Source organism: Hyperolius riggenbachi, chromosome 6, assembly GCF_040937935.1.
Source record: "Hyperolius riggenbachi isolate aHypRig1 chromosome 6, aHypRig1.pri, whole genome shotgun sequence".
In the NCBI taxonomy this organism is placed as follows: Eukaryota; Metazoa; Chordata; class Amphibia; order Anura; family Hyperoliidae; genus Hyperolius; species Hyperolius riggenbachi.
Window position 1 is genome coordinate 370364263 of NC_090651.1, and position 57500 is coordinate 370421762.

At 42.8% G+C, this 57500-nt stretch overlaps 3 protein-coding genes across 3 annotated transcripts in view; all 3 read left to right on the plus strand.

Annotated features, from left to right (window-relative positions):
* LOC137522283 (chymotrypsin-like elastase family member 2A) overlaps window positions 1-2548 on the plus strand; it is a 13054-nt gene extending 10506 nt beyond the window's left edge. Inside the window, exons 7-8 of the mRNA XM_068242314.1 lie at window positions 1169-1321; window positions 2424-2548. Of these exons, the coding sequence (XP_068098415.1) occupies window positions 1169-1321; window positions 2424-2441 (171 nt within the window). The 3' untranslated portion in view covers window positions 2442-2548. The remainder of the gene's footprint in view (window positions 1-1168; window positions 1322-2423) is intronic.
* Window positions 2549-21897: 19349 nt separating this feature from the next.
* Window positions 21898-32275, plus strand: LOC137523055 (chymotrypsin-like elastase family member 2A). Its single transcript, XM_068243249.1, has 8 exons — window positions 21898-21937; window positions 22867-22955; window positions 26306-26403; window positions 28110-28235; window positions 29541-29677; window positions 29770-29915; window positions 31210-31362; window positions 32151-32275. The coding sequence occupies exons 1-8, from the start codon at window positions 21898-21900 to the stop codon at window positions 32166-32168; spliced, it is 807 nt and encodes a 268-aa protein (XP_068099350.1). The 3' UTR covers window positions 32169-32275.
* A 22332-nt stretch (window positions 32276-54607) lies between these two features.
* Window positions 54608-57500, plus strand: part of LOC137522284 (chymotrypsin-like elastase family member 2A) — a 10168-nt gene continuing 7275 nt past the window's right edge. Inside the window, exons 1-2 of the mRNA XM_068242315.1 lie at window positions 54608-54647; window positions 55572-55660. Of these exons, the coding sequence (XP_068098416.1) occupies window positions 54608-54647; window positions 55572-55660 (129 nt within the window). The remainder of the gene's footprint in view (window positions 54648-55571; window positions 55661-57500) is intronic.

Here is a 57500-nt window from a genome sequence, read left to right on the forward strand (position 1 = left end):
ATATCCTGCTTTGGTGCCCATACACATACAATCCAATCTGGACTTGACCCTTACTGGAATACATTTTCAACAATTTATTTCCATATTTAAGCGGTGATACAGCAAAATAAGAAAGCACAACATTTCGGGCTACTTGCCCTTTGTCAAGTGAAGCACTTGGAATTGGCCCCAATCACAGTTAGCAGGGAGTACATCCGATTGACTGCAAATAATTCACATTGGAGCACACATAAAGTGACATGTGACATAAATGAGATAAGCATAGGTACCTATAGCACTAGCCCTACCTAGAAATTGTCTGAAGTTACTTTCTGTTTTTCAGTACATAAGACAGAAAACAGTAGAGTTGTAAATCGTTGCACATGAATGGGAGGGGCTGCTTCCAAACACAGGAAACAATTTTTTCACATGGATGGGAGGGACTGTTATTATACACATGAAAATCTTTTCCACATGGGTGGGAGGGGCTGCTTCTGTATACAGGAAATGTTTGCACATGGATGGGAGGGGCTGCTTCTGTATACAGGAAATCTTTTGCACATGGATGGGAGGGGCTGTTCTACACAGGGAAATCTTCTCCACATGGGTGGGAGGGGCTGCTTCTGTATACAGGAAAATGTTTGCACATGGATGGGAGGGGCTGCTTCTGTATACAGGGAAATGTTTGCACATGGATGGGAGGGGCTGCTTCTGTATACAGGAAATCTTTTGCACATGGATGGGAGGTGCTGTTATCGTACACAGGGAAATCTTCTCCACATGGGTGGGAGGGGCTGTTTCTGTATACAGGAAATCTTTTGCACATGGGTGGGAGGGGCTGCTTCTGTATACAGGAATTATTTTGCACATGGATGGGAGGTGCTGTTATCATACACAGGGAAATCTTCTCCACATGGGTGGGAGGGGCTGTTTCTGTATACAGGAATTATTTTGCACATGGATGGGAGGTGCTGTTATCATACACATTGAAATCTTTTGCACATGGATGGGAGGTTGTCTTGTGGATGATGCTGCTTTGGCGCCTACCATTGCAGTCATTCATCTGTCCCCATTGCCCCAAATGGCACATTATTCTTTGTTCTTGTTCCATGACTTTAGTTGAACTTTTAATAATTCCAAATGAAACATTGGTGCACACATGCCTCTGACAGAGATCTTTGTCTCTCAGGGTGACTCTGGGGGACCCCTGAGCTGCCAGAAGGCTGATGGAGCCTGGGAGGTCCATGGTGTGGTCAGCTTTGGATATGAGCTCGGATGTAACTACTACAAGAAGCCTTCGGTCTTCACTCGTATCTCTGCCTACATCAGCTGGATTGACTCGGTAAGAACCGGACACTACGGCCTGAGGTGGCTTTAGGTCTATGTTTAAAGGGGGATTAAACTCCCCGCATCAGAAATGCTGTACGTATCATTAGGCACAGAACAGTTCATGCTAAAGAGCCCAATATGGCCAGTGGCTACCATTTGTGCAGCTGTACTCTAAGGAAAGCTCTCTATACACATCCAGAAAGCTTATGGTGAGCCAGAACCATTGGGGAAGTACAAGGGACTAAAAGAGACCAAAAAGCCCTATTACTGAAAAGCAATGCTGAATATATTCTGCCTTCTTAAAACAGTATTATTTGCAATAATTCAGCTTTTAATAAATGACAGAGCCTGGCTGATTGGGGGGTGGAGGAGTAGTTAGGGTTACTTACCTGTTCTGGCATCATAGCTCCACCCCTCTGGGAGATGCAGCCATGGTGACTTTTTCTTTCCAAATATTGTCCGGGGCTCTGGCCTCACCTACTGTATTTGCGTTGCCGTGCCCCCCCCCCTCCCCCCCCCCACACACAAGCAGGGGCATAGCTAGAAATCACTAGGCCCCCCTGTAAAACTTTGAATGGGGCCCCGTAGCTGTCATTGCTATAGGGGGAGTGCTGATGATAGCCCGAGGTGAGAGAGGGCTTCCCGCTGCTGTTTGTTCCTTCTGCTCCCCCTTCCTGTGCTGCCCCTTCACCTGCCCCTACAAATGGTCCTGGAAGGCCCCAGAGCCAGGGGCCCTCCTCAGGCTTCTCCTCCTAAGGGCCCCCCTGCGGCTGCATCTCTTGCAGGGGCTATTGTTATGCCCCTGCACACAAGCTGTCATTGCTCTGTTAGTGGAGGCCTCACCTCCCTACTCACTGATAACTGATCATGGCTGTCAGAGTAATGACTTCAGACTGATTGACGGGTAGGAGAAAGAAGTGAGCAGGCAGCTGAAGTTCTGAGGATCTATAGACTGGTGTTGTAGTTTTCTTACTTTACAAATACTTTTTCTTATTATATTTAATCTCTTCCATGATTGCCATGTCAATGGTGTTCTATTAAGTCATTGTAAAAATATCAAAAAAAACAACTATGCCCAGACCTGGACTAACTCGTCTTTCATTTTTATTTTTCAGACAATCGCAGCTAACTAACAGCACTGTGTACAGTATGCTCCTTATCTGGATTATGGATTGTCCGCTAACTGCAAATTAACAATGTCTAATTTATAAAAAAATAAAAAAAAATTGTAAAACACTAACACAGCTCTCTTGATTGATGATTCATTAAAGGTACTATGTGTGCTGCTATGTGCCTTTTACTAAGGAGTGGCTTCCGTCTGGCCTCTCTACCATAAAGGCCTGATTGGTGTACATCTGCAGAGATGGTTGTCCTTCTGGAAGGTTCTCCTCTCTCCACAGAGGATCTCTGTAGCACTGACAGCGTAACCATCGTGTTCTTAGTCATCTCCCTGACTAAGGCGCTTCTCCCCTGATTGCTCGGTTTAGAGTGCCGGCCAGCTCTAGGAAGAGTCCTGGTGATTTTGAACTTCCTCCACTTACAGGTGATGAGTCCCATTTTCTGTAACCTTCCCCAGATTTGTGCCTTGAGACAATCCTATCTCGGAGGTCTATAGACAATACCTTTGACTTCATGCTTGGTTTGTGCTCTGACATGAACTGTCAACTGTGAGACCTAATATACAGTCGACACGTGTGTGCCTTTCCAAATCATGTCTAATACTTAATTTACCACAAGTGGACATTAAGCTGCAGAAACATCTCAGGGATGATCAGGGGAAACAGGATTCACCTGAGCTCAATTTCGAGCTTCATGGCAAAGGCTGTGAATACTTATGTACATGTGCTTTCTCAATTTTTTTTATTTTTAATAAATTTGCCAAAACCTCAAGTAAACTTTTTTCATGTTGTCAGTCATTATGGGGTGTTGTGTGTAGAATTCTGTGTGAAAAAATTAATTAAATTAGTTTTGGAATAAGGCTGTAACATAACAAAATGTAGTAAAAGTGATGTGCTGTAAACACTTTCCATATGCACTGTATCATTATTGAGCACCTTACAGGGACTCTGAGCAGAAGCTGTGGGTATGCAAATAATTAGGGATGGATGCAAAACTGAAAAAAATGCACCTTTGTTTCCAAATAAAATATTGGCGCCATACATTTACCGGGACAAATGGACAAATAAAATGCATGGGTTTTAATTACGTTAGCATGTATTATTTTAAAACTATAATGCCGTTAAAACACTTTTAGAAAAAAAAAATTCTTAGCAAAAAGTACCTCCCAAACAAAGCCTAATTGGTGGCAAAAAAAAAACCCAAGACATAGATTGTTTTGTTGTGATAAGTACTAATAAAGTTATAGACGAATGAATGGAAGGAGCACTGACAGGTGAAAATTGCTCTTGTTTTTTAAAGGGAAAAACCCTTCGAAGTGAAGTGGTTAAACAATACCAGTTGCCTGGCAGCCCTGCTGATCCTCTGCCTCTAATACCATTAGCCATAGCCCCTGAACAAGCATGCAGCAGATTAGATGTTTCTGACATTATTGTCAGATCTGACAAGATTAGCTGCATGCTTGTTCCTGGTGTTATTCAGACACCACTGCAGCCATATAGATCAGCAGGACTGCCAGGCAACTGGCATTGTTTAAAAGGATGTAAATATGGCAGCCTTTATATCCTTCTTCAGTTGCCCTTTAAAGTGGTATGGAACTCTATATTAGCGGGGGAAATCATCCAATAAGAAATTACTGTACTAATTTAGTTTCCCCATCATCCTGTTGTTTTTCATGTCCACTGTCAGATTTAGGAGAAAAAAAATAAAAGAACATTTTTGCTGGTTTCCATCTTTACTGTTTCTATATGTTGCCAAAAGTGTCACTTCTGCCCTGTTATTTCAGTTTTTTTGTTTTTTCAACTCAGCTCATTGTTAATTTTCCCTCCCTACTGCCACATCACCTAGACAACAGACTTTAGGCTGATATTACTGTGTAAACTCTTCAAGGGGGGGAGGGGGGATAAATTACTGTCTGTTTTATCTTATCCGAAATAGGAACCTTTCTGTTATTTGCATGCTGAGATAAACGTATTACTGTATTTGTTGGGGGGCATCTAATTGACTAAGGGGAGGGGGGGGTTACTAATTTGGTGCATCTGGGCAACTGGGGGGACAGTAATCATATACTGGGGGCACATTTGGCTATAATGGGGGGGCAGCACTAATCCTGGGGGTACATCTGGCCATAATGGGGTTAATCCTGATCCGGGGACACATATGGCTATAAAGAGGGGCACTATTCCTGGGGGTGCGTCTGTCAATCTATTCTGGGGCTGTCAAACGCAGGGGACACATGTGGCTATGCTAGGGGGGCTGATATTGGGGACACATCTGACTATACTGGGGGAGGCGGTGATACTGGGGACACATCTGGATATCTATACTGGGGCGACTTTAACTGGCGGCACAGTTTTTATGTCAATCGCACTTTTTATTTCCAAACAGAAATTGGTCAAAATTGAGAAACAATGCATTTTTTTAAAAATTTTCCCACTTTTTCCCATTAAAATGCATAGAGAGGAACATTTTACTTTGTACCAAATACCCCCAATGAAAGCTTAGTTTGTCTTGAAAAAAACGATATATAGATAATTTAAGTGGCACGAGTACAGATGAAGTTATTGCTGATTAAAAAGGGACACCGCTAAAGTGTCAAAACTGCTCTGGTCAATAAGGGGAAAACAAGGTCTGGATGCGAAGTGGTTAATCCCTAAAGGGCAGAAATCACATTATGCACAGCTCTGGGTGTCAGTGGGCTGTGGAGTGTCCCACACAGAGAAATACAATAGTGCTACCAGAATACAGTAAAATACTTAAAGAGAATCTGTACTCTAAAATGTTTACAGCAAAAAGCATACCATTCTATTCCTTATTTTCTCCTGTGCCCCTCTGTGCTGTTTCTGCCACTCTCTGCTGCAGTCCTGGCTTGTAATTAACAGTTTTAGGCAGTGTTTACAAACAAACTAACCAGCTTGTAATAGGCTCACATAAACAGAGTGTGTGAGTCATACAGAGTGTGCAGGGGGCCTGCAGAGGGTGTGTATCGCTTCTATCCAATCACAAGCAGCCCTGCACATTCCACACATTCCAGCCTTAGCCCATCAGAGCCGACAGAAGAAAACAGATTAGATCATATAACAGAGATAACACAGCCACTGTGCAATTAGGAAATGCTGCAGTAAGCCAGAGCACATTAGAATAGGCAAAGGAACTTATAGGATAGAAGAACTAAAGCTGAATATTTTGTTACAGAGTCTCTTTAAGCACTGGAGTGGTACTGTGTCTGCAACTTAATAAGGCAACAGCAGTAGTGTGCACACAGCTCTGGGTGTCAGTGGGCTGTGGAGTATCACACACACACACAAAAAAAGGATACCGATGTGCTAGTCCTAAAAAGGGCTGTTTGGGGTGCTTTCACAGCAAGTGAGGAACAAGAACACAGGCCTAGCTAATACTTTCCCTACCTACCTGCAATAAGTCTTACCCTGCTCACACTAACAGACAGCAGCCAGCAAAGAATGAATCCAATATGGCCACCGCAACTGCTTTTTGATAAGGGGGTGGGGGGTCCAGGAGGTGTGCTAGCTGATGGGTTGCCATGTGTCTGCTGACTGTGAGGTAAGGGATCAAAGTTTAGCTCAATGATGATTGATAGGGGGCCATATGTTCACAGTTTGCAGAGAACGCGAGCCAGCTGAAATTCGCCGGGAACTGTGAGGGTCATATCTACAAATAAGCATGATGTAGCCAGCAATTAAAATAAAAGGGAATAAAAGAGAAAATACTTAGGGTTAACATTGTGTCTGTTTCAATCTTTAAATTATAGTTCTTAAACAAGTAAAGGTCAGTGGCATCACTACACTTCATGCCCAGCAAAACTTTGCTGGGGACTCCCCAATGGTCACTTCCCTTCCGTTGCCTCCCCTCGGTGCCCATCACAGCCTAGGGGCCCCCATCCTACAAAAGGCATAAAACAAGGGTGGCCATCAGGGTCTTCACACCCATAACAACAAGTGTAGCCACAAAACACCTGGTCTGACGTATAGTGCCCTGTATTGGAGGAAAGGAAAGTTATTAGTTGGAGCCCCCTCTGTTCTGGGCCCCTCTGCAATCTGCTCCCCTGTGGTTAGGCCTCTGGGTCCAACATAATAATGGTCCTCCCCTGGACTCCTCAAAGTTTCTTTGTAGATGGAAAACAAACATGCTTGCTGCTCCGCCCTTTATTCATCTGTGTTCAGATGGGAGGGGAGCAATCAGGAGAGGCGTTCCTAGCCCCTGCAGTCTGGAGTGGAGACCCCGCATATTTGGAGGGAAATAGCACAGTTATCGTTAGTGTTGTTGTTTGAATTCGGCCCATTGCTATATTCAGTACAGACTACAAAGAGCAGCGACTGAAGCCTTCCTAACTTTTAACCTCCCTGCCGGTTATCCCGAGCTCAGCTCGGGGTAACCTGCCGCGGAGGATTCCTCAGGCCCTGCTGGGCCGATTTGCATAATTTTTTTTTTGTTACACACAGCTAGCACTTTGCTAGCTGCGTGTAACTTACGATCGCCGCCGCTCCGCGCCGATTTGCCGCAACCCGCCGCATCAGAGGGTGCCCCCCCCCGAGACCCGTGCGCTGCCTGGCCAATCAGTGCCAGGCAGCGTCGAGGGGTGGTTCAGGACTCCCTCTGACGTCACGACGTCAGTGATGTCATCGCGCCCGTCGCCTTGGCGACGGGGGAAGCCCTCCTGGAAATCCCGTTCAGAACGGGATTTCCGGATGGGTAAATGCGCCGGCGGCGATTGGCGCATTCGGGGGGACGCCGCAGGGAGGGGGGAAGCATGTAGCTAGCGCTAGGCTAGCTACATGCTAAACAAAAAAAAAATGCCAAAAAACACCCTCCCTGCCGTGCGCAGCAATTTTTTGTAACGGCAGGGAGGTTAAGTACTCAGAGTCAGAGCTATGTTCCCTTTCAAAGCGGGTGATAGCAACCACCGGACTCTAGATTTTTGCCTTTTAATATTAGCAATATGCTCCTGGATTCTAGTTTTTAAAGCGCTGTATGTTTTTCCAATAAAAATCATATTGCAACTGCAACGCAATTGGTACATTGCTTTCTTCATAGAGCAATTAATAAACTCATCAACAGCAAAGTTTTAGTACGATCCTTATTATAGAGCTTAGATACCTTTTGTACACGTGGGCATAAAAACCCGAGGTTTGTTCCATAAGTGCAATGGCCTCAATTATCATCTTGCCAAATGCCAATTCATGAAACCTATTACCGTGCTGAAAAGTAAAATTACTGACCAGTGAGGTAAATTACCGACTGGTGCAGTAAATACCTCACGAAATGTCAAGAAATTGCAACTCACAAAGATTAAAGCATTCGGTAAATAAAGTAAAAGTGTTATGTATTTATCTCCAGCCAATAGCACAATCTCCATTCGGTAAAAGTTGACAGATGTAACAGACAGCCAACAGGGAGAGTCACACAGCCCTGCTTCTCACCACCATTTGATCCGATGCACTGGCGGGCGGCACTTGAAAAGGACAGAGCAGGAAAAGGAGACATTAAAAAAGGCTTTTCTGCATCCCTTTAGATGTGCATATCTGTATACTGGTACACAGAAGAGCTCCCTCTAGTTAGCATGTATGCACAACTAAAGGGATGCTGGGGCTGCACTGGACAGAAAAAGCAATGGCTCATGCACACCACTTGTGGGAAGAATCACAGGTTCCTGTCTGACACTCCACAGCTGGTGAACATGTTTTTTTGGTATATTACCGAAATTCTACCGCATGCGAAAAAATCTTAGTGAATTTGAAAAAATAGTGTAAAATACCAAATGTGGTATTTTACCAACCTAAATTATTTTACCAGACTGCCCTTAGTAAATTGAGGCCAATGTATCAGTGCAAAGAGCTCCCAGTTTAGGCCAGAGCTGTATACTGTATGTTGCACTCCTTAAAGTGAATGGGAACCCGTTTTTAAATAAAAAAGTCAGATACTCACCTAAGGAGAGGGAGGCTCTGGGTCCCATAGAGCATCCCCTTTCCTTTCCCGGTCCCCGTTGTTGTCCTGACTCCCCCGTTGCGGTATTCGACAGTTTCGATCAAATACAGCTGTTCCCCCGCCGAAGGGAGGCTCCGGAAATGCTTCGGGAGCCCGAGTCCTCCCAAAGACGGGCCACTCTACACTGCGCACGGCGAGTGCCCTCTATGACGCACTTGCACATATGCAGTGTGGAGCTGCCTGTCTGTTAATGCAAGCCTGAAGTTAAAATAAATGTATGAGATTAGTAATTGTATCTGTTGTGATAACCCTTAATAGAACTGTCTCAAAGTCCCTGATTCTTATTTTGGGTTTAAGGCTAATTTCACACCAGGACGTTGCGTTAGAGGGGGCGTTAAGGTCGCATAACGTCCCCCTAACGGAACGCCTGGTGGTGCTGGATCTGGACGTCAGAGTGAGCCGCGTTGTGCAGCTCACTCTGGCGTCAGTGATGCCGTGATGCGCACTCTTGTTCGCATGCGGCATCACGTGGTCCCGCCCGGCCAATCGCCGCACAGAGCGGCCGCTCCAGGAAGTAAACACTGCACGTCACAACGTGCAGTGCATATTAATTAGCCATGTGCCTGGCCGCTCTCCGCTCCTCCACAAGATTACTGAGCATGTGCAAGCAGTATAACGCGGCTCAGCCGCGTCTAAAGTACTGCATGCAGTACGTTGTCTTGTGACGCAGCGTTACAATGTAACGCAACGTGGGCACTGTGAACAGTCCATTGATTTTTCATTACTGTGCGGTGGGCTGCATTACAGGCTGCTCTAACGTGCGCCTGTAACGTCCCACTGTGAAAGCAGCCTGAGGGCTGAACATGTCAGTTTGAAGGTGAGCCACGGTTAGTCATGTTTAAAATACACCTGTAGTGAAAATAAACTAATGAAATAAATAATTGTATCTATCTTTCTTCTCCTAAAAATGACTTTTTAAGATATTCCACAGTTTTATTTTATGTTTAAAGTGGATCTGAGATGAACTTTCCTATTGTTTATAGGGCATTCCTCAAGCCAAATACTTTTTTGTTTTTGTTTTAATACTCTAAGTCCCTATAAACTAAATAAACCACGCCCACAGGTTTTCAGAGAACCTTGGCAGTAGCAATGGCTCATGGGAGCTCAGTCTGGGCAGGAGGAGGAGGAGGTGCTACTAGCCATTGATTTCAGAGGCAGAGGGGAGGAGGGAGGAGGTGGGATTAGGTTTTTTTCACAGGCTTAGGGATCAAGATAGAGATAAGCCTGCCTCTGTGTAATGTTTACAAACAACATGGCTGCTCTCATTGTATCTGTACTGCTAGCAGGGAGGCAGCTGCTGTATGAATGCAGTAATACTGTTGGATGATTGAGGCAGTAGGAGGTAAGCGTCTGACTGCAGGGACGTTTTGAGTCAGCATGGCCGCCGTCCCTGTAAGCAGATGAGACCTGACACACAAAAAAATCGAGACATTGATGGCCCCTTGTGGTTTTTAAACACTTTCTGCGCAGAAAATTATTTTAAAGTAATATTGTGTCTGGCTCTTTTCAAATAGCAAGTCTGTGAGCTCTATATGTGTAATAAATATCCTTTTGTACCCACTATTGCCACAATGAGTAGTGCTTAGACCTATCTGTTCTATGTTTTGGTATGAAGTATGTGTATACGGTTGCACTAAGTTAGGCAATTTATGGGAAAATATTCTTCCAAAGAAGGAACACATTGGCTGAACAGCAGAGGACAGGACGATGGTCAAACTAGTTATTAATGCTCTCATTGTATCACAGGAAGAAATAATCATTTTCTATTAAAACTGTTTGCAGCTAGATTTTCTCTGTCAACTATCTAAACTTTACATAAGATATATAGACAAGTTACTTGTTATAGTTAGTTTTTCATCTCGGATCCGCTTTAAATCTACTTTTTAAGTTGTTATTGTTTTATTGTTTTTGCTCAATTACACATTCATTGAAGTATGCCAGAGCTAAAATCTATGAACTATTGATCTCTTTCTTTCTCTCAGAAGCCATTTTCTGCTAGGAAAGTGTTTCATAGTTGGAATTTCTTATCAGTGAGGGCCACACTTCCTGTCTGAGTCAGGACTGAGTCAGCCATACCTGATATTTAACTCTTTCAGGCAGAGAAAGAAAAAACGGAACACATCATAGTTATTTGTGTGCTTGGCACTGTACATAACCATGTCTATCGCTGTACTGGGGACAGCCGTGTGACACTGCTGTCCCCTCTGGAGGAAGGGAAGCGATCCCCTGCAGTCATAGGCAGCCTATGACAGCCGATCGCGCTGATTGGCTGGCGGGGGGAGGGACGGCGGGAATAAATAAAAAAAAAAGGCCGGGAATTTTTTTTAAAAAAGCATTTTTATTAAGAAACAAAACAAAAAATATTTATCTATATATATAAAATTGTATGTATGTATGTGCTGCGATCACTCGAAAACGCCTTTACCAATTTGAACGAAACTTGGTATGCAGATCCCTTACTACCTGGGATGATAGGTTCTGAGGGTCTCGCGGCCCCCCTGCACACCTGGGCAGAGCTACAAACAGCTATTCAGATTTCACTCATTTATGTCAATGGAAAAAATTTAAAAGGCTGCCATTCTCACAGTAATCAAGCCAGAGTCCCCACACTTGGTACAGTTGGTCACTTGGGGACCGAGGTTACAAATCCAGGAAAAGTGGGTGGAGCATAAAACAGCCAATCAAATTTCAGCTACTCATTTTCAATGGAAAAATGTTAACTGCTGCCATTCTTAGACTATTAATCGCAGGGGTTTCAAACTTGGCACACTTGGTCACTGGGTAAATGAGATTAAAATTCAGTAAAGTAGGTGGAGCCTACAACAGCCAATCAAAATTCACCTATTGATTTTCAAGAGGAATATTTAAACTGCTGCCATTCTTACACTGTTAATGGCAGAGGCTTCAAACTTGCTACAGTTAGCCATTGGGTGACTAGTGTTCAAATTCACTAAAGGGTCAGAGCAACAAACAGCCAATCAGATTTCTTTACTGGATAAACTGCTTCCATTCACACAATTTTGATGCCAGAAACCCAAAAACTCAAAACTTGGTCATTGTGTGTCAAGGTTACAAAAAGTAGGTGGAGTAAAAAATTTTGTGGGAAAATGTAAACTGCAGCCCTTCTTCGCTGTTAATGGCATGGTTCTCAAACTTTGCACAGTTGGTTACTGGCTGACTGGGATTAACCACTTCAGCCTACAGCTTCGAAAATCTTATGCATCCGAGCAATGTTCACCTTGCATTCATTCGCTAATAACTTTATCGCTACTTATCAAAATTAATTGATCTATATCTCGTTTTTTCCGCCACTAATTAGGCTTTCTTTGGGTAGTACATTTTGCTAAGAATTATTTTTTTTTTAAATCCATCTTAACAGGAAAATTAAGATAGAAATGGAAAAAATTCATTATTTCTCAGTTTTTGGCCATTATAGTTTAAAATTAATACATGCTACAGTAATTAAAACCCATGTATTTTATGTGCCCATTTGTCCCGGTTATTACACCGTTCAAACGATGTCCCTATCACAATTCATGGCACCGATATTTTATTTAGAAATAAAGGTGCATTTTTTCAATTTGCGTCCATCACTATTTACAAGCTTATAATTTTAAAAAATTTAATAGGATACTCTCTTGACATGTATATTTAAAAAGTTCAGACCCTTAGGTAATGATTTATGTAGTTTTTTTTTTTTATTGTAATTTTTTTATTTTTTTTTAATAAAAAAATGTATTTGGGTAATTTTAGTTTTTGAGGTAAATAGCTAATTTTAGATTAAATTCAATTTTTTTTATTTAATGAATGCATGTGGGTGCAGTTTACTATTTGGCCACAAGATGGCCACATTCAAAAAATTCCTGGATGCGAACGATCGCGCATCCAGGAAGTATAAAGAGGCTGGGGAGACTCTGTACGGGCAGAAATACCACGCCCTCTGATGAGAAAGCGTCGGTATTTCTGCCGGGGACTTAGATCAGTGAATGGGAATTACATTCCCATTCACTGATCAGGGGGGCAGCAGGAGGCAGCGGGTGCACGCGCGGGCGCGCGCCCAATCGCGTGCACCACACGGCTGCAGCAGCAGTGCCTGTCTGAACGGATATATCCGTCCAGATAAAGCGAAGTGGTTAATATTCAGAAAAGTGGGTGGAGCCTAAAAAGCAAATCAAAATTCACCTGTTGATTTTTTAAGAGAAAAAAAAAAAAAAATATATATATATATATATATATATATATATATATATATATATATATATATACCTAACAATATTTTAAGAGAAAAAAAAATTGCTGCTATACTTGCACTGTTAATGGCACAAGCCTCAAACCAGGTACAGTTCGTCATTGGGTCATTTGAGTTCACATTCAGAAAAGGGGGCAGAGCCACACACAAATTTCCCTGGGAAAATATAAACTGCAGCCATTCTTACACAGTTAATGGCAGGATTCTCAAACTTTGCCAAAATGGTCACTGGGTGACTGAGATTAATATTAAGGGAAGTGGGTGGAGCCTATAATAGCCAATCAAAATTCACCTGTTGATTTTCAAGGGGAATATTTAATTGCTGCCATTTTTACTCTTTTAATAGCAGATGCCTCAAACTTGATACAGTTGTGCTACATACACACTTGAGATAAAAGTCTTTGGAAAAGGCAAGATCACAGACCAATTTTACCCCCTTCCATGTAGTATGAGAGCCAAACTCTACACAGTCTATTCTATGGAGCTGCATTTCCCATCAGATAAAATCTTTGCAAGATGCTGCACACAAAGATGCTGTACACATTAAAAAGATCATTATCTGCAAAAGATCTCTTCCTGCAAAAGATCCATTCCTGCAAAATGCATTCATAGTCTATGCGATCTGCAGATCCTCATACACACCTTGTTTAACAGACTTCATCTGCATATCTGGCAATCATCTGCAGATCTGAAAATCCATCCTGGTGGATCTGATCTGCAGATGATCTGCAGATTAATGTCTGTTAAACAAGGTGTGTATGATGATCTGCAGATATCATAGACTATGAATGCATTTTGCAGGAACGGATCTTTGGCAGGAACAGATCTATTGCAGATAATGATCTTTTGAATGTGTACAGCATCTTTGTGTGCAGCATCTTGCAAAGATTTCTGTCTGATGGGGAGTTCAGCTCCATAGAATAGACTGTGTAGAGTATGGCTCTCATACTACATGAAATGGGGTAAAATTGGTCTGTGATCTTGCCTTTTCTAAAGACTTTTATCTCAAGTGTGTACACAGCATTGGTCATTGGGTGACTGGGGATCAAATGCTGGAGAGGGGCGGAGCCACAAACAGCCAATCTGATTTGTCTGCATTCTATGGGAATTTTCAAATTATTGATGCCAAAGACCCCAAAGCTCACAAACTTGGTCATTAAGTAATTGTGTGTTAGGGTTAGGAAAAGTGGGCGGAGCCAACACCAGCCAAATACATACCCGGGCAACGCCGGGCAATCAGCTAGTATGGAAATAAATAAACATCCCGAAAAGGGGGGGGGGGAATCACTTGTGTCCTGAGTTGTACAGCCCTGCAGTGAGACCTTAAAGCTGCAGTGGCCTTAATTGTAAAAAAAACAGCCTGGTCACTAGGGGGGTGTAGGCGCAGAGTCCTCAAGTAGTTAAACAATATCAGTTGCCTGGAAGTTCGGCTGATCTCTTTGGCATCAGTAGTGTCTGAATCACACACCTGAAACAAGCGTGTGGATAATCCAGTCAGACTTCAGTCAGAAACACCTGGTCTGCTGCATGCTTGTTTAGGGTCTGTGGCTAAAAGTATTAGAGGCAGAGGATCAGCAGGACAGCCAGGCAATGTGTATTGCTTAAAGGGGAACTGAAGTAAGAGGTATACGAAGGCTGCCATATTTATTTCCTTTTAAGCAATACCAGTTGCCTGGCAGCCCTGCTGATCCTCTGCCTCTAATACTATTAGCCATAGCCCCTGAACAAGCATGCAGCAGATCAGGTGTTTCAGACTTTAAAGTCAGATCTGACAAGACTAGCTGCATGCTTGTTTCTGGTGTTATTCAGATACTACTGCAGAGAAATAGACCAGCAGGGCTGCCAGGCAACTGGTATTGATTAAAAGAAAATAAATATGGCAGCCTCTGTATACCTCTTACTTCAGTTCCCCTTTAAATATGCCCCTCATTTCAGAATTGCTTTAACCTTTCCATGAAAAAAAAAGTAAAATAAAGCACAGACAAGTTTTAAGTAGGACCGGTACAATCTGTTCATGTTATGTCATCATGCTACATATTAGTGCACCCAGCCTTTAAAGTCCACCTGAAATAAGAGTGATATGGAGGCTGCCATATTTACTTCCTTTCAAACAATGCCAGTTGCCTGGCAACCCTGTCAGTCTCTCTGACTGCAGTAGTGTCTGAATCACACACCAGAAACATGCATGCAGCTAATCTAGTCAGACTTCAGTCAGAAACACCTGACCTGCTTGCATGGTCAAGGGCTATGAATAAAAGTATGAGGGCCCATTCACACCTAAAATCGCTAAACACAAGCGATTTGCTTTAGCAGTTTCCGCAGGTGATTTTTCCATGATTTAACGCAGAAAAATCACTGGACAAATTTTTGTTTTGGAACGATTATGATTAACGGTTCTATACATGCTAATTGCAATCGCACCAGATTCGCTGGCAAAACACTGCAGGTAACACGTTTGCAATTAGCGATAATCGCAAAACGCCCACGATCGTGGCAGTGAGAACGCTGCCATAGGCTACAATAGCACAAGCGGTTTGAAAAAAAACTCTAGCGTTTAGCGATTAGAGGGAATCACGCGATTCCCGCTGAAGTGTGAACGGGCCCTTATGCCTGTTTTCTCTGATCGATTTTCCGATAACTTCTATACATGATTGGAAATCAGATTGGAGCTTTTGAAGATAATCGACATCGACCGTCTATCTGAGAGGAATTTGCATGTGTACCAGACATTAGAGGCAGAGGATCAGCAGGGCTGCCAGGCAATGTGCATTGTTTAAAAGAAAATAAATATGGTAGACTCTATATCCTTCTCAGTTCACAAATACAGTATTGTAAAGCCATTCTCTCTTATACACTGCAAATTGCGATTCGGATTTGCGATTTTCACTGGATGCTAGCAGCACAGGGTGAAAAATGTAGAAAAAATGCAGCTTGCAGGTTTTTTTTGTTTAACCATTTATGCCACCTGGACGTAATCCTCATGTCCAGGCGGCTGTTATGATGCTGCTGCTGGCTTTGGCGCGCGCCCGTGCGCCCCTGTGCCTCCCCCCAGTAGCCCAGAGATCAATGAATATGAACATGGTTCCCGTTCATTGATCCAAGTTCCCAGCAGATAAACCGACTGCCTCTTATCAGAGGCTACGATTCCTGGAAGCGAGAAGGACCAAAAAAATAATCCATGTGGCCAAATAGTAAAACTACATCTACATACATTTTTTAATACATAAAACACACATTATTACATTTAAAAATTAACACATTATAACACCAAAAATTACCCAAATAAATGTTTTTATGGAAAAAAAACATAAACAGTTATCTAAGGGTCTGCACTTTTTAAATATGCATGTGAAGAAGGTATATTATGAAACATTTTTAATCTATAAGCTTGTAAATAGTGATGGATGCAAAACTGAAAAAATGCACCCTTATTTCCAAATAAAATATTGGCGCCATACATTGCGATAGGGACATAATTTCAACGGTGTAGTAACCGAGACAAATGGGCAAATAAAATACATAGGTTTTAATTATGGTAGCATGTATTATTTTAAAGCCGAAAAATGAGAAATAATATTTTTTTTCCATTTTTTTCTTAATATTCCTGTGAAAATGCATTTAAAAAAAAATAATTCTTAGCAAAATGTACCACCCAAAGAAAGCCTAAAGGCAGCCATACACTGGTCGATGTGCCATCAGATCGACCAGCTGACAGATCCCTATCTGATCGAATCTGATCAGATAGGGATCGTTTGGCTGCCTTTACTGCAAACAGATTGTGAATCGATTTCAGCCTGAAACCGATCACAATCTGTTCAGCTGCTCCTGCCGCCTGTCCCCCCCCCCGTATACATTACCTGATGCGGGCTCCCGGGCGTCTTCTCTGCATCTTCTCAGCGCTGCACCCGCTCCATCCCGGCGCTTCCTGGGTCACTCCGTGACCAGGAAGTTCAAATAGAGCGCCCTCTATTTGAACTTCCTGGGTCACTGCAGTGACCCAGGAAGTGCCGGGATGGAGCGGGTGCAGCGCTGAGAAGATGCAGAGAAGACGCCCGGGAGCCCGCATCAGGTAATGTATTTTTCATCGGATCGGTTGCCGCTAGCGACGCGCACTTAACCGCGGGCGATCGAGGGTAATTTCCCGCACGGCGCGATCGACGGACCGATCCGATTTCGGGAGGAAATCGGATCGTCGGCGGCGTTTACCGCGAACGATTGGCAGCAGATTCGATCCCAGGATCGAATCTGCTGTCGAAACGGCCGGGAATCGGGCCAGTGTATGGCCACCTTTATTGGTGGTGGAAAAAACAAGATATAGATCAATTCATTGTGATAATTAGTGATAAAGTTATTGGCGAATGAATGGGAGGTGAAAATTGCTCTGTTGCATAAGGTGAAGCATCCCCGGGGCTGAAATGGTTAAATCACATCAAAAAGCTGAATGGAAATCGCATGTAAAATCACATCAAAATTATAAATCGGAATGGCATGTAGCGTAAAAAGAGCGCTAAAACTTCTTTTACACTTCAAATCCCAAAACTGATTTCCGATTCCGATTCCGATTTGCGATTTTCACTGGATGCTAGCAGCACAAGAAGAAAAATGCAGAAAAATACACAACATGCAGGACTTGTTTTAATCACGTCAAGAATCAGAATCGCATGTAAAATCACATTAAAATTGGAAAGCGTAATTAGAATTGCATGTGCAGCCATTGGGGCCGGGTGCACACATGGCAGAAACGCTCGGGGAGCGGGAAACGCTGCATTTTATGCAGCAATGTTAGTCTATGGGACACAGAAGGACCAGCGTTCCACCTGCGATTTACAGTAAGCATTCTGCAGACACTGGAAGTGTTGCATAATATGCAGGCTGGCTGCCAAAAAGCACATAATGAATGTCTATGGTAACGCATATGCATTGTGGTTTTAATGTGTTTTCCGCAGCATTTTTAATTTAAAAGTAAAGATCTCTGACACATTTCCGCTTCCTGTTGTCTTCCTAATGATTTGCATATATTTAACTAAAAAAAGCATAGAAAATGCAAAACCGCAAACGCGTACAAATGCACGCAAACGCATGAAAAACGCATCTGCGTTAAGAAAAAGCAAAACGCAGGCAGAAACTCAGTTAAAATGCATTACCCTAACGCAAACGCACCTGTGGAAAACGCCAGAAAAAAACGCTGTGTTATATGTGCACCTAGCCTCGTGGTTGCATAGTGCGGGTGTGCTTATCTTCAGAGGTACTTGCAGAGACTGCATGATCAGCAACAAAGAGCTATTCCTCCTAGCAGGTCAGATAGCTTTCAATGACACAGGAGGGATGGGACAGAGAGCAAGGACCAGGAAGGTTCTATGGTGTGCAGAGCCTTCTCTTTACTTGGGTGTATATATGAACACTACATTTTTCTCACTTTAGATGTCCTTTAAATTAACAGTGAGTTCCCACTGACGTCAAAGAAAACCTTTAAAATTATATTCCATATGCAGGGAGAACAGTGAGATCTTATTTCTGTAACCCAGCTGTGTTTGCTGACACAGGTCACACTGCAGATCAGATTGTACTGAGAAGTCCACATCTGCACAGCCCCCTTCTCTCCTCATGTATCCTGATATTGCTAGAGGACCACTGCAGAAGGTGGACAGGTGGGAGGGGACTAATCATTGACCGATCAGATCAGAAGAACTAAAGAACTTCACTCTCACTCTTTAGAGCAATACTGAAGTAAAAAATAAAAAAAATAAAAAAACAGATACTGTATTTACGGAAAGCTCTGGGGCCTGTAGAAGCTTACTGGTCCTCTCACAGTCCCCTCGTTCCAGCTCCATCACCCCTGTTAGCAGTATTTGACCGATGGATAGAAAACTGCTGTGTGCTGCCACGGGAGGCTTTGGAGAGCGGCATGCATGATCACACACAATCACACACTAAACACTAAGGAACTGTATAGGAGAGGGTGGGGGCCACTAGACACCAGGGAACTGTATAGGAGGGGAGGACCACTAGACACCAGGGAAGTGTTGGAGGGGAAGCAATAGACACCAAGGAACTATATAAGGTGGCCAGTAGATATTGAGGTTGGCCCGCGACTAGGTCCCAGTGTTCAATTTTGAACCACTTTGTATTTGAGTTTGCCACCCCTGCTCTAAACAATGACCATACCATGGGAAAACCACCAGCTACTCTGCATGTGACTGAAATAACCTCAACATACAACTCTGTGTATAAGTAATGTGCCTGGTACACACCATGCAATTTCCAGTCAGATTGAAGGGACAAATCCATAACTTCCAACAGGTCCAATCACATTTCTGACCGTTTTCCTGATCAATTTTACAATCACTGCTATAGAAAATTGATTTTAAAAATCAGATCGGACGATTATCAAATCAACCCGTCGATCTGACGGGAAATTGCATGGTGTGTACCAGGCATTAGAAACAGTTTGACAATAGCAAATTCTATGGTCCACTTCCCTCTGGTCCAACACAATATACAGTATCTTGAAATCTACAAAGAGCCTAATGTCACTTGCAAAGGAGCGGGGAACTATAAGTCCAAGGAGATATGCTTTCCTATTAGTAAGAGATCCCGTTATATCTTCCTTCTATTACCCAGGGTACACAAAAACCTTACCCAGCCACCTGGAAGACCAAGAGTCTCAGGCATTGAGAAACTACTTGAAAAGAGCTGTACCTTTGTTGATTTCTTCCCCAACCACATGTTCTGGTACTAAGCTCTAACAGATAACAGTAGTATCAATGGGTGCTAAGTGTGCATCATCGATAGCTAACCTTTTTTGGGGGGACTTTGGGAAAGAGAGACCCTATTTGGCCCTCAATAGGAGAAGTACCAGGATCACATCCTGGGATGGTACTGATACCGTATTTTTCAAACCATAAGACACACCTGACCATAGAACGCACCAAGGTTTAGAGGACAAAGACCAGTGTAAAAAAAATAAAATAAACTAAACCTGGTGCATCCATGTGAGGTTCCCTCAGTACCCCCAATTGTTTCCCTTGTGTCCTTTGTCTCTCCTGTGTCTCCTCTGTCCCCTTGTGTCCTTCTGTATCCTCCGTCCCCCGTGTCTCTTCTGTTCCCCTGTATCTCTCCTGTCCCTGTGTCCTCCTTTCCCCCCTCCTAGTCTCTTCTGTCCCCAGCATGACATCTTTCCTCCTGGCTTGTGTCCCTGGCATTCCTGGTGTGGCTTCTGTCCCTCTGCCTTATGTACCTGGTGTGGCCTCTGTCCCCCTGCCTTGTCTGTCCCCGGTGTGGCCTCGGTTCCCCCGCCCCTTCCATCCCTGATGTGGCCTCTGTTCCCCTACCCGTGTCCCCGGTGTGGCCTCTGTTCCCTGCCCCATGTCCAATCCATCCCCCATGTGGCCTCTGCCCCCCTGCAGTCCTAGTAGGTGAGGTACTTACCATTACTTATCTGGTAAAGTGGCTGGAAAGTGTAATGGTTAAGGGCTCTGCCTCTGACACAGGAGACCTGGGTTCGAACCTCGGCTCTGCCTGTTCAGTAAGCCAGCACCTATTCAGTAGGAGATCTTGGGCAAGTCTCCCTAATACTGCTACTGCCTATAGAGCGCGCCCTAGTGGTTGCAGCTCTGGCACTTTGAGTCCGCCAGGAGAAAAGCGCGATATAAATGTTCTGTGTTTGTTTGTTTGTTGTTGTTTGGTAAAGGATGCGGCAGGAGTTCTGTGACAAGCAGGGATTCTGTCCATGTTCACGCTGTCTACAGCTTAAAGCATCCCATACACTCAGCCGATTTTCTGGCCGACCGATCGATCCCGATCGATCGATCGATCAATCGATTGCAAATCGGTTGGCCAATCGACCGATCGACGGCCGATTTCGATCGATTTCGATGGATTTCCATCGAACTTGCAGGGTGGAAAATTTAGGTCGATCTGATGAGATTGCTTATCAGTTTGCATTGGCCTTAATGGAAATCTGATGGCAAAAAAATGCCATCAGATCGAATTTCAATAGATTTCAAACTGAAATCTATTGGAATTCTATCCTGGTAAAAAATGTTCTAAAAACGCATCAGATAGATCATCAGATGCATTTCTTATCTATCTGCTGCCAATCTGACGAGTGTATGGGCAGTACTCCATTCAAGCTCCAGACGCTGTGCGGCCAATCAAGCGGGGGCGCTGCAGGACATCATCCAATCACTGCCACCTGCTGTTGTAACTGGAGCCTATGGTCCCTCGGGCAGGACCAGGGTTCCATCATTGGGCCAATCACTGTGCACTAAAAGATGCACAAAGCTACATATTTTAGTGTGCACAAAGCTACTTAAGGGGCACTAACCTCAGATAAGGCACACTAACCTCAGATAAGGCACACTAACCTCAGATAAGGCACACTAACCTCAGATAAGGTTAGCGCTGTAGTTTGTGCCCACTAAGTGATAAAACACACTAACCGGCTTAGTGTCGGTTAGTGAATCAAGGCCTAGGTGTAAGGTGTAAAACCCTAATTTTTTGTTAATTTTGTGCTATGAGCCCCTGTATGTTTTTGTTTTTTTTTGCAGATGCTGCACTTCAATTTAAGCAAGCAAGAAAATACAAAAAAAATAATCTTGATAGAACATATTTAACTATTTTCAGCGCTTTTTCATTAGCAGATTTTAATATTTTAAACAGAAGATGAAAAATTATCTCCTATGAGAAAACTCAGGAGAAAAAGTAAATTGAATAACGCCCACTGTATATTGATCTGCAGAAGCGGGCAGAGATCTGCAAAACTCGGTATCTGTTTTAATGAATTAAATTATAAAAAAAAAAACTTTTTACCTCACGCAAGGTATGTTCTTCCTTTGAGGTAGGAAATCTTTCTATTATATTCATTTTAATTATCCATATTCCATTTTTAGTGCCGCCTCTTCCCTCCTAATTTAGTTGTGGCTTGGATTATTGGATAGTGGAAGGATTGCTTGGTTATCTGGTGTGAAATAGTTGTATCCAATGTGTTGTAATGATGTGATGGAATTTATGAATGGATACATACTCAGCAGCTGGAACAATCCTTACGTCACTTTGTTTCCTTGATTAGTTAGTGTTTGCTCTTTAGTGGCATTTGCACATATTGATTGATTGGTGCAGGACGCCCACAGTGTTTTTTTATAAACACAGCAGTGATAAGGTCCTCCCGTATATAAGACCAACCAGCCAGCCTGCAGTCACATATCCCAAGCATCCCAAACATGACCCCCTTCCTAGTGCTGGCAGTGCTGGTTGCTGGAGGTAAGTGTGGGGAGAACAGGATACAATTTCCTACTTTTAGTAATGTGGTAGTCTGTTATTATTCAGGAAAATGTGTAGGAGCAGTGTACGATATAGTGGAAGTTAAAAAGCCATGTTATATAAATTCAGTTTATTGAGAGGAATTTTTAAACTGAGAGGAATCTTTTTTCTCAAAGTATAGTTTGGATTAAGGAACAATCTACTGCAGTATAATATAAAACAAGGGTCAGTTTATAAGACAAATGCTAAGAGTTTTATTGACAAATCAAAGCACCGTTGATGTGTTTCGTTGGTAATACCGCTTCATCAGGAAGGTTGCCAAATGAGTATCAGTGGAGCATGTGAACTAAAAAACTCAAACCTAAGTTTATGTACAAAAGAAATTCTAATCTTTCTGGAGGTCTCAAAAATCAATGTAATAACTCCATCGTAAAGTTTGCACCTGCCTCTAAAAACAACATGCCAAAATGTAGACAAAATGTTCCACGCAGTAGCGTACCTAAGGAGCTATGGGCCCCAGTGCAAGCTTTACCTTGGGCCCCCCAAGCACTCTATACAGAACAAGGGATATGGTACGCCAAAACTTGCCAAGGACAACTACAGCGTCAGAGGTGCAAGGGGGGGGGGGGGGGGGGAGCATGTTAATGATAACCACTATTCATAGCATCATATGGTAGTTTATACAGCACAATGTATATTAAAGGGAACCTGAAGTGAGAGGTATATGGAGGGTGCCATCTTTAGTTGCCTGGCTTCTGAGCTGGTGTTTTGCCTCTGAAGCTACCTTCCTCAATCCAGCTTACTAGATTCTGGCCAAAGTATTTCATAATATACTGTAAATTATCATTATGTGCTATGAATGATATGAGTGATACAATATACTATAATATTGTACTATACTATGTTTAATTATGTATTTTGTTATGCAGTTTCCAGCTGTGGAGTCTCCAAAACCCCGCCCTCCATATCCCGAGTGGTAAACGGGGAGGAAGTGGTGCCGCACAGCTGGCCGTGGCAGGTGAGTAACTTTACAAAAGACGTAATATCTCTGATATCTGTATATTTATAGCCAGGTGTGAATGTTATTCCACCAATCATTTGCGATTGTTTTCTTTACTGTACGGAGAGTAATTTTAGCTTGAGAATCACAGAAATGATGCAAAGTCTAATGTAAAGTGTAGTGTTGGAGCATCTGGTCAGTAATGGTACATTCTCCCGGGAAACTCTCCTTCTGATAAAGGTGTTAAAGGAATACTATCGATTGAAACAACTTTTTTTTTTAATACTCTATATTAGTGTACACATTACCACTAGTGCTAGGGGCACTTTATTTATTCACCCAGGTCTCTCTCCCTCTATTTCTGCTTAAAAATTCATTTCTCACACAGCTCATAGTAGTTTGGGTCACCCTGAGCTGCTTGGTTACTCTGTCACACAGTTTACAAATATATGTCACTGTGTCACTCACAGCACGCAGCAGACATGAGGAGAAATAGGCTGATCTGAGGTGGTAACAGGTAAGTAAATGAGCTGTAATATTACTGGAATATAACAAGCTATAACAGTAGTCTGTGTTTACACTCAGACTGGCTGCCTGCTTGAGGTGATTCACTCCAGGCTGCATCCACTTTACAAGCTGCTAAGAGGGGCAGACCACTGTCTACAATTAGCATTATTAGTATCTTTATCAGTCAAGAGAAGCAAAGATAATAAACACACATTGCTAGAATCTTTAACCCCTTACCACCATATCAATAAGATTCTTTCAGCAAGGTGATAATTAAACTATAAACTGAGGAGTTGATAGCAACTCACCTGTGCAGAGACATGGTCTAGCCCTCTGGGAGCCCAGTATTAGATACATTTTGTATCCAACACTGACGCCAAAACTGACGGAGGATTTTACAGCTGAGAGGAACAGCTGTGTGAGGAATCAAATTGCTCCTAGTACTTGCCCTAATGTGTGCTACAACATACAGCATTTAAAAATAAATGCATACATCAATAGTATTCCTTTAAGGACCTCTGGCCTGGTCTCAGACACGCCTCTTGTAGACTTACAGAGCTTCTTTTTATGTGATGATGTCACTTTATTGCTCCTCCCACACAACTGTCTAAAAGGGCTTTTTTTCAGGGAACCTTTTAGAACTGTTCAGTTTTTCTTACTTGATTTTTTTAATGTCTAAGCATTTAAAGAGGAAATATATTCAAGAAAATCCATTGCAAGATCTTGATATGATCATTCAAATGAATATCAGAAAGTAGATTTTTTTTTTAGCTAGGACTTATAATACTCAGGAGGTTTTTCTAAGAACTTGGCTATACAGGACCATATATATATAGATTGATTTAATAACACTGGTTGGAGACTCTGGCCCATATGCAATTAACGTTTTCTCCTGGGAGATAATTTTTCATCTTCTATTTAAATAATTTTCCAGCACTTTTCAACTGGAAAAAAAATACCAAACAGTAGGTAAAAAAAGTAGTATAACAATTATTTTGACTATTGTCTTGTTTTCTGGTGGCTTAAAAGGCATTTTATTGACAAGTTTAAAAATATCACCTGGGAGAAAACTTAAGAGAAAAAGTGAATTGCATATGGGCCTTTATCTTCTATCTTAATTCAGTTATTAACCGGTTCAGCACCGAAGTGCCGAAAATCTCATGCATCCGAGCAACGTTCACCTCCCATTCATTCACCTATAACTTTATTGCTACTTATCACAATGAATTGATCTATATCTTGTTTTTCCACCACTAATTAGGCTTTCTTTGGGTAGTACATTTTGCTAAGAATTATTTTTTTCCAAATCCATTTTAACAGGAAGATCCTTGGGTAACTATTTATGTTGTTTTTGTTTTGTTTTTTATTGTATTTTTTTTATTTTTTTTTAAATAAAAAATGTATGTGTGTAATTTTTGGTGGGGGAGGGAAACTGCTTATTTTACATGTAAAATAATATAATTCTTTAATTAAAAATGTATGTGGGTGCAGTTTACTATTTGGCCACAAGATGGCCACAGTGAAAAAAGTCCTGGATGCGAACGATCTCGCATCCAGGAACTAAAAATCAGAGGAGTTGTTTCCTGGGGGCAGAAATACTGCGCTCTCTGGATAGAAAGCGTTGGTATTTCTGCGGGGAAGTTAGATCGGTGAATGGGAATTATATTCCCATTCACTGATCGGGGGACTAGCGGCAGGCGGCGGGTGCGCACGCACGCCCAACCGCGCGCACCACGCAGGGAAAGCAGCAGTGCCTATCTGGACGAGGAAGCTCGTCTAGATAGGCCAAACTGGTTAATTATCGATCTATCCTGAAAGATTTCATCAACCAATGCTCTAGGCAATCTAGGTTTTAATGACTGAAATTTAATTCTAGCTCTTTGTAGAGACACATGTGTGCGTTCTTCAAACTATAGGGTTAATGTGTGATGTCATTACCTGGACCTGAAAGGTTCTCTCTATAGGTGGGTTAAAGAGGAACTCCAGTGAAAATAATGTAATCAAAAAGTGCTTAATTATGTAGAAATGATTTAGTCAGTGTTTACTCATTGTAAAATCTTTCCTCTCCATGATTTACATTCTGACATTTATCACATGGTGACATTGTTACTGTTGGCAGGTGATGTCAGTGGAAGGAGATGCTGCTTGTTTTTTTTTTTTTTTGCAGTTGTAAACAGCTGTTATTTCCCACAATGCAACAAGGCTCCCACAGTGTGATGTCAGAACCATAGTCCTGACATCACGCTGTGGGAGGGGTTTCACCACAATATAGAGCCCCCGATGATCCGTTTGTGAAAAGGAAAATATTTCTCCTGGGAAAGGGGGTATCAGCTACTGATTGGGATGAAGTGCAATTTTTGGTTACGATTTCTCTTTAAGGGCTGGTTCAGACGGACGCTTGCAGAGCGTTTACAACCAGCGTTCGGGGCTTGGCGTTAAACGCTCCCATTCCAGTGAATGGGAGCGTTTGTACCAAGCTTTCATGCGCGTTTGCACAAACGCAGCGTTCGGGTCCCAATTTTCCCTGGCGTTCAAGGAGCCCCTGGAAGCTACATGTAGCTTCCAGGGGAGGTTAACCGCGACGGCTAATGTCCCCCTAGGGGAAGAAAAAACGTGACTGCATCCGAACGCAACGCGAACGCTGCTGAAAGCCCGAACGCATTGCCGCCGCGACGCCAATGAACGCGACGCCTCCAAACGTCCGTCTGAACCAGCCCTAAGACAGGAAGGGGTGTGTCTTGGATTCCTGAGGAGGCAAGGAAACACGTCTGAAGTCCGAAAAATTGCCTAGAAGGGAGTCATATCAGTTAGAATAATCTATAATAATACACTGTTATTGTTTGTCTTCCTGTGGTGTACAGGTGTCCCTGCAGTTCATCTACAATGGCAACTGGTACCACTCGTGTGGAGCCCTTCTGCTCAGTGAGAACTGGGTGCTGACTGCTGCTCATTGCATCAGGTAGGTGGCTGATATCATAGCCTGTAAACTGTGAGGACCCAATCATGCTTGCAGTGGTGCAGTGTGGTGTTGATGGTGTACTCTGGGATGCAATATGGACTCATTCTATGCAAGTGGGTGGGGCCCCACCTCAAAATGCTACTGGTCATGTATTTTTTCCCACAGTGGCAGGACAATACATACAGTGTGGGCCATACCATGAAGCCACCCGAGTAATTTGATTCAGGCATCACAGTGTAGGGGCGGTGGTGGTGATATTTGGGTGGTAGAAGCACAATTAGCTAGTCCAGTTTAAGTGGTGGCAATTTCCCCAGTTTTAGGTGGTGACCCCCACCCCACTTACTGTGATGTGTCAGACCTCAGATAAGCGCCATCTCCCAGCTGTGTCCCGTCCCCGCTGCATGGAACAGGCAGTGTAGTCAGACCTCCCATCAACCGGCGACCAGTGAGAAACCGGCACATAGTAACCCCTGTGGACACCTCGCTGCATATGCAAAAGAGACATATGACGTCACTTTCACATATCAGTGCGGCATCCGCGAGGTACTAGGCTAGCGCCTGCTTCTCACTGGTCGCTGGCTGATCGGAGGTCTGGCGCTGCCTGTTACATGATAGGAAGCGGGGACGGACGGGACACAGCAGGCAGACACATGGGAGGGAGGTGGCTGATGGCCGGGGGCGGCTGCCCCATTTTGCCCCATGTGCGGACACCCATGCAGGGAAATGCATACATTTTTATTTATGGAGGAAGAAGTAGACACAATCTATGACTTTAGCCCAGTTGTAACTCCATAAACAGACACGGGTTTACTTTCAGAGAGCTGCCTCTAGATACCACCGGGCAGCACGGTGGTGTAGTGGTTAGCGCTCTCGCCTTGCAGGTCCCCGGTTCAAATCCCAGCCAGGTCAACATCTGCAAGGAGTTTGTATGTTCTCCCTGTGTCTGCGTGGGTTTCCTCCGGGTACTCCGGTTTCCTCCCACATCCCAAAAACATACAGATAAGTTAATTGGCTTCCCCCTAAAAAAATTGGCCTTAGACTACAATACATGCACTACATGATATAGACATATGACTATGGTAGGGACTAGATTGTGCGCTCCTCTGAGGGACAGTTAATGACAAGACTATATATGCTCTGTACAGCGCTGCGGAAGATGTCGGCACTATATAAATACTAAATAATAATAATTCTAAACAATGGCCGTGCTTTGTTGCTGTAAAATCCAGGAGGCTTTTCTTTACATCGTAAACTTTTTTTTTTTTTTAATACAAGTTGTGTAAAGTCGTCTACTACTACAACTACTACTACTACTACTACTACTACTACTACTACTTCTGCTGCTGCTACTACTACTACTACTACTACTACTACTTCTACTACTACTTCTACTACTACTACTACAACTACTACTACTACTACTACTACTACTACTACTACTACTACTACTACTACTACTACTACTACTACTACTACTACAACTACTACTACTACTACAACTACTACTACTACTACTACTACAACTACTACTACTACTTCTACTACTACTACAACTACTACTACTACTGCTACTACTACTACTACAACTACTACTACTACTACTACTACTACTACTACTACTACAACTACTACTACTACTACTACTACTACTACTACTATTACTACTACTGCACCAGTAAATCATAGCTGTTTCCTTTTCTCGCCAGTTCCTCCAACACCTACAGGGTGATGCTGGGAAAACACAACTTCAGAGAGTTTGAAGACGGACAAAAGACCATCAGTGTTGCCAAACTCATCAACCACAGCAAGTGGTTCCCGAGGCTCTCACCCAGGTAAGGCGCTTCTAGATTCCATTTTCCTCACTAATGATTTAGATTTTGTTATGACCTGTTGTTCCCCTTTCCCATGGATGCACTGTATAGATGTGTTCTCCTCATACCTTCAAATTTGAATGAGAAATTGAAAGCACACAAATGCGATCATACCATTCAAGTAAAAATCCCCTCTAAAAGCTAGTTCACTCTATGGAACTGAAGCACTACAGTGCAGTAGTTAGTTACAAGGTTAGTGTTAGGCATAGGTAGGGGGAGGTTAGTGTTAGGCATAGGTAGGGGGAGGTTAGTGTTAGGCATAGATGGGGGGAGGTTAGTGTTAGGCATAGATGGGGGGAGGTTAGTGTTAGGCATAGATGGGGGGAGGTTAGTGTTAGGCACATGAAGAGGCAAAGCTAGTGTTAAGCCTAGATAGGGGAAGGTTAGTGTTAGGAATAGGTATGGGGTAGGTTAGTGTTAGGAATAGGTAGAGGGTAAGGTACTGTTAGGTGTAGATGAGGAGAGATTAGTGTTAGGCAAATGAAGAGGCAAGGATAGTGTTAGGCATAGGTAGGGGGAGGTTAGTGTTAGGAATAGGTATGAGGTAGGGTAGCGTAAGGCATAAATGGGGAGATATTAGTGTTAGGCATATGAAGAGGCAAGGATAGTGTTAGGCATAGATGGGGAGAGGTTAGTGTTAGGGAATAGGTATGGGGTAGGGTAGTGTTAGGTGTAGATGGGGAGATATTAGTGTAAGGCAAATGAGGAGGCGAGGTTAGTGTTAGGTATAGGTAGGGGGAGGTTAGTGTTAGGAATAGGTAGGGGGAAGTTAGTGTTAGGGAATAGGTATGGGGTAGGGTAGTGTTAGGTGTAGATGGGGAGATATTAGTGTAAGGCAAATGAGGAGGCGAGGTTAGTGTTAGGTATAGGTAGGGGGAGGTTAGTGTTAGGAATAGGTAGGGGGAAGTTAGTGTTAGGGAATAGGTATGGGGTAGGGTAGTGTTAGGTGTAGATGGGGAGATATTAGTGTAAGGCAAATGAGGAGGCGAGGTTAGTGTTAGGAATGGGTATTGGGTAAGGTAGTGTTAGGCATAGATGGGGAGTTATTGTGAAAATATGATAAGATAAGGTGACAGTAGAATACTTTTAAGATCACCGTTATTCTACTATCAGCAACATCTCATTACTCCTTATTACACCACACCAGGGTTATATCAGGGATGTCACACATGTACAGTAAACTTTCCTGAATATACAGCACATACACACAATACATGCCTATTACAATAACATTCACTTTTTTTACTGGACATTTTTCTGTTACAGTAACGACATCTCCCTGCTGAAGCTGGCTGAACCGGTACAGTTCAGTGACACCATCCAGCCTGCCTGTCTGCCCTCTGCTGGCGCCATCCTGCCACACAACACCCGCTGCTACGTCACAGGGTGGGGAGACCTGGAAAGTAAGGAAAAAATATATGTTTTGTATCAGTTCTATCCCTGGCGGAGTCTGAAATCGGTCCTATCATTCATTCCAAAACTTTTATACTTCCAGCAAAAGGCGCCGCCCCTGACAAGCTCCAGCAAGGCTTGCTGCTCGTCGTGGACCACGCCACCTGCTCTAAGTCTGATTGGTGGGGCAGAACTGTGCAGACAACCATGCTCTGTGCCGGAGGAGACGGCATTGTCTCAAGCTGCAATGTAAGTATTTATCACTACGTATTATTCCTTGTTCAGAGATGGGCAACTTTATACGGGTAATTCTGGGCATGTATGCAACTATCAATAACCAAGTGTTCGAAAATGTCAATGTACAAATAATGTCTAAGTGGCTGTGTAAACATTTTCCTACTTATCATGTTAAATATCAGAGGCAAAAGCTGTAATTCGTTGTGTGTAGGTTGTAGCTGCATTGGAAGGATTCCTTAGCAAAGGGGAGTGTATGCTTTGTGAGAAATGTGACAATACAGCCAGTGCTGGTCTCTGCATATTTTAGAAAACTACAGATTATTTTTCTAACAAAACAAAAACACTTTTAGTATGACTATCCTGCTTTGGTGCCCATACACATACAATCCAATCTGGACTTGACCCTTACTGGAATACATTTTCAACAATTTATTTCCATATTTAAGCGGTGATACATCAAAATAAGAAAGCACAACATTTCGGGCTACATGCCCTTTGTCAAGTGAAGCACTTGGAATTGGCCCCAATCACAGTTAGCAGGGAGTACATCCGATTGACTGCAAATAATTCACATTGGAGCACACATAAAGTGACATGTGACATAAATGAGATAAGCATAGGTACCTATAGCACTAGCCCTACCTAGAAATTGTCTGAAGTTACTTTCTGTTTTTCAGTACATAAGACAGAAAACAGTAGAGTTGTAAATCGTTGCACATGAATGGGAGGGGCTGCATCCAAACACAGGAAAAAAAAATTTCACATGGATGGGAGGGACTGTTATTATACACATGAAAATCTTTTCCACATTTGTGGGAGGGGCTGCTTCTGTATACAGGAAATCTTTTGCACATGGATGAGAGGTGCTGTTATCATACACAGGTAAATCTTCTCCACATGGGTGGGAGGGGCTGCTTCTGTATACAGGAAATCTTTTGCACATGGATGGGAGGTGCTGTTATCATACACAAGGAAATCTTCTCCACATAGATGGGAGGGGCTGCTTCTGTATACAGGAAAATGTTTGCACATGGATGGGAGGGGCTGCTTCTGTATACAGGAACTCTTTTGCACATGGATGGGAGGGGCTGTTATCATACACATTGAAATCTTTTGCACATGGATGGGAGGTTGTCTTGTGGATGATGCTGCTTTGGCACCTACCATTACAGTCATTCATCTGTCCCCATTGCCCCAAATGGCATATTATTCTTTGTTCTTGTTCCATGACTTTAGTTGAACTTTTAATAACTCCAAATGAAACATTGGTGCACACATGCCTCTGACAGAGATGTTTGTCTCTCAGGGTGACTCTGGGGGACCCCTGAGCTGCCAGAAGGCTGATGGAGCCTGGGAGGTCCATGGTGTGGTCAGCTTTGGATATGAGCTCGGATGTAACTACTACAAGAAGCCTTCGGTCTTCACTCGCATCTCTGCCTACATCAGCTGGATTGACTCGGTAAGAACCGGACACTACGGCCTGAGGTGGCTTTAGGTCTATGTTTAAAGGGGGATTAAACTCCCCGCATCAGAAATTCTGTACCTATCATTAGGCACAGAACAGTTCATGCTAAAGAGCCCAATATGGCCAGTGGCTACCATTTGGTACAGCTGTACTCTAAGGAAAGCCCCCCCCCCCCCCCACACACACACACACACAAGCAGGGGCATAACTAGAAATCACTAGGCCCCCCTGTAAAACTTTGGATGAGGCCCGTGGCTGTCATTGCTATAGGGGGAGTGCTGATGATAGCCCGAGGTGAGGGAGGGCTTCCCTCTGCTGTTTGTTCCTTCTGCTCCCCCTTCTTGTGCTGCCCCTTCACCTGCCCCTAAAAATGGTCCTGGAAGGCCCCAGAGCCAGGGGCCCCACTCAGGCTCCTCCCCGTAAGTGGCCCCTGTGGCTGCATCTCTTGCAGGGGCTATTGTTATGCCCCTGCACACAAGCTGTCATTGCTCTGTTAGTTGAGGCCTCACCTCCCTACTCACTGATAACTGATCATGGCTGTCAGATTAATGGCTTCAGACTGATTGAAGGGTAGGAGAAAGAAGTGAGCAGGCAGCTGAAGTTCTGAGGATCTATAGACTGGTGTTGTAGTTTTCTTACTTTACAAAAACTTTTTCTTTTTAAATGTAATCTCTTGCATGATTGCCATGTCAAAAGTGTTCTATTAAGAAATTGTAAAAATATAAAAAAAAAAAAACTATGCCCAGACCTGGACTAACTCGTCTTTCATTTTTATTTTTCAGACAATTGCAGCTAACTAACAGCACTGTGTACAGTACGCTCCTTATCTGGATTATGGATTGTCTGCTAACAGCAAATTAACAATGTTTAATGTATTAAAAAATAAAAAAAAATTGTAAAACACTAACACAGCTCTCTTGATTGATGATTCATTAAAGGTACTATGTGTGCTGCTATGTGCCTTTTACTAAGGAGTGGCTTCCGTCTGGCCCGATTGGTGTACTTCTGCAGAGTTCTTGTCCTTCTGGAAGGTTCTCCTCTCTCCACAGAGTTGGTCTTACCTCCCTCAAGCAGACACGACAACGACTGCGATTCAGACAGTCAAACACATTTATTAGGAACTCCAAAAAGAAATGCAACGCGTTTCGCAGGTTCAACCCCGCTTCATCAGGCAATATAGGGAGGAGTATCAAACAATCTGCACAAGGATTCAAATTAAGCGCCTCTGTGAGGCAGATTGTTTGATACTCCTCCCTATATTGCCTGATGAAGCGGGGTTGAACCTGCGAAACGCGTTGCATTTCTTTTTGGAGTTCCTAATAAATGTGTTTGACTGTCTGAATCGCAGTCGTTGTCGTGTCTGCTTGAGGGAGGTAAGACCACCACTTCCTCCTTCAATTTTGCCATTTAAGTTGGTTTTTAAGCTCATTTAATCTAATCTTATACTTTTGGCGCCTCTGTTCATTGTATACAATTTTGAGTCCACCCTTGGTGGAGGGTTGCTACCCTTTCTTCCTGTCTACAGAGAGCGACTTCTTAATCCTGAGTGGGGTCAGGACAATCTCCCCACCTGCCTTTACAGTGGTTGCCTGCTGGTGACCCTGACTTGTGAGTATCTAGCAACACGAACTTATTGCCACCTTGTCCAGTACGAATTACACTATTGGGGCTCTTGGTGTTCCCTGTTTTTATCTCTCCACAGAGGATCTCTGGTGCACTGAAAGCGTGACCATTGGGTTTTTAGTCATCTCCCTGACTAAAGCGCTTCTCCCCTGATTTCTCAGTTTAGAGTGCCGGCCAGCTCTAGGAAGAATTCTGGTGATTTTGAACTTCTTCCACTTAGAGATAATAAGTCCGTTTTTCTGTAACCTTCCCCAGATTTGTGCCTTGAGACAATCCTATTTCGGAGGTCTATAGATAATACCTTTGACTTCATGCTTGGTTTGTGCTCTGACATGAACTGTCAACTGTGAGACCTTATATACAGTAGGCAGGTGTGTGCCTTTCCAAATCATGTCCAATACTTAATTTACCACAAGTGGACATTAAGCTGCAGAAACATCTCAGGGATGATCAGGGGAAACAGGATTTACCTGAGCTTAATTTCGAGCTTCATGGCAAAGGCTATGAATACTTATGTATAAATTAATAAATTTGCCAAAACCTCAAGTAAACTTTTTTCATGTTGTCAGTCATTATGGGGTGTTGCGTGTAGAATTCTGTGTGAAACAATTAATTAAATTTGTTTTGGAATAAGGCTGTAACATAACAAAATGTAGTAAAAGTGATGTACTGTGAATACTTTCCAGATGCACTGTATCATTTTTAAACACCTTACAGGGGCTCTGAGCAGAAGTTGTGGGTATGCATATAATTAGTGATGGATGCAAAACCGAAAAAAATGCACCTTTATTTCCAAATAAAATATTGGCGCCATACATTTACCGGGACAAATGGGCAAATAAAATGCGTGGGTTATAATTACATTAGCATGTATTATTTTAAAACTATGATGCCGTTAAAACACTTTTAGAAAAAAAAATTCTTAGCAAAAAGTACCGCCCAAAGAAAGCCTAATTGGTGGCAAAAAAAAAAAAAAAAACAAGACATAGATTGTTTTGTTGTGATAAGTACTAATAAAGTTATAGATGAATGAATGGAAGGAGCACTGACAGGTGAAAATTGCTCTTGTTTTTTAAAGGGAAAAACACTTCGAAGTGAAGTGGTTAAACAATACCAGTTGCCTGGCTGTCCTGCTGATCCTCTGCCACTAATTATTTTAGCCATAGACCCTGAACAAGCATGCAGCAGATTAGATGTTTCTGACATTATTGTCAGATGTGACAAGATTAGCTGCATGCTTGTTCCTGGTGTTATTCAGACACCACTGCAGCCATATAGATCAGCAGGGCTGCCAGGCAACTGGTATTGTTTAAAAGTAAATAAATATGGCAGCCTCCATATCCTTCTTCAGTTGCCCTTTAAAGTGGTATGGAACTGTATATTAGCGGGAAAAAAAATCATCCAATAAGAAATTACTGTACTTATTTAGTTTCCCCATCATCCTGTTGTTTTTCATGTCCACTGTCAGATTTAGGAGAAAAAAAATAAAAGAATGTTTTTGCTGGTTTCCATCTTTACTGTTTCTATATGATGCCAAAAGTGTCACTTCTGCCCTGTTATTTCAGGGTTTTTTTCAACTCAGCTCATTGTTAATTTTCCCTCCCTACTGCCACATCACCTAGACAACAGACTTTAGGCTGATATTACTGTGTAAACTCTTCAAGGGGGGGAGGGGGGATAAATTACTGTCTGTTTTATCTTATCCGAAATAGGAACCTTTCTGTTATTTGCATGCTGAGATAAACTTATTACTGTAGCTAAAAAAAGAAATACTTCCCACAATCTCAGTAGCACTGCACAGTTCCTGCTGTTAGGCAATGTCACCCAGACCAGGTCAAAAGAAAAAGGGGGATTTATAGTTATTTTTGGCATTTTTTGACATTGGATGTTACAACCCCCCTTTAAATTATTTATCATTTATTTACAAAAGTAAATAGAGTGCCTTGCAAAATGCATATAGAAAAATGTTACAACTAACAAAATGAGTAGAGTTGTCACGAACATAGAATTGCGATTGCGAAATGCTGCAAATGTTCGAGAATATGCAAACCACCATAGTCTTCAAAGGGCAGGCAAATTTTAAAAAGAAGTTTTTGGCCACAAAAGTGATGGAAATTTTATTTCAAGGGGTCTAACCCCTGGACTGTGGCATGTCAGAGGGGGATCCATGCCAAAAGTCGCACCAAAAATTACTGAGTTGACGCAAAGTCGGGTTTTAATCCCTAAAGGGCAGAAATCACATTATGCGCAGCTCTGGGTGTCAGTGGGCTGTGGAGTGTCTCACACAGAGAGATGCAATAGTACTATCAGAATACAGTGAAATAATTATGCACTGGAGTGGTACTGTGTGTGCAAGTTAATAAGTCAACATCAGTAGTGTGCACACAGCTCTGGGTGTGTGTGTTGGGCTGTGGGGTGTCACATACACAAAAACACAGGAGACCGATGTGCTAGTCCTCAAAAGGGCTGTTTGGGGTGCTTTCACAGCGAGTGAGGAACAAGAACACAGGCCTAGCTAATGCTTTCCCTACCTACCTGCAGCAAGTCTTACCCTGCTCTCACTAACATACAGCAGCCAGCAAAGAATGAACCCAATATGGCCACCACAACTGCTTTTTGAAAGGGGGGTGGGGGGTCCAGGAGGGGTTGCTAGCTGATTGGCTGCCATGGGTCTGCTGACTGTGAGGTAAGGGGTCAAAGTTTGGCTCCATGATGATGTATAGGGGGCCATATGTTCACAGTTTGCAGAGAATGTGAACCAGCGGAAATTCGCCGGGAACTGTTAGGGTCATATCTACAAATGAGCATGATGTAGCCAGCAGATAACATACAGTGGCTTGCAAAAGTATTCGGCCCCCTTGAAGTTTTCCACATTTTGTTACATTACTGCCACAAAAATGATAATGTGATAGACAAATACAAAGCAGTGTACACGTGAGAAGTGGAATGAAAATCATACATGATTACAAATATTTTTTTAAAAATCAATAACTACAAAGTGGTGTGTGTGTAATTATTCAGCCCCGAGTCAATACTTTGTAGGACCACCTTTTGCTGCAATTACAGCTGCCAGTCTTTTAGGGTATGTCTCTACCAGCTTTGCACATCTAGAGACTGAAATCCTTGCCCATTCTTCTTTGCAAAACAGCTCCAGCTCAGTCAGATTAGATGGACAGCGTTTGTGAACAGAAGTTTTCAGATCTTGCCACAGATTCTCTATTGGATTTAGATCTGGACTTTGACTGGGCTATTCTAACACATGGATATGTTTTGTTTTAAACCATTCCATTGTTGCCCTGGCTTTATGTTTAGGGTCATTGTCCTGCTGGAAGGTGAACCTCCGCCCCAGTCTCAAGTCTTTTGCAGTCTCCAAGAGGTTTTCTTCCAAGTTTGCCCTGTATTTGGCTCCATCCATCTTCCCATCAACTCTGACCAGCTTCCCTGTCCCAGCTGAAGAGATGCACCCCCCGAGCATGATGCTGCCACCACCATATTTGACAGTGGGGATGGTGTGTTCAGAGTGATGTGCAGTGTTAGGTTTCTGCCACACATAGTGTTTTGCATTTTGGCCAAAAAGTTTGATTTTGGTCTCATCTGACCAGAGCACCTTCTTCCACATGTTTGCTGTGTCCCCCACATGGCTTGTGGCAAACTGCAAACGGGACTTCTTATGGGGGCCGAATACTTTTGCAAGCCACTGTAAAAGGGAATAAAGGAGAAAATACTTAAGGTTTACATTGTGTCTGTTTCAATCTTTAAATTATAGTTCTTAAACAAATAAAGGTCAGTGGCATCACTACACTTCATGCCCAGCAAAACTTTGCTGGGGACTCCCCAATGGTCACTCCCCTTCCGTTGCCTCCCCTCGGTGCCTGTCACAGCCTGGGGGCCCATCCTACAAGAGGCATAAAACAAGGGTGGCCATCAGGGCCTTCACACCCATAACAACAAGTGTAGCCACAAAACACCTGGTCTGACGTATAGTGCCCTGTATTGGAGGAGTTATTAGTTGGAGCCCCCACTGTTCTGGGCCCCTCTGTAATCTGCTCCCCTGTGGTTAGGCCTCTGGGTCCAACATAATAATGGTCCTCCCCTGGACTCCTCAAAGTTTCTGTGTAGATGGAAGACAAACATGCTTGCTGCTCCGCCCTTTATTCATCTGTGTTCAGATGGGAGGGGAGCAAGAAGGAGAGGCGTTCCTAGCCCCTGCAGTCTGGAGTGGAGACCCCGCATATTTGGAGGGAAATAGCACAGTTATCGTTAGTGTTGTTGTTTGAATTCGGCCCATTGCTATATTCAGTACAGACAACAAAGAACAGCAACTGAAGCCTTCCTAACTTTTAAGTACTCAGGGTCAGAACTATGGTCCCTTTCAAAGCGGGTGATAGCAACCACCGGACTCTTTAGATTTTTGTCTTTTAATATTAGCAATATGCTCCTGGATTCTAGTTTTCAAAGCGCTGTATGTTTTTCCAATAAAAATCATATTGCAACTGCAACACAATTGGTACACTGCTTTCTTCATAGAGCAATTAATAAACTCATTAACAGCAAAGTTTTAGTACGATCCTTATTATAGAGCATAGATATCTTTTGTACACGTGGGCATAAAAAACCCTAGATTTGTTCCATAAATGCAATGGCCTCAATTATCATCTTGCCAAATGCCAATTCACTAAACCTATTACTGTGCTGTAAAGTAAAATTACTGACTAGTGAGGTAAATTACCGACTGGTGCAGTAAATACCTCACGAAATGTCAAGAAATTGCAACTCACAAAGATTAAAGCATTCAGTAAATGAAGTAAAAGTCTTATGTATTTATCTCCAGCCAATAGCACAACCTCCATGCGGTAAAAGTTGACAGATGTAACAGACAGCCAACTAGGAGAGCCACACAGCCCTACTTCTCACCCCCATTTGATCCGATGCACTGGCGGGCAGCACTTGAAAAGGACAGAGCAGGAAAAGGAGACATTAAAAAAGGCTTATCTGCATCCCTTTCGATGTGCATATCTGTATACTGGTACACAGAAGAGCTCCCTCTAGTTAGCGTGTATGCACAACTAAAGGGATGCTGGGGGTGCACTGGACAGAAAAAGCAATGGCTCGTGCACACCACTTGTGGGAAGAATCACAGGTTTCTGCCTGACACTCCACAGCTGGTGAACATGTTTTTTTGGTATATTACCAAAATTCTACCGCATGCGGAAAATCTTAGTGAATTTGAAAAAATTGTGTAAAATACCAAATGTGGTATTTTACCGACCTAAATTATTTTACCAGACTGCCCTTAGTAAATTGAGGCCAATGTATCGGTGCAAAGAGCTCCCAGTTTAGGCCAGAGCTGTATACTGTATGTTGTGAATGGGAGCCCGTTTTTAAATAAAAAAGTCAGATACTCACCTAAGGAGAGGGAGGCTCTAGGTCCCATAGAGCGTCCCCTTTCCTCTCCCGGTCCCCGTTGTTGTCCTGACTCCCCCGTTGCGGTATTCGACAGTTTCGGTCAAATACAGCTGTTCCCCCGCTGAAGGGAGGCTTTGGAAATGCTTCGGGAGCCCGAGTCCTCCCAAAGACGGGCCGCTCTACACGGCGCACGCGCGAGCGCCCTCTATGGCGCACTTGCACATACGCAGTGTGGAGCTGCCTGTCTGTTAATGCAAGCCTGAAGTTAAAATAAATGTATGAGATAAGTAATTGTATCTGTTGTAATAACCCTTAATAGAACTGTCTCAAAGTCCCTGATTCTTATTTTGGGCTTAAGGGCTGAACATGTCAGTTTGAAGGTGAGCCATGGTTAGTCATGTTTAAAATACACCTGAAGCGAAAATAAACTAATGAAATAAATAATTGTATCTATCTTTCTTCTCCTAAAAATGACTTTTTAAGATATTCCACAGTTTTATTTTATGTTTAAAGTGGATCTGAGATGAACTTTCCTATTGTTTATAGGGCATTCCTCAAGCCAAATACTTTTTTGTTTTTGTTTCAATACTCTAAGTCCCTATAAACTAAATAAACCACGCCCACAGGTTTTCAGAGAACCTTGGCAGTAGCAAGGGCTCATGGGAGCTCAGTCTGGGAAGGAGGAGGAGGAGGTGTTACTAGCCATTGATTTCAGAGGCAGAGGGGAGGAGGGGGGATTAGGTTTTTTTCACAGGCTTAGTGATCAAGATACAGATAAGCCTGCCTCTGTGTAATGTTTACAAACAACATGGCCGCTGTCATTGTACCACAGGAAGAAATAATCATTTTCTATTAAAACTGTTTGCAGCTAGATTTGCTCTGTCAACTATCTAAACTTTACATAAGATATACAGACAAGTTACTTGTTATAGTTAGTTTTTCATCTCGGATCCGCTTTAAATCTACTTTTTAAGTTGTTAATGTTTTATTGTTTTTGCTCAATTACACATTCATTGAAGTATGCCAGAGCTAAAATCTATGAACTATTGATCTCTTTCTTTCTCTCAGAAGCCATTTTCTGCTAGGAAAGTGTTTCATAGTTGGAATTTCTTATCAGTGAGGGCCACACTTCCTGTCTGAGTCAGGACTGAGTCAGCCATACCTGATATTTAACTCTTTCAGGCAGAGAAAGAAAAAAAGGAACACATCATAGTTATTTGTGTGCTTGGCACTGTACATAACCATGTCTATCGCTGTACTGGGGACATCCGTGTGACACTGCTGTCCCCTCTGGAGGATGGGAAGCGATCCCCTGCAGTCATAGGCAGCCTATGACAGTCGATCGCGCTGATTGGCTGGCGGGGGGAGGGACGGCGGGAATAAAAAAAAAAAAAAAAGGCCGGGAATTTTTTTAAAAAAAGCATTTTTATTAAGAAACAATACAAAAAATATTTATCTATTTATATAAAATTGTATGTATGTATGTGCTGCGATCACTCGAAAACGCCTTTACCAATTTGAACGAAACTTGGTATGCAGATCCCTTACTACCTGGGATGATAAGTTCTGGGGGTCTCGCGGCCTCCCTGCACACCTGGGCAGAGCTACAAACAGCTATTCAGATTTCACTCATTTATGTCAATGGAAAAAATGTAAATGGCTGCCGTTCTCACAGTAATCAAGCCAGAGTCCCCACACTTGGTACAGTTGGTCACTTGGTGACCGAGGTTACAAATCCAGGAAAAGTGGGTGGAGCATAAAACAGCCAATCAAATTTCAGCTACTCATTTTCAATGGAAAAATGTTAACTGCTGCCATTCTTAGACTATTAATCGCAGGGGTCTCAAACTTGGCACACTTGGTCACTGGGTAAATGAGATTAAAATTCAGTAAAGTGGGTGAAGCCTACAACAGCCAATCAAAATTCACCTATTGATTTTCAAGAGGAATATTTAAACTGCTGCCATTCTTACACTGTTAATGGCAGAGGCTTCAAACTTGCTACAGTCAGTCATTGGGTGACTGGGGTCCAAATTCACTAAAGGGGCAGAGCAACAAACAGCCAATCAGATTTCTTCCATTCACACAATTTTGATGCCAGAAACCCAAAAGCTCAAAACTTGGTCATTGTGTGTCAAGGTTACAAAAAGTGGGTGGAGTAAAACATTTTGTGGGAAAATGTAAACTGCAGCCCTTAATGGCATGGTTCTCAAACTTTGCACAGTTGGTTACTGGCTGACTGGGATTTACCACTTCAGCCTACAGCTTCGAAAATCTTATGCATCCGAGCAATGTTCACCTCGCATTCATTCGCTAATAACTTTATCGCTACTTATCAAAATTAATTGATCTATATCTCGTTTTTTCTGCCACTAATTAGGCTTTCTTTGGGTAGTACATGTTGCTAAGAATTATTTTTTTTAAATCCATCTTAACAGGAAAATTAAGATAGATATGGAAAAAATTCATTATTTCTCAGTTTTTGGCCATTATAGTTTAAAATTAATACATGCTACAGTAATTAAAACCCATGTATTTTATGTGCCCATTTGTCCCGGTTATTACACCATTTAAACGATGTCCCTATCACAATTTATGGCACCGATATTTTATTTAGAAATAAAGGTGCATTTATTCAATTTGCGTCCATCACTATTTACAAGCTTATAATTTTAAAAAAATTAAAAAGATACTCTCTTGACATGTATATTTAAAAAGTTCAGACCCTTAGGTAATGATTTATGTAGTTTTTTTTTTTAATTGTAATTTTTTTATTTTTTTTTTAATAAAAAATGTATTTGGGTAATTTTAGTTTTTGAGGTAAATAGCTAATTTTAGATTCAATATAATGTATTTTTTTATTTAATGAATGCATGTGGGTGCAGTTTACTATTTGGCCACAAGATGGCCACATTCAAAAAATTCCTGGATGCGAACGATCGCGCATCCAGGAAGTATAAAGAGGCTGGGTAGACTCTGTACGGGCAGAAATACTGCGCCCTCTGATGAGAAAGCGTCGGTATTTCTGCCGGGGACTTAGATCGGTGAATGGGAATTATATTCCCATTCACTGATCAGGGGGGCAGCAGGAGGCTGCGGGTGCGCGCCCGATCGCGTGCACCACACGGCTGCAGCAGCAGTGCCTGTCTGGATGGATATATCCGTCCAGATAAAGCGAAGTGGTTAATATTCAGAAAAGTGGGTGGAGCCTAAAAAGCAAATCAAAATTCACCTGTTGATTTTTTAAGAGAAAAAAAAATTATATATATATATATAACCTAACAATATTTTAAGAGAAAAAAAAATTGCTGCTATACTTGCACTGTTAATGGCACAAGCCTCAAACCAGGTACAGTTCGTCATTGGGTCACTGGAGTTCACATTCAGAAAAGGGGGCAGAGCCACACACAGACAATCAGATTTGTTTTATTTTACTTGGAAAATACAAATGATTGATGCCAAGGACCACAAAGCTCACAAGCTTGGTCATTGAGTAGTGACTTTGTGTCCAGGTTACAAAAAGTGGGCAGAGCCAAAAACAAATTTCCCTGGGAAAATATAAACTGCAGCCATTCTTACACAGTTAATGGCAGGATTCTCAAACTTTGCCAAAATGGTCACTGGGTGACTGAGATTAATATTAAGGGAAGTGGGTGGAGCCTATAATAGCCAATCAAAATTCACCTGTTGATTTTCAAGGGGAATATTTAACCAGTTCGGCCTATCTGGACGAGCTTCCTCGTCCAGATAGGCACTGGTGCTGCCGCCGGCTCGTGCGCGCGATCGGGCGCGCCCCCGCGCGCGCTCCCGCTGCCCGCCGCTAGCCCCCCGATCAGTGAATGGGAATATAATTCCCATTCACCGATCTAACTTCCCCGCAGAAATACCGACGCTTTCTCTCCAGAGAGCGCGGTATTTCTGCCCCCAGGAAACAACTTCTCAGCATTTTAGTTCCTAGATGCGAGCTGGTTCGCATCTAGGACTTTTTTCACTGTGGCCATCTTGTGGCCAAATAGTAAACTGCACCCACATACATTTTTGATAAAAAAAAAAACATTATTTTACATTTAAAATTAGCAGTTTCCCTCCCACACCAAAAATTACCCACATACACTTTTTTTATTTAAAAAAAAAAAAAACAACAATTAAAAAAAAAAAAAAACAACATAAATAGTTACCCAAGGGTCTGAACTTTTTAAATATGCATGTCAAGAGAATATGTTATTATATTATTTAAAATTATAAGCTTATAAATAGTGATGGACGCAAATTGAAAAAATGCACCTTTATTTCTAAATGAAATATCGGCACCATAAATTGTGATAGGGACATCGTTTAAATGGTATAATAAGCGGGACAGATGGGCAAATAAAATACATGCGTTTTAATTACGGTAGCGTATATTAATTTCAAACTATAATGGCCAAAAACTGAGAAATAATGAATTTCTTCCGTTTTTTTCTTATTCTTCCTGTTAAAATGCATTTACAGTAAAGTGGCTCTTAGCAAAATGTATCACCCACAGAAAGCCTAATTGGTGGCGGAAAAAACGAGCTATAGATCAATTCATTGTGATAAGTAGCAATAAAGTTATAGGCGAATGAATGGGAGGTGAACGTTGCTCGGATGCATGAGATTTTCGGACCGCGGCGCTGAACCGGTTAATTGCTGCCATTTTTACTCTTTTAATAGCAGATGCCTCAAACTTGATACAGTTGTGCTACATACACACTTGAGGTAAAAGTCTTTGGAAAAGGCAAGATCACAGACCAATTTTACCCCCTTCCATGTAGTATGAGAGCCATACTCTACACAGTCTATTCTATGGAGCTGAACTCCCCATCAGATAAAATCTTTGCAAGATGCTGCACACAAAGATGCTGTACACATTCAAAAGATCATTATCTGCAAAAGATCTCTTCCTGCAAAAGATCCATTACTGCAAAATGCATTCATAGTCTATGCGATCTGCAGATCCTCATACACACCTTGTTTAACAGACTTCATCTGCATATCTGGCAATCATCTGCAGATCTGAAAATCCATCCTGGTGGATCTGATCTGCAGATGATCTGCAGATGATTGCCTGTTAAACAAGGTGTGTATGAGGATCTGCAGATCTCATAGACTATGAATGCAATTTTCAGGAATGGGTCTTTTGCAGGAACAGATCTTTTGCAGATACTGATCTGTTGCATGTGTACAGCATCTTTGTGTGCAGCATCTGGCAAAGATTTCTGTCTGATGGGGAGCTCAGCTCCATAGAATAGACTGTGTAGGTGTGGCTCTCATACTACATGGAAGGGGGTAAGATTTCTGTCTGATGGGGAGTTCAGCTCCATAGAATAGACTGTGTAGGTGTGGCTCTCATACTACATGGAAGGGGGTAAGATTTCTGTCTGATGGGGAGTGCAGCTCCATAGAATAGACTGTGTAGGTATGGCTCTCATACTACATGGAAGGAGGTAAGATTTCTGTCTGATGGGGAGTGCAGCTCCATAGAATAGACTGTGTAGGTATGGCTCTCATACTACATGGAAGGAGGTAAGATCTCTGTCTGATGGGGAGTGCAGCTCCATAGAATAGACTGTGTAGGTATGGCTCTCATACTACATGGAAGGGGGTAAGATTTCTGTCTGATGGGGAGTTCAGCTCCATAGAATAGACTGTGTAGAGTATGGCTCTCATACTACATGAAATGAGGTAAAATTGGTCTGTGATCTTGCCTTTTCTAAAGACTTTTATCTCAAGTGTGCAGGGGCAAACGCAGGATTTTTAAGGGGGGGGGTTCCTGAAAGGTCCAGAAGCACGTATGTCCCGAGTGCTTCTGAATACAGGTGGCTCCATACTGCCCATGCACAAAAGTGCGCTGGCGTACTACGGGGCTGCCTGCCTTTGGAAGTACTCAAGGACACTAGTGTTTCTGAGGGCTTCTGGTAGCAGCAAATGTGAACGGGGTACAGCGCTGGAACAACTCCCCAAGAGAGGAACGGGAGATAGACTTAGTTTGGACAATTCAGTGGAATATGCTACATAGTTTCACATAGCGCAAGCGATACCCATATGATGCAGGGATATATGCATCTGCGGAAGATGGCGGCGCTATATAAATACTAAATAATAATATTTTGCCTCACCAGGATTGCACTTTTATTTAGCTTTCCTGTAAGACAAGAACACACAGTCAGCTCTAGGGGAAGAGGGAAACAAAGGTGAATGAAGGAGGCTGGTGCACACCAAGAGGGCTTCTGAGCGTTTTTCAAATCAACAGTGATTTGAAAAGCGCTTGGCTAATGTTACCCTATGTGGGTGTTCCCACAGCAGCGTTGTGATTTTTTCAAAATCGCAGGTATACTGCATGTAGCATGTTTTTGAGCAATTCATTCAAAAATCGCTCTGAAAATCACTTCACAAAATCACACTCACAAATTGCTAGCGATTGCTATTGTCATTTTGGCGTTGCACTAGCCCAGAGAGAGGAGTGGAGAAATTGAGAATAGCCTGAGATGGAGCAGAGAACTTATCTGTATTGAAGTCCCACATCACACAGGCTACTTGCCTGTAATCGGACTCCTGTCCCTGTCAGTCTCTCACACAAGTCAGAAAGAAGCCCTCCTGGAGTCTAGGGACTGTCAAAAACTTTTCAGCTTGTTATCCACACCTTATCCACACATGCAGTCATTATAACAATGGGGAGAGACCAGACAGATGTTTGCCCACAGACCCTGAGTCCAGGCAAGCTCTGCATCATGCTGTGCATATTTACCAGCTTGCCTGCACTCTAATTTCATCATGTCTGACACTTCTGTGCTGTGGAAAGTCCAGGACTCCATAATCAACATTCTCTCACTGTAGGCTGCATCTTCTTGTGAGGGAAGCTCGGCTGCCTCTCTCATTCTATTAGCTGGAGGGAGGCACCAGAAGTAAGGGCCCGTTTCCACTAGGGCGAATTCGCATGCGTGGCCTGCATGCGAATTCGCATAGGCAATGAAAGTGGATGGGACTGTTTCCACTTGTCAGGATTTCTGAGCGTTTTTCTGTGCAGGATTTTTCTGCACGGTAGAGCCTGCAGAATTTGCCTGCGTGAGGAATGCAGGCGATTCGCACATAATGCATTTAATAGGGAAAACGCACATGCGTTTTTTGCCGCGAATTCGCATGAAAACTAATGCAAATTGAACCAGGCAGTGACATGGTTAAATTTGCATATACCCTGCCTATGCGAAATCGCATGCGAAATCGCGGCAAAAATCGCCTGCGGAATCGCATCCGCATGCGATTTCGTCAGCGGTGGAATTCCGGTGATTCGCACCGCACTAGTGGAAACGGGCCCTAAGAAGGGAGGAAGAATGAGGCTGTTTATATTATGCGGGCTTCCCTGGCTGAATACACAGCTCAGTGCAGGGAGGAGGTTCCAGACACCCGGAATAGCCCCCTGAGTTCGCCAGTGGTGTGTACACAGCATTGGTCATTGGGTTACTGGGGTTCAAATGCTGGAGAGGGGCGGAGCCACAAACAACCAATCTGATTTGTCTGCATTCTATGGGAATTTACAAATTATTGATACCAAAGACCCCAAAGCTCACAAACTTGGTCACTGAGTAATTGTGTGTTAGGGTTAGGAAAAGTGGATGGAGCCAACACCAGCCAAATACATACCCGGGCAACGCCAGGCAATCAGCTAGTATGGAAATAAATAAACATCCCAGCAGGGATTACAGCCCACCAACAGAAAGCTCTGTTGGTGGGCAGAAAAGGGGGAGGGGGGGAAATCACTTGTGTGCTGAGTTGTGCAGCCCTGCAGTGAGGCCTTAAAGCTGCAGTGGCCTTAATTGTAAAAAATAGCCACTAGGGGGGTGTAGGCGCAGAGTCCACAAGTAGTTTAATAATACCAGTCGCCTGGAAGTCCGGCTGATCTCTTTGGCATCAGTAGTGTCTGAATCACACACCTGAAACAAGCGTGTGGATAATCCAGTCAGACTTCAGTCAGAAACACCTGATCTGCTGCATGCTTGTTCAGGGTCTGTGGCTAAAAGTATTAGAGGCAGAGGATCAGCAGGACAGCCAGGCAATGTGTATTGCTTAAAGGGGAACTGAAGTAAGAGGTATACGAAGAGGTATATTTCCTTTTAAGCAATACCAGTTGCCTGGCAGCCATGCTGATCCTCTGCCTCTAATAATATTAGCCATAGCCCCTGAACAAGCATGCCGCAGATCAGGTGTTTCAGACTTTAAAGTCAGATCTGACGAGACTAGCTGCATGCTTGTTCCTGGTGTGATTCAGATACTACTGCAGAGAAATAGACCAGCAGGGCTGCCAGGCAACTGGTATTGATTAAAAGAAAATAAATATGGCAGCCTCCGTGGTACTTATCCGTTAGCCGGGCGCATCCTCTAGGTGGCGACAAAACTCCACCAGAGTTACATCTTTCCCTACTATCCATGTCGGCCTGGAGGAGGAATAGTAATTAGCGCCACCTGCCGGATGCGCCCGGCTAACGGATAAGTACCGCCTCCGTATACCTCTTACTTCAGTTCCCCTTTAAATATGCCCCTCATTTTAGAATTGCTTTAACCTTTCCATGAAAAAAAAAGAAAAATAAAGCACAGACAAGTTTTAAGTAGGACTGGTACAATCTGTTCACGTTGTGTCATCATGCTACATATTAGTGCACCCAGCCTTTAAAGTCCACCTGAAATAAGAGTGATATGGAGGCTGCCATATTTACTTCCTTTCAAACAATGCCAGTTGCCTGGCAACCCTGTCATTCTCTCTGACTGCAGTAGTGTCTGAATCACACACCAGAAACATGCATGCAGCTAATCTAGTCAGACTTCAGTCAGAAACACCTGACCTGCATGCATGTTCAAGGACTATGAATAAAAGTATGAGGGCCCATTCACACCTAAAATCGCTAAACACTAGCAATTTGCTTTAGCAGTTTCCGCAGGTGATTTTTCCACGATTTAACGCAGAAAAATCACTGGACAAATTTGTGTTTTGGAGCGATTACGATTAACGGTTCTATACATGCTAATTGCAATCGCACCAGATTCGCTGGCAAAACGCTGCAGGTAACACGTTTGCGATTAGCGATAATCGCAAAACGCCCACGATCGTGGCAGTGAGAACGCTGCCATAGGCTACAATAGCACAAGCGGTTTGAAAAAAAACGCTAGCGTTTAGCGATTAGAGGGAATCGCGCGATTCCCGCTGAAGTGTGAACGGGCCCTTATGCCTGTTTTCTCTGATCGATTTTCCGATAACTTCTATACATGATTGGAAATCAGATTGGAGCTTTTGAAGATAATCGGCATCGACTGTCTATCTGACAGGAATTTGCATGTGTACAAGGCATTAGAGGCAGAGGATCAGCAGGAGAGCCAGGCAATCTGCATTGTTTAAAAGTAAATAAATATAGTAGACTCTATATCCTTCTCAGTTCACAAATACAGTATTGTAAAGCCATTCTCTCTTATACGCTGCAAATTGCGATTCGGATTTGCGATTTTCACTGGATGCTAGAAGCACAGGGTGAAAATGTAGAAAAAATGCAGCTTGCAGGTTTTTTTTGTTTAACCTCCTTGGCGGTAATCCCGAGCTGAGCTCGGGGTATGCCGCCGGAGGTCGCCGCTCAGGCCCTGCTGGGCCGATTTTCGTTTTGAAAAAAGCAGCACACGCAGCCGGCACTTTGCCAGCCGCGTGTGCTGCCCGATCGCCGCCGCTCCGCGGCGATCCGCCGCGTGCAGCGGCGAAAGAGGGTCCCCCCAGCCAACAAACAGTTCCGGCCGGCGCTAGGGGCTGGATCGGGCGGCTCTGACGTCAGGACGTCGACTGACATCCATGACGTCACTCCGCTCGTCGCCATGGCGACGAGGAAAGCGAAACAAGATAGGCCGCTCATTGCGGCCTATCTTGTTACTTTCGATTGCCGGAGGCGATCGAAAGTACGCTTTCCCGGAGCGCCCTCTAGTGGGCTTTCATGCAGCCAACTTTCAGTTGGCTGCATGAAATATTTTTTTTTTAATTTAAAAAAAACCACATTGCAGCCTCCCTGGCAAAATAAATAAACCGCCAGGGAGGTTAACCATTTATGCCACCTGGACGTAATCCTCATGTCCAGGCGGCTGTTATGATGCTGCTGCTGGCTTTGGCGCGCGCCCGTGCGCCCCTGTGCCTCCCCCCAGTAGCCCAGAGATCAATGAATATGAACATGGTTCCCGTTCATTGATCCAAGTTCCCAGCAGATAAACCGACTGCCTCTTATCAGAGGCTACGATTCCTGGAAGCGAGAAGGACCAAAAAAATAATCCATGTGGCCAAATAGTAAAACTACATCTACATACATTTTTAAATACATAAAACACACATTATTACACCAAAAATTACCCAAATAAATGTTTTTATGGAAAAAAAAACATAAATAGTTACCTAAGGGTCTGAACTTTTTAAATATGCATGTGAAGAAGGTATATTATGAACATGTTTTAATCTATAAGCTTGTAAATAGTGATGGATGCAAAACTGAAAAAATGCACCTTTATTTCCAAATAAAATATTGGCGCCATACATTGCAATAGGGACATAATTTCAACGGTGTAGTAACCGAGACAAATGGGCAAATAAAATACATAGGTTTTAATTATGGTAGCATGTATTATTTTAAAGCCGAAAACTGAGAAATAATATTTTTTTTCCATTTTTTTTCTTAATATTCCTGTGAAAATGCATTTAGAAAAAAATAATTCTTAGCAAAATGTACCACCCAAAGAAAGCCTAATTGGTGGTGAAAAAACAAGATATAGATCAATTCATTGTGATAATTAGTGATAAAGTTATTGGCGAATGAATGGGAGGTGAAAATTGCTCAGATACATAAGGTGAAAAATCCCCGGGGCTGAAATGGTTAAATCACATCAAAAAGCGGAATGGAAATCGCATTTAAAATCACATCAAAATTATAAATCGGAATGGCATGTAGCGTTATAAGAAGCCCTAAAACTTCTTTTACACTTCAAATCCTAATTCTAATTTCCGATTTGATTTGCGATTTTCCCTGGATGCTAGCAGCACAAGAAGAAAAATGCAGAAGAATATGCAACATGCAGGACTTTTCTTAATCACGTCAAGAATCAGAATCGCATGTAAAATCGCATTAAAATTGGAAAGCGGAATTGGAATTGCATGTGCAGCGTTTAAGGCCGGGTGCACACATGGCAGAAACGCTTGCGGAGCGGGAAACGCTGCATTTTATGCAGCAATGTTAGTCTATGGGACACAGAAGGACCAGCGTTCCACCTGCGATTTACAGTAAGCGTTCTGCAGACACTGGCAGTGTTGCATAACATGCAGGCTGGCTGCCAAAAAGCACATAATGAAAGTCTATGGTAACGCATATGCATTGTGGTTTTAATGTGTTTTCCGCAGCATTTTTAATTTAAAAGTAAAGATCTCTGACACATTTCCGCTTCCTGTTGTCTTCCTAATGATTTGCATATATTTAACTAAAAAAAGCATAGAAAATGCAAAACGGCAAACGCGTACAAATGCACGCAAACGCATGAAAAACGCATATGCGTTAAGAAAAAGCAAAACGCAGGCAGAAACTCAGTTAAAATGCATTATCCTAACGCAAACGCACCTGCGGGAAACACCAGAAAAAAACGCTGTGTTATATGTGCACCTAGCCTCGTGGTTGCATAGTGCGGGTGTGCTTATCTTCAGAGGTACTTGCAGAGACTGCATGATCAGCACCAAAGAGCTATTCCACCTAGCAGGTCAAATAGCTTTCAACGACACAGGAGGGATGGGACAGAGAGCAAGGACCAGGAAGGTTCTATGGTGTGCAGAGCCTTCTCTTTACTTGGGTATATATATAAACACTACATTTTTCTCACTTTAGATGTCCTTTAAAATAACAGTGAGTTCCCACTGACGTCAAAGGAAACCTTTAAAATTATATTCCATATGCAGGGAGAGCAGTGAGATCTGATTTCTGTAACCCAGCTGTGTTTGCTGACACAGGTCACACTGCAGATCAGATTGTACTGAGAAATCCACATCTGCACCGCCCCCTCTCTCCTCATGTATCCTGATATTGCTAGAGGACCACTGCAGAAGGTGGACAGGTGGGCGGGGTCTAATCATTGACCGATTAGATCCGAAGAACTAAAGGACTTCACTCTCACTCCTTAGAGCAATACTGAAGTGAAAAATAAATAAATAAAAAAACAGATACTTACCTATGGAGAGGGAATGCTCTGGGGCCTGTAGAACCTTACTGGTCCTCTCACAGTCCCCTCGTTCCAGCTCCATCACCCCTGTTAGCAGTATTTGACCGATGGATAGAAAACTGCTGTGTGCTGCCACGGGAGGCTTTGGAGAGCCGCATGCATGATCATGCACAATCACACACTAAACACTAAGGAACTGTGTAGGAGAGGGTGGGGGCCACTAGACACCAGGGAACTGTATAGGGGGGGAGGACCACTAGACACCAGGGAAGTGTTGGAGGGGAAGCAATAGACACCAAGGAACTATATAAGGTGGCCAGTAGATATTGAGGTTGGCCCGCGACTAGGTCCCAGTGTTCAATTTTGAACCACTTTGTATTTGAGTTTGCCACCCCTGCTCTAAACAATGACCATATTGTGGGAAAACCACCAGCTACTCTGCATGTGACTGAAATAACCTCAACATACAACTCTGTGTATAAGTAATGTGCCTGGTACACACCATGCAATTTCCAGTCAGATTGAAGGGACAAATCCATAACTTCCAACAGGTCCAATCACATTTCTGACCGTTTTCCTGATCAATTTTACAATCACTGCTATAGAAAATTGATTTTAAAAATCAGATCGGACGATTATCAAATCAACCCGTTGATCTGACGGGAAATTGCAAGGTGTGTACCAGGCATTAGAAACAGTTTGACAATAGCAAATTCTATGGTCCACTTCCCTCTGGTCCAACACAATATACAGTATCTTGAAATCTACAAAGAGCCTAAAGTCACTTGCAAAGGAGCGGGGAACTATAAGTACAAGGAGATATGCTTTCCTATTAGTGAAAGATCCCGTTATACCTTCCTTCTATTACCCAGGGTACACAAAAACCTTACCCAGCCACCCGGAAGACCAAGAGTCTCAGGCATTGAGAAACTACTTGAAAAGAGCTGTACCTTTGTTGATTTCTTCCCCCAACCACATGTTCTGGTACTAAGCTCTAACAGATAACAGTAGTATCAATGGGTGCTAAGTGTGCATCATCGATAGCTAACCTTTTTTGGGGGGGACTTTGGGAAAGAGAGACCCTATTTGGCCCTCAATAGGAGAAGTACCAGGATCACATCCTGGGATGGTACTGATACCGTATTTTTCGAACCATAAGACACACCTGACCATAGAACGCACCAAGGTTTAGAGGACAAAGACCAGTGTAAAAATAAAAATAAATAAACTAAACCTGGTGCATCCATGTGAGGTTCCCTCAGTACCCCCAATTATTTCCCTTGTGTCCTTTGTCTCTCCTGTGTCTCCTCTGTCCCCTTGTGTCTTTCTGTATCCTCCGTCCCCCGTGCCTCTTCTGTTCCCCTGTATCTCTCCTGTCCCTGTGTCCTCCTTTCCCCCCTCCTAGTCTCTTCTGTCCTCAGCATGACATCTTTCCTCCTGGCTTGTGTCCCTGGCATTCCTGGTGTGGCTTCTGTCCCCCTGCCCCATGTCCCTGGTGTGGCCTCCGTCCCCCTGCCTCGTCTGTCCCCAGTGTTGCCTCGGTTCCCCCGCCCCTTCCATCCCTGATGTGGCCTCTGTTCCCCTGCCCCGTGTCCCCGGTGTGGCCTCTGTTCCCTGCCCCATGTCCAATCCATCCCCCATGTGGCCTCTGCCCCCCTGCAGTCCTAGTAGGCGAGGTACTTACCATTACTTATCTGGTAAAGTGGCTGGATAGTGTAATGGTTAAGGGCTCTGCCTCTGACACAGGAGACCTGGGTTCGAATCTCGGCTCTGCCTGTTCAGTAAGCCAGCACCTATTCAGTAGGAGATCTTGGGCAAGTCTCCCTAATACTGCTACTGCCTATAGAGCGCGCCCTAGTGGTTGCAGCTCTGGCACTTTGAGTCCACCAGGAGAAAAGCGCGATATAAATGTTCTGTGTTTGTTTGTTTGTTGTTGTTTGGTAAAGGATGCGGCAGGAGTTCTGTGACAAGCAGGGATTCTGTCCATGTTCACGCTGTCTACAGCTTAACAGTACTCCATTCAAGCTCCAGACGCTGTGCGGCCAATCAGGCGGGGGCGCTGCAGGACATCATCCAATCACCGCCACCTGCTGTTGTAACTGGAGCCTATGGTCCCTCGGGCAGGACCAGGGTTCCATCATTGGGCCAATCACTGCACTCGCTGCTACTGAGCAAACAAACCCAACATTAGTCATTGTTGTTCCTTTTTGATTATATGATATACCTTTATTCTACTGTAATATCCTACATTACCACTCCTCTGGTTGGATGTCCAAAAGCTCACTACTTGCATACATATATATTTTCCTGATTACTTCACAACACAAATACAAACCACACAATTTTTGGAGTATGACTGATTGATGTTGACTATTTACCCATTTATTTGTATTGTGTATATCAGACTATTTACTACTATATTCTGGGGGTCGTATAGGCCTCCCACACACATACTTAGTATTGTTGTTATTATTATTATCTTATAATTCTTGATAGATACATGCATTGAACCATGACTGTTTTTACCTTATGAAAATGTTTTCCATTGGAAACAAGGGGCTTGATTCACTAAAAAAGAGTTTTCCGTCGCTTAGCCGGTTAGTATGCCTTATCTGAGGTTAGTGTGCCTTATCTGAGGTTAGTGTGCCTTATCTGAGTTAGTCTGCCTTATCTGAGGTTAGTGTGCCTTATCTGAGTTAGTCTGCCTTATCTGAGGTTAGTGTGCCTTATCTGAGGTTAGTGTGCCTTATCTGAGGTCAGTGTGCCTTATCTGAGGTTAGTGTGCCTTATCTGAGTTAGTGTGCCTTATCTGAGGTTAGTGTGCCTTATCTGAGGTTAGTGTGCCTTATCTGAGGTTAGTGTGCCTTATCTGAGGTTAGTGTGCCTTATCTGAGGTTAGTGTGCCTTATCTGAGTTAGTGTGCCTTATCTGAGGTTAGTGTGCCTTATCTGAGGTTAGTGTGCCTTATCTGAGTTAGTGTGCCTTATCTGAGGTTAGTGTGCCTTATCTGAGGTTAGTGTGCCTTATCTGAGGTTAGTGTGCCTTATATGAACTTAGTGCCCCTTAAGTAGCTTTGTGCACAGTAAAAGATGCACAAAGTTACATCTTTTAGTGTGCACAAAGCTACTTAAGGGGCACTAACCTCAGATAAGGTTAGCGCTGTAGTTTGTGCCCACTAAGTGATAAAACACACTAACCGGCTTAGTGTCGAATAGTGAATCAAGGCCAAGGCGTAAGGTGTAAAACCCAAATTTTTTGTTAATTTTGTGCTATGAGCCCCTGTATGTTTTTTTTTTTTTGCAGATGCTGCACTTCAATTTAAGCAAGCAAGAAAATACAAAAAAAATAATCTTGATAGAACATTTTTAACTATTTTCAGCGCTTTTTCATTAGCAGATTTTAATATTTTAAACAGAAGATGAAAAATTATCTCCTATGAGAAAACTCAGGAGAAAAAGTAAATAGAATAACGCCCACTGTATATTGATCTGCAGAAGCGGGCAGAGATCTGCAAAACGCGGTATCTGTTTTAATGAATTAAATTATAAAAAAAAAAACTTTTTACCTCACGCAAGGTATTTTCTTCCTTTGAGGTAGGAAATCTTTCTATTACATTCATTCTTATTATCCATATTCCATTTTTAGGGCCGCCTCTTCCCTCCTAATTTAGTTGTGACTTGGATTATTGGATAGTGGAAGGATTGCTTGATTATCTGGTGTTAAATAGTTTTATCCAATGTGTTGTAATCATGTGATGGAATTTATGAATGGATACTTACTCAGCAGCTGGAACAATCCTTACATCACTTTGTTTCCTTGATTAGTTTGTGTTTGCTCTTTAGTGGCATTTGCACATATTGATTGATTGGTGCAGGACGCCCACAGTGTGTTTTTTATAAACATAGCAGTGATAAGGTCCTCCCGTATATAAGACCAACCAGCCAGCCTGCAGTCACATATCCCAAGCATCCCAAACATGACCCCCTTCCTAGTGCTGGCACTGCTGGTTGCTGGAGGTAAGTGTGGGGAGAACAGGGTACTATTTCCTACTTTTAGTAATGTGGTAGTCTGTTATTATTCAGGAAAATGTGTAGGAGCAGTGTGCGATATAGTGGAAGTTAAGAAGCCATGTTATATAAATTCAGTTTATTGAGAGGAATTTTTAAACTGAGAGGAATCTTTTTTCTCAAAGTATAGTTTGGATTAAGGAACAATCTACTGCAGTATAATATAAAACAAGGGTCAGTTTATAAGACACATGCTAAGAGTTTTATTGACAACTCAAAGCACCGTTGATGTGTTTCGTTGGTAATACCGCTTCATCAGGAAGGGTGCCAAGTGAGTATCAGTGGAGCATGTAACTAAAAAACTCAAACCTAAGTTTATGTACAAAAGAAATTCTAATCTTTCTGGAGGTCTCAAAAATCAATGTAATAACTCCATTGTAAAGTTTGCACCTGCCTCTAAAAACAACATGCCAAAATGTAGACAAAATGTTCCACGCAGTAGCGTACCTAAGGAGCTATGGGCCCCAGTGCAAGCTTTACCTTGGGCCCCCCAAGCACTCTATACAGAACAAGGGATATGGTACGCCAAAACTTGCCAAGGACAACCACAGTGTCAGAGGTGCAAGGGGGGGGCGGGGGGGGGGGGGGGGCGTGTTAATGATAACCACTATTCATAGCATCATATGGTAGTTTATACAGCACAATCTATATTAAAGGGAACCTGAAGTGAGAGGTGTATGGAGGATGCCATCTTTAGTTGCCTGACTTCTGAGCTGATGTAATGCCTCTGAAACTACCTCCCTCAACCCTGCCTAATAAATTCAGGCCAAAGTATTTCATAATATACTGTAAATGATCATGATGTGATATGAATGATACATTACACTATGATATTGTATTATATTATGTTTAATCATGTATTTTGTTATCCAGTTTCCAGCTGTGGAGTCCCCAAAACCCCGCCCTCCATATCCCGGGTGGTAAACGGGGAGGAAGTGGTGCCGCACAGCTGGCCGTGGCAGGTGAGTAACTTTACAAAACACGTAATACCTCTAATATCTGTATTTTTATAGCCAGGTGTGAATGTTATTCCATCAATCATTTGCGATTGTTTTATTTACTGTACAGAGAGTAATTTTAGCTTGAGAATCACAGAAATGATGCAAATTCTAATGTAAACTGTAGTGTTGGAGCATCTGGTCAGTAATGGTACATTCTGCCGGCAAACTCTCCTTCTGATACAGCTGTTAAGGAGCTCTGGCCTGGTCTCAGACACGCCTCTTGTAGACTTAAGGTCCGTACACACGCCGGACTTTAGGCAACGACGGGTCCGTCGTTGCCTCCCGCTGGGTGGGCGTGCCAGCGACAGTCCGGCGTGTGTACGCTCTGTCGTCAGACTGATACGGCTGTTTCTGAGCGATCCGCCCGGCGGATCGCTCAGAAACAGCCGTATCAGTCTGACGACAGAGCGTACACACGCCGGACTGTCGCTGGCACGCCCACCCAGCGGGAGGCAACGACGGACCCGTCGTTGCCTAAAGTCCGGCGTGTGTACGGACCATTACGGAGCTTCTTTTTATGTGATGATGTCACTTTATTGCTCCTCCCACACAACTGCCTAAAAGGGCGATTCCTGGGAAGCTTTTTTTCAGGGAACCTTTTAGAACTGTTCAGTTTTTCTTACTTGAATTTTTTAATGTCTAAGCATTTAAAGAGGAAATATATTCAAGAAAATACATTGTAAGTTCTTGATATGATCATTGAAATGAATATCAGAAAGCAGACTTTTTTTTTAGCTAGGACTTATGATACTCAGGAGGTTTTTCTAAGAACTTGGCTATACAGGACCATATATATATATAGATTGATTTAATAACACTGGTTGGAGACTCTGGCCCATATGCAATTAACGTTTTCTCCTGGGAGATAATTTTTCATCTTCTATTTAAATAATTTTCCAGCACTTTTCAACTGGAAAAAAATACCAAACAGTTGGTGAAAAAGTAGTATAAAAATTATTGTGACTATTGTCTTGTTTTCTGGTGGCTTAAAAGGCATTTTATAGACAAGTTTAAAAATATCACCTGAGAGGAAACTTAAGAGAAAAAGTGAATTGCATCTGGGCCTTTATCTTCTATCTTAATTCAGTTATAAATTATCGATCTATCCTGAAAGATTTCATCAACCAATGCTCTAGGGCAATCTGGGTTTAGTGACTGAAATTTAATTCTAGCTCCTTGTAGAGACATTTGTGTGCGTTCTTCAAACTATTTCGGTGTATAGACACCCTTTCCATATAGGGTTAATGTGTGATGTCATTACCTGGATCTGGGAGGTTCTTTCTATAGGTGGGTTAAAGAGGAACTCCAGTGAAAATAATGTAATAAAAAAGTGCTTAATTATGTAGAAATTATTTATTCAGTGTTCGCCCATTGTAAAATCTTTCCTCTCCATGATTTACATTCTGACATTTATCACATGGTGACATTTTTACTGCTGGCAGGTGATGTCAATGGAAGGAGGTGCTGCTTGATTTTTTTTTGGCAGTTGAAAACAGCTGTTATTTCCCACAATGCAACAAGGCTCCCAAAAATGTGGTCCTGACATCACACTGTGGGAGGGGTTTCACCACAATATCAGCCATACAGAGCCCCCGATGATCCGTTTGTGAAAAGGAAAATATTTCTCCTGGGAAAGGGGGTATCAGCTACTGACTGGGATGAAGTTCAATTCTTGGTTACGGTTTCTCTTTAAGACAGGAAGGGGTGTGTCTTGGTTTCCTGAGGAGGCAAGGAAACACGTCTGAAGTCCGAAAAATTGCCTAGAAGGGAGTCATATCAGTTAGAATAATCTATAATAATA

Excerpts from the sequence above, each read along its gene's own strand:
- LOC137523055 (XM_068243249.1), top strand. The coding sequence starts at position 21,898 with ATGACCCCCTTCCTAGTGCTGGCAGTGCTGGTTGCTGGAG. Across the intron at positions 26,404-28,109 it reads ACTGCTGCTCATTGCATCAG|TTCCTCCAACACCTACAGGG; the intron begins GTAGGTGGCTGA and ends TTTTCTCGCCAG. Across the intron at positions 29,678-29,769 it reads AGGGTGGGGAGACCTGGAAA|CAAAAGGCGCCGCCCCTGAC; the intron begins GTAAGGAAAAAA and ends TTATACTTCCAG.